Source organism: Chrysemys picta, chromosome 5, assembly GCF_011386835.1.
Source record: "Chrysemys picta bellii isolate R12L10 chromosome 5, ASM1138683v2, whole genome shotgun sequence".
In the NCBI taxonomy this organism is placed as follows: Eukaryota; Metazoa; Chordata; order Testudines; family Emydidae; genus Chrysemys; species Chrysemys picta.
In genome coordinates this window covers 10,327,954-10,398,917 of record NC_088795.1, presented here as the reverse complement: position 1 = coordinate 10,398,917, position 70,964 = coordinate 10,327,954, and the positions used below count along the sequence as shown (strand labels likewise).

The window sequence follows — 70,964 nt, the reverse complement described above, 5'->3', positions numbered from 1 at the left end:
TAGGGGAACAAGTCTTTGGGTCTGTCTACACTGCAGTCACAGGGTGTGACTGTAGCGCCTGCAGATGCAACCCAGCTTTAATCTAGCTAGCTCAGGTGCTGGAGCGGTGAAGGCGTGTGGCAGCGCACACTGCCGCAGGGGCTAGCCCCATGAGTCATTATCCAGGGTTCTGGGCAGGATTGTACAGCTCACAATGACGTTCACACTCCTGTGACTTCACTTCTCTGCTACCTGAGTTGGCTAGATTGTGTCCACAAGCTCAGGATTGTCTACATGAGCTGCAATCTGAGCCTGGGTCCAGTGCCATAGTCTTGCCTTCCCCTAGAAGGAAACCTTACATAGCATACAAAGGGAGAGGGCTGTTTACCTGGTAACAATAATCAGAAAGCCAGGAGACTGTCAAGTTCTCATGGATCAACTCATTGTGCACCAGCAGTAAAGCCTGATCAATTTTCAGCCCTAAGGGTCTCCTTCTGGATAAATCTGATGCAGAAATGGAGAGAAAGGCGTATGTTAATATTTTGAAAGGGGAAAGTCTGCACAACCCACTGCAGGACATAAAGCAACTTTGTTAACAGAATGATGACAGCTCAGTAGACACTATATTGCAGCCTTACCAATCCTCACCTATTTACAGTGGCTCATACTTGAGAATCTACGCACCACAGAAATTGTATGGGAAAGAAGCCATCTCTCCAGCCCTACTTCCACCTCAGCGTGGCTCCGGAGTACTATTATTCCACTGGGGAATCAGACTGGGCAGGTAACAAGAGTGCTCACCATTGGCGTACAGACTGAAGGGATGCGGCTACAGCGGCACAGATACAGCGCTGAAGCTGTTCCACTTCCTACATCGAAAGACGGGATTTACCCATCAATATACAGAACCCATCTCGCCAAGACGTGGTAGAATTATTCTGTCAACTTGGCTGTGTCTACAGTGGAGGCGAGGTTGGCCTAACTACCTCACATAGGCCACAGCATTTTTCACAGCCCTAAGTGAGGTGGCTAGGTCCAGCTAATATTTAGGTATAGATCAGGACTGTGTCTACACTTCAAATGCGACAGCAGAGCCACCGTAGTGCTTCAGTGTTGACAATCACGACAGCAACGGGAGGGATTCTCCTACCACAGTACTTCATCCGTCTTCCCATTAGGCAATAGCCAGGTCAACGGCAGAATTCTTCTATCAACCTAGTGCTGTCTACCATGGGGCTCATGTTGGCTTAATTATGTTGCTCAGGGATGTGAGAATTTTTGTGCCCTATGCAATGCAGTTAAGCCCGAGTTAAAAACCACGTTGCCATGTCCTCCCTGCTGTTAAAACCCAAGCAGGCAGTCCTGAGTTAAGAACACACCTTTTAGTTTCAGTATAGACATACCCACAAATGTAGCAAGGGGGCAGGAGAGAGGGATAGTGCCTGGGTAGTACTTGCTCCCTCTGAGCTCCCCGCAAACTGGGTGCTCTCCTCCAGGAATCTAATCATCAGAAGACAGACCCTACATACATACAAAGTCCCATTTTGTTTTGGGTGGGATGGGAATCTCTTCTGAGTGATGAGCTCTGGGGCCCTGATCCTGCGAGTTACTTCACATTCTGTCACTGCATAGAACCTGTTGTCAGCTGGCATATGTGTGTGTTCTCACTGCGTGCCGCCCCACCTCTGCAGACAGCTGGCTCAGCAGACCTTGATAGGTAATATTTTCACCCCTCAGCTACTACCCAGAAAAACCACAGACTTGGGTCAGTTGTGAAGGCGCTTGGCCCGGTTTATTGCTGACTAGGGTTACCATATTTTAATTAAAAAAAGGGAAGACACTCCACAGGGCCCCGCCCCCAACCCCGCCCCTTCCCCAAAGTCCCCGCCCCAACTCCACCCCTCCCCTGAATGCTCCGCCCCCTGCTCCTCCCCCTCCCCTGCTTCCCGCGAATCAAATGTTCGTGGGAAGCCTGAAACAGGGAGGCAGCAGGTAAGCTGAGGCGGGCATGAGGAGGCGTGGCCCAGTCCGGCCCCCCTGGCCGAGCAGCTCCCTCCGGCGGCCAGCCGGCCCCGGCCAAGAGGCTCTGGCCCGGCTCGGGCCCTGGGGCGCCGGCCCTAGTTCCGGCCGAGCGCGCTGGCCCCGGCCGAGCAACCCCAGCTCTGGCCGAGCACCCCCGGCCCTAACGACTCCAGCTTGGCTCGGGCCCCGGGGCACCGGCCCCGCCCCGGCCGAGCAGCTCCGGCCAGCAGCCGAGCACCCCCAGCCCCGGTCCCAGCGACTCCGACCCAGCTCGACTCGGGCCCCGGTTCTGGCCGAGCAGCTCGGGCCCCGGTCGAGCGGCTCCAGCCCGGACCCAAGCCCCAAGACCCTTTCCTATTTTCCCAGACATGTCCGGCTTTTTGGCAATTCCCCCCGGACGGGGATTTGAGAACCAAAAATCCGGACATATGGTAACCCTATTGCCGACGAAGCACGGTCCTAGTGCCTCATAGATTCTACATGTACAATAACACATGTATGCCTCTGACAATGGACCAGCTCAATCAGGAGTGGGACTTTCTGCTGTCCCCTAGGCGGAACAAAAGTGCCCCTTCTATGACTTCTCTTTCATACATTGATACAAACAAGTTCCGTATTACTCTCCTGACCCTACACCTTGTACCGCCTGGATTAAACAAAACATCTTCATCCAACACCCTGCCTTGCCGTCCTTGTCTTACTCAGGGTCGGTGTGGTCCTGTATCATCTCTCAGGACTGTATTTATGCCATAACTCTGTGTTGGGGTGGACCTATACTAGCCTTCTGGAATGTGTCTATATGAATACCAAGTGCCCAGTACTTCTTAGGTAGAGTGGATAAAAATCAGTGATTTAAAAAAAAAAAAATTGGATTTTTAAAATTTAAATCGGATTTTTTGGTTAAAATGCTTTTTGAGGAAAAAACCTATCTAAAGATTGTTTTAATTAAGAAACATTATAGCTCAAAGATATCTCATCATGGAATAGGGATTATAAATTCAAATTCTGTAGTATGAGACAATATATTCATGTAATGTTTAGGAAGTTTTGAAAATTAGTTCCAATAGTTCATGGATTTGGGACCCAATTGGGGGGTTGCAGGGGCTTCTATATAGATTATTTAGGTTAATCTTTCTATCTACCCAATGGGATTCAGTGCTCAGTCTAGAAGAAACCATCAGAGATGCTTAGTTTTGCAGTTCTCAAACTGTGGATTTGTGTCTCCAGAGTTAACAAGCTTGTTAACAGCAAACATGTTTTTAAATAAATAAATAATATATAGAGGTGAGAAAAGAAAAAAAAAATCTCCATCATCCAGAAACAACCATAGATAAGTTTGAGATAAGAACCAGCAGATTACAAAAAGAGGTAATTGATGAAAAAATTGCCCGGTTTGTTTATGCAACAAACTCTCCTTTCCGTATGATTGAGAACCCACACTTCATTAACATGGTTCAGTCATTAAGACCAGGATACAGTTCACCCAACAGAGCAGATGTCGCAGACAAACTGCTGGATAAAGTGTATGAAAGAGAAATTGAGCAGTGTGCAAAAGGTCTAGAGGGTGAAATTGTTAACCTGAGTCTTGATGGGTGGAGCAGTGTCCACAATGATCATGTTGCATGTGCTTGTGTGACAACAGAAGAAGGGAATGCCTTCCTTACAGAAGCAACTGATACATCAGGAAAAACACACACAGCAGAATACTTACAAGAAGAACAGAATACTTACAAACAAACTGAAAAAAAAAATCAAATGTCTAGTACTCAGCTTGGTCACAGACAATGCTGCAAATGTATCCAAGATGAGAAGAAATTTTGAAGAGAGTCCTAAGCTGATAACATACGGTTGCAGTGCTCATTTGATGAGCCTCCTAGCCAAAGACTTCAGTGTTCCAGAAATAAAGGCTAAATGTTGTTGAAATTGCAAAATACTTCCGTAACAACCACTTTGCAGAAGCTGCTCTGAAAAAAGTGGGAGGAACCAAGCTAACTCGCCCACAAGACGTGATGGAAATCAGTAGTGGACTGTTTTGAGCACTATATCAAGAACTGGCCTAATCTGATGACAGTTTGTGAACAAAATTGTGAAAAAATAGATGGCACTGTCACAGCCAAAGTTCACAACATTGGGCTTAAGAGAGATGTTGAACACATGCTGCCTGAAGCCTATTTCTGTAGCCTTGAACAGAATGCAGAGAAATAGCTGTTTTATTGCTGACGCTGTTGAAATTTGGACGGAACTGAGATCTTAAAAAGAGAAATATGCAATGACAGTTAAATCACATGCATTAAAAAAACAAATGGGACAAGCACTATCTCCAGGTCATTTTCTTGCAAATATTCTCAATATTCCATACCAGGTCAAACATTAACTGCTGAAGAAGAGAAGTTGGCTATGACATGGACATTCAGCAATCATCCCTTCATAATGCCAACTATACTAAACTTCAGAGCTAAGGGTGAACCATTCAAGAAATATATATTTTCTGATGATGTTTTAAAGAAAGTTACACCAGTGAACTGGTGGAAGTCACTTAAACACTTGGATTCAGGAACTGTTGAAGTGATAATCTCACTTTTAACAGCAGTAGCTTCTTCTGCCGGTGTAGAAAGAATATTTTCTTCCTTTGGACTAATTCAGTCCAAATTGAGAAATCATTTGGGTCCTGAAAAAGCAGGAAAGCTTGTTTTTCTTTTTCAGATTATGAACAAACAGGAAAATGAAGGTGAAGACAACTGATTTAGCTACAGAAGCCAATATTTTAAGTTTCTCATGTTGACCTGTCTGACCGTCAATTTTTAAACAAAATATTTCATTTAACTATTTTAGTTAAAAACAATTTTAACAAAAACAAACCTGATTTAAAAAAACTTGAATGTTTAACTAAATTCAAATGCTTGTTTTGTTAAAATATTATATGTTTGCTGTTGAAGAAAAAAATCCAGAATACAGAACGTTGTTTTTAATTAAATAAAACAATTTAAATGTCTGTCTGTTGATGTTCTCCTCCTAATACAGCGTGGCTAGAAAATCCTCCAAATAGTAAGGATTAACCTGTTGAATTGGAGATAGTTCATCTCCCAATGACTTCATAAATATCTGCTTCAATTACCTTTGGTTAATGAAATAACCAATCATTCATTCATTTTCTGATATAGCTGTAAAACTAATCTGAAAAGTTTACAAAATAAATCACTTTTAACATGTATAGTGTGTACCTTCTAAAAATGAAACCTATATCTACCTCTGAGTTGTGAAGAATATGTATCAAGGTTATAACAACCAACAAGAATGCACTTTTATGTAGAAATCCAAGATTAAATCAAATCCACCCTGTTCTTAGGCATGCCTGTGTTATAGCAATGGCTCACCATGTCTTTGCCAAGTTCATGTACCAGACAGTGAACTTGTAAGCAAGGCTTTGCTTATGGCAGGGCCTGACTTTTGCTGACTTTGGTTCAGGCCTCCGGCTTTACACCAGGCCCTATGCTCCAGGTTCTCTCTTTCTACTACAAAATCCCATGGGGCTATACGTAGAAGCAGGGGCCCACCCACATGCAGTAACCTGCAGGTTCACGTCTAGGTGGGGATGATCCCAATGGAGCTCCAGTCTGTGGTGTGGCCAAGCAAAGAGCTTTGCTCTAAACCAGGCAGGCATTTCTAGCTGTGAAACATGTTTGGGAGGAGAGGAGAATGGAAAACCAACCCCAGCCCAATCCAGGCAAGGGTGGGAGTGCTACTGCAGAGAACAGACAGAGTACCTCTGAAACTGGGGGAGGGACACAGCAAGGTGGTAGGAGAGTGAGAGTTAGGGTGACCAGACAGCAGATGTGAAAAATCGGGACGGGAGTGGGGGGTAATAGGAGCCTATATAAGAAAAAGATGCAAAAATTGGGACTGTCCCTATAAAATTGGGACATCTGGTCACCCTAGTGAGAGTGATGGAGTAGGGCAACCAGATGTCCCGATTTTATAGGGACAGTCCCGATTTTTGGGTCTTTTTCTTATATAGGCTCCTATTACCCTCCACACCCGTCCCAATTTTTCACATTTGTTGTCTGGTCACCCTATGATGGAGAGACAGTGAGTTGCGGGGGAAGAGGGTGGGTAGGTGGGGATACATGGGTGTGAGAGTGTGCGAGAGAGAGGAGTGTGAAAGGGTAGTGGGGAGGGAGTGACAGACAGAGGTAGGGAGAAGGAGGCAGGGACTGAGAGGGGCAAAGTATACGAGGTAGGGGTAAAGGGAATGGGAGGGCAGATGAAGTGATGGAGGAAGGCAAGGGGCAGACAAGATAGTGTGGATAGGGTGACCAGATAGTAAGTGTGAAAAATTGGGACAGGGTGGAGGGTAATAGGTGCCCATATAAGACAAAGCCCCGAATATCCAGACTGTCCCTATAAAACTGGGACATATGGCAACTGCAGATGTGGGGAGAAGAAAATAGGGGGCAGACTGGACAGGAGTGAGCCAGCTAGCAGGGAAGAATGCGGGGCAGGCCGGGCAGGGGAGGCCTGGGGGGAGTAGGCCAGGTGGTGGCTCAGGACAGATCGGGGAGAGGGGGGAAAAGGAATGGAGAGCAGGTTAGGTGGGGGGAGAACGGAGTGAAAACCAGGTGGGGGGAGAATGGGGGTAAACGCCAGCCTGGGGGTGGGAGCTCAGGTGGGGGGGGGGGGGAAGAGGGGGAACAGGAGGCGGAGCGGCTCAGGCCAGAAGGGGGGGCTCAGGCGGGGGGGGGGGGCGGGAGGACCAGGAGAGAGGGAGACGGGGAGCTCTGGCCAGGTTGGGGGGTGAGGAGCAGGAGGGAGACAGGCGGTGGGGGGGGGGAAGCTCAGGCCAGGCGGGGGGGGCTCATGCGGGGGGAAAGGAGCGGGGGGAAGCTCAGGCGGGGGGGGGGGAGGAGAGGGAGGCAGGTGGGGGGGAGAAGGAGCGGGAGGCAGGCGGGGGGGAGGGAGAAGGAACGGGGGGGAAGGAGAGGGAGGCAGGCGGGGGGGGAGGAAGAAGGAGCGGGGGGGAAGGAGAGGGAGGCAGGCGGGGGGGGAGGAAGAAGGAGCGGGGGGGGAAGGAGAGGGAGGCAGGCGGGGGGGGAGGAAGAAGGAGCGGGGGGGGAAGGAGAGGGAGGCAGGCGGGGGGGGAGGAAGAAGGAGCGGGGGGGGAAGGAGAGGGAGGCAGGCGGGGGGGAGGAAGAAGGAGCAGGGGGGAAGGAGAGGGAGGCAGGCGGGGGGGAGGAAGAAGGAGCAGGGGGGAAGGAGAGGGAGGCAGGCGGGGGGGGAGGAAGAAGGAGCGGGGGGGGAAGGAGAGGGAGGCAGGCGGGGGGGGGAGGAAGAAGGAGCGGGGGGGGAAGGAGAGGGAGGCAGGCGGGGGGGAGGAAGAAGGAGCGGGGGGGGAAGGAGAGGGAGGCAGGCGGGGGGGGAGGAAGAAGGAGCGGGGGGGGAGGAGAGGGAGGCAGGCGGGGGGGAGGGAGAAGGAGCGGGGGGGAGGAGAGGGAGGCAGGTGGGGGGGAGGAAGAAGGAGCGGGGGGAAGGAGAGGGAGGCAGGCGGAGGGGAGGGAGAAGGAGCGGGGGGGAAGGAGAGGGAGGCAGGCGGGGGGGAGGGAGGGAGAAGGAGCGGGGGGGAGGAGAGGGAGGCAGGTGGGGGGGAGGAAGAAGGAGCGGGGGGGGAGGAGAGGGAGGCAGGCGGGGGGGAGGGAGGGAGAAGGAGCGGGGGGGAGGAGAGGGAGGCAGGCGGGGGGGAGGGAGGGAGAAGGAGCGGGGGGGAGGAGAGGGAGGCAGGTGGGGGGGAGGAAGAAGAGGGAGGCAGGCGGGGGGGGAGGAAGAAGGAGCGGGGGGGGAAGGAGAGGGAGGCAGGCGGGGGGGGAGGAAGAAGGAGCGGGGGGGGAAGGAGAGGGAGGCAGGCGGGGGGGGGAGGAAGAAGGAGGGGGGGGGGAGGAGAGGGAGGCAGGCGGGGGGGGGGGCATTACCGTGCGGCTGGGTGAGGCCGGGCGCCAGCAGCACGGCGCTCAGGACGGTCACCGCCACGCAGAGGGTGGCCGAGGGGCCACATCCCCGGCCGGGCCCCGCCATTCCCGCGCCGCCGGGAGGGACTCCGCTCTCCCCGCCCACGGGCGCTGCGGCTTCCGGCTCCCGGCCGGGGCGGGCTGTGCCCGGCGAGGGGAAGCGGGAGGGCGCTGGCAGCACGTGGCAGCGGAATCGGGCCCCGGGGCGGGCCCAGCGCTCCCCGGTACCGGAGAAGGCCGGAGCCGGGCTGAGGAGAGTCCCGGCCCGGGGGCGGGCGCCTTCTGCACCGCGAGCTCTGTGCGGTGCGCGCTCCGACCCGCAGCGTGAGGCGCCTGCGCCGGAGTCACTCCGGAGTCACGCCGGCTCGCGAGGGTGACAGACACAGCCTCTCTCCAGGGGTACCCTAATGTCCGGCCGTTACTGAGTGGGCAGGGCCGGGGCCGAGGCACCCTGCCAGGCGCGGTGCAGACACCAGCTCACCGGCTGACAGGACGGGAGGAGCCGGAGCCGGAGCCTGTCCCGGTAGGCGCCTGGGCCTGATGGATCCCAAAGAAACCCAGACCCAGTGGGGAGCTGGGAGTTGTTCCCAAGTGCAGGGGCCTGTTTGACCTGTGTAGTGGCGCTCAGTTTGGGGGAAGTGATTTGCCTTTTGCAGTATTGAGGTGACTTGTTAATAAATATTGCCAGGGGAATTTCAGGTTTCGATTCCTGCACTGGGATAGTTAAATAGACGGGATTTGGTATGTTGAATGTTTGCAATCTGCCTTTTCTCCCTTGTCGTTCCCTCGATGCTTCATATTGTCACCCTCCGAATTGCAGAGGTAACAGCAATCTCGGGCACTGATCTCTTCAGACAGGCCCCTGTCCAAGGCCCCCTGGACCTCAGTGGAATAAGGCTCAGCCTAGGTTCAGGGACTACAAGGGGCTTGCAGCAGGACCTAACCATGCTCTGCTCTGTGATTGCTGGCACAGGAGAGTGCATTTCAGATACAGTTTGATTCTAAAGTTCACTGAATTAATCATTCGAAGTCTCTTTATTTGTTAATAGTCAGATTCTGCTCTTCTCAGGCACATACTGGCCCTGGATGCTTGGGATTTTAATTTTACTGCCTGTCCCCTGCTCAAGTGGTCTGTGTCCCTGTCTCTTTCAATTTCACAGAGGCAAGTCTGACAGCAGTTCTCTGTGCGAAGTAACAGACTGGATGTGGTGGAATACCCCACAGTGCACCAGTACCAAGAGTGGTCTCAGCACTGAGGAATCATGCACCCCACCAGGATGACAGCATCAGTCCTTCCTTCTCCCTGCCTCTGCAGCTCTGCTTTCCGCTCCCTGGGTCCATGCAGAGCTTCTTCATTTCCTAGACAAAGCAGATTTGTGGATTGGGGCCTATGTTTGTAAAAATCACAGAAAAGGACAGGGGACTGCGGAGGCAGGAGTAGAGCTTGAAGTGACTTTTTTTCCTCTTTTTTTTAATCAGCTGACTCTATTTCACACTGATGGTGTCTCGTTAAAGATCTTATGTAGGATTTGGGTGGCTAGAGAGGGAGGGTTTCACAAAAAGTCCCCCAAACATTTGTCTCCCGTCTTTCCTTGTCGCAAAAGAGTGTTGTGTTTACTGGGTTGTTTGTGTATTACAGAGAATGTAGAAGATAGCAACATGGACAAAAAACTCCAATACGTTAAAAAAGAGCTGCTCCGAAGGGAAATTCCTCCAGTCTTGTTGGTGCTGCTGCTTCTAGCTGTGCTGCTCCTGAATTTCCTTCTGTACATGCATCTCAACAATGTCTCCATCACCACCGGGCAGCCTGACGTGGACTCCAGCCTCTGCCCATTTGGGTACTTCAGATTAGGATCATTGAAAAATTGCTCGCCGTGGCTGTCTTGTGAAGCCATAAATACAGAAGTCAGGAAACTGAAGTGTGTTGGTGAAGGGGCTGTGAAAAAGGTTAGTATCATGTTGGATAGGTGGATCTCCAAGAGGAAAAGTTCACATGGTGTGTTAGCTGATTATCAGTGCTTATGCTGGGATAATTGTCTCCACAATAGATAATTATTACAGAAACACAGAGTTATGATGACTATGGATGGCATAAACAGAATATGGAGGAGATGATCTCATAGAGTCAGACTTTGCCTCACTTACACTGAATGGTAACTTACTCTCTCTGCAAGAAGTGCCACTGAAATCAACAGCACTGCTTGCGGAATATGATGCTTCTCAGGGCTGGTCTTCACTAGTGAAGACACGCTCAAATCGATGGGAGAGCACTCTCCCATCAATTTCTGTACTCCACCTCAATGAGAAGTGGAAGCAATGTTGTCGACATAGTGTAGTGTGGACCCTGCAGTAAGTAGATCTAAGCTACAGCGACTTGAGTTATGTTTCTACTAGGGCTGTCAAGCGATTAAAAAAATTAATCATGATTAATCGTGCTGTTAAACAATAACAGAATTCCATTTATTTAAATATTTTTGATGTTTTTACATTTTCAAATATATTGATTTCAATTATAACACAATACAAAGTGCACAGTGCTCACTTTATTTTTTATTACAAATATTTGCACTGTAAAAAACAAAAGAAATAGTATTTTTCAATTACCTCATGCAAGTACTGTCATGCAATCTCTTTATCATAAAAGTTGAACTTACAAATGTAGAATTATGTAAAAAAAAAAAACGGCATTCAAAAATAAAACAATGTAAAACTTTAGAGCCTATAAGACCACTCAGTCCTACGTCAGCCAATCGCTCAGACAAACAAGTTTGGTTACAATTTGCAGGAGATAATGCTGCATGCTTCTTGTTTACAATGTCACCTGAAAGTGAGAACAGGCGTTCACATGGCACTGTTGTAGCCGGCGTTGCAAGATATTTACGTGCCAGATGCGCTAAAGATTCATATGTCCATTCATGCTTCAACCACCATTCCAGAGGACATGTGTCCATGCTGATGACGGGTTCTGCTCGATAACAATCCAAAGCAGAGCGGACTGACTCATGTTCATTTTCATCATCTGAGTCGGATGCCACCAGCAGAAGGTTGATTTTCTTTTTTGGTAGTTGGGTTCTGTAGTTTCCACATTGGAGCATTGCTCTTTTAAGACTTCTGAAAACATGCTCCACACCTCATCCCTCTCAGATTTTGGACAGCACTTCAGATTCTTAAACCTTGGGTCAAGTGCTGTAGCTACTTTTAGAAATCTCACATTGGTAGCTTCTTTGCATTTTGTCAAATCTGCAGTGAAAGTGTTCTTAAAATGAACAACATATGCTGGGTCATCATCCGAGACTGCTATAACATGAAATATATGGCAGAATGAGGGTAAAACAGAACAGGAGACATACAATTCTTCTGCAAGGAGTTCAGTCACAAATTTAATTAACACATTATTTTTTTAACGAGCATCATCAGCATGGAAGCATGTCCTCTGGAATGGTGGCCAAAGCATGAAGGGGAATACGAATGTTTAGCATAAGCGTCTTGGCTCTCCGAGCTCTGGTCAAGTGTAGGTAGTCTCTTGGTCTATCCAAGGCCGTGATCAAGTGTCTTGATGTTTTTGGTCTTTTGGCCTCGAGATGAAAACCTTGTCTTTGCTTCTGGGACCTTGAAGTGAAAAAATTCTCTAAGTTATATCTGGCACGTAAATACCTTGCAACACCAGCTACATAAGTGCCATGTGAACACCTGTTTTCGCTTTCAGGTGACGTAAATAAGAAGCAGGCAGCATTATCTCCCGTAAAAGTAAACAAACTTGCTTGTCTTAGCAATTGACTGAACAAGAAGTAGGACTGAGTGGACTTGTAGGCGCTAAAATTTTACATTGTTTTGGTTTTGAGTGCAGTTATGTAACAAAAAAAAATCTACATTTGTAAGTTACACTTTCACTATAAAGAGATTGCACTACAGTACTTGTATGAGGTGAATTGAAAAACACTATTTTATCATTTTTACAGTGCAAATATTTATAATAAAAATAATATTATAAAGTGAGCACTGTACACTTTGTATTCTGTGTTGTAATAAAAATCAATACATTTGAAAATGTACAAAAACATCAAAAAATATTTAATAAATGTCAATTGGTATTCTATTGTTTAACAGTGTGGTTAATCACAATTACTTTTTTTTAGTTAATTGCGTGAGTTAACTGCGATTAATCAACAGCCTATTACTAGCGTAACTCAAATCGCATAGCTTAAATCGACCAGCAGCAGTAGTGTAGGCAAGCCCTCAGATCGAGTAAGGGTGGCAGGAGAGAGAGTGGTCTATATAAGTTCTCTCTTGTAGACAGTTTGATGTAGTGGCCGATTTGCATTTAATCCATGTCATATGCTCATGAGGGGAGCACAAGAGATCCGTAAATACTATATGCAGGAATTATTATGTCAGTACTGTGTAGCTAGCAGTAACTCCACTGTAACATGTAGGTGTATACAAAGACTCACCTAATAACTTCAGTAGCATTGAAGTCTAGTTTGTAATTGTGTAACTTGTTCATTTAACAGCATTGTGTCGCATGAACGTATAGCTTGCCATGTTGTGGGTATTCCATTTCCTGCAGGTCCATAATAGCTTCTACTGATCAGTAAGAAAAGGTTCCAAATGTTTTGCTTGTCTCTTGCTGTTTTTAGGTCTTTCTTTCTGAATGGAAGGAAAACAAAGTATCCCTTTCCCAGCTCGCCAACTCAGAGCTGAAGGAAGATTTTCTTCATGGACTGAAGATGCTGAAGGCTCTCCAGAGCAAGTATGTTGTCAGACTGCTTGGCTATTGCGAGAAGCAGTTCACAGTCCTTACCCAGTATCACCCGTTAGGCTCCCTGAAGAGCCTGAATGAAATGCTGGACCTTCCCAGATATAAGGGCTTGAATACTTGGCATCGCAGATTCATGCTCGCAATAGATTATGTGAGCATCATCCATTATTTGCACAACAGTCCTTTGGGCACCTTAGTAATGTGTGATTCCAATGACTTGGACAAGGTGTTATCGCAGTATCTGCTGACAAGTGACTTTCATGTTCTGGTGAATGACTTGGATGCCTTGCCTCTCGTGAACAAGAGCGCTGGCAGGCTGGTGAAGTGTGGCCATCGGGAGCTCCAAGGCGAGTTTGTAGCTCCTGAACAGCTTTGGCCCTATGGGGAGGAGGTGCCATTTGAAGATGACCTCATGCCTCCATATGATGAGAAGACGGACATATGGAAAATCCCTGATGTCGCCAATTTTTTCTTGGGCCACGTTGAAGGGAGTGATATTGTCAGGTTCCATTTGTTCGACATCCATGCTGCATGTAAGAAGAAGAACCCAGCTGAAAGGCCTTCCGCCCAGATGGTCATGGACACATACAGGAAAATGTTAACATTGCTGCTCAGAGAGGCTGCCATGCCTGGTACCAGGGAAATGTTATAAATAACTGTGAGAAGACATACAGGTTGATGTCCTGTTATTTATTTAGCACCCACAGGGTGCTAGGTCCTTTGCAGACTGGTAGCAGAACAAGGTCCCTACCCAAAGAACAAAGGAGACAAAATTGACACTAGTGATGGTTTGAAAAAAGGTAAATCTGTTTCATGAAAAAAATTGAAATGTTTTGACCCAACCCCCCTAATTTTGAGGGGTTTTAGTGGTTTTTTTTGTATCTCCCCCTCTCCCTTTTCCTTTTTTGCCACTGGAAGAGGAGGGGCAGGGAAGGAAGATAAAGCGGGGGTGGTATTTTTGGTTTTGGAAAAAAAAAGTGTGTTTTTTGTGTGTGTTTTTTTTTTTAATCAAAACATTTGAAAAATTCTTTTTCAAAAATTCCACAAAAAATTCTGGCTTCTTCTTTTTTTTTTTTAAAGGCCAGTTTTTGTCAAAAAATGGTTTGAACGAAAAATTTCATCCAGCTCTGATTTACACCTGGAGGACTCGAGAAAGGAGAGCAACAAATAAGCAAAGTGATCCAGATGAGAGAGAGGCATATTCTTTATTAGCTCCGTGCCAATTCCATACCACTACCTTGTCTAAACAGTGCCCTCCTCCTCTCCTTTGCACCTTCCTCTCGCCAATCATTGGGGGCTGTTCTAATGGCCAGCCAGCACCCTGCGATACTGAACAGATCTCCCTAGGGGGCCACAGTGAGCTGGTGTCGCCAGCTGTTTATTGGGACAGGAGTCTGTCATGGCTGGTCAGATATCTGCCACCTGAACAGCTCCCATCTCCTGGAGATGTGATATACCAATCTCTCTAGGCATAGCTGGAGGTAGTAGCAAGAGCCTGTCTTCAAGGCCCCCCTTGTTCAGAGCAGCTATTTGCTGGCCCTGCCGCCTTCTCCTGGGGGGGCATGGGTGATTTCTGGCTCCAGCTGGATGGGGGACAGGGGAAGCCCATCCTGTCAGCTCTACTGTCACCTTTCTGTCTGTGGGCCCAATTGCTATTGTTCCAGCTCCCACAAGCATGCTAGGCACTTCAGACATACAAACATTACAGGTGTCTGCCCAAAAGAGATTGCAATCCAAAAAGGGAACATACGGACAAAGGAGCGGGAAACACACTGCCTTGATTTTCAAACCCTTGCCCACTTACCCATTATATTCTCATAAAGGCCCTTTGGAGCAAGAGCCTTGTTTTCCCACTGCTGTGTGAAGTGATTAGCACACTGCATACACAATAATCATTTTTCTCACATAACTTCATTCCACAGCGATTTTGCTAGTTTGGCTTCTGCAGATTAGAAGCTCCCTCCCTTCCCCCCGCATCCCAGAAAAATCCCACCACCTTCAGAGTAGAAAGGAAGTATTATCTCTTTGCATTCACCTTTCCATGACCGTGTCCTAATGACCCAACGGGAAGATGGTGTTAACAATGGAAAACGATCTCTTCCTTAGACACTCAAGTAGTATAATGAAAGGAAGGGCTGGAGAATACAAATCCTTCTGTATTTTGCATACAGAATTCTCTGAGGGCCTGATACAAAGCCCATTGAAGTTAATAGAAAGACTTCTTTGGCTTCACAGAGCTTTGGACCAGGTTTTTAATTCCTAGATTCCATGGTTATGGGCTTGATAGAAATACCTGGACAGAGCATTATCAGGGAACAGAAATACCTTAGTACAGCAGCAGAGTTTGTTTTCAGCAATTTGGTTATGCCCACACTGCCTCAATGGGCATGTTGAACATGTGTGGAGAATGATGTCAGATGGACTTTACAGTTATGTACCTCATGACTTAGTTTTCTGTGGATTGTACGTTCAAACACCTAGGAGCCGGCTGGAGTAACTGCCATGTTGTGTTGAGTTCAGATGCAACCTGTGGCAGAGGAGACACACACTGTACTCCCTCTTGGAGAGTTTACTTTTGTTCCTTTTTGTTTTGCTCGTCTCCTTTAATTTAAAACAAGCCTGAAAATGTATGGCTGGTTTTTGGTGGGGAATAACGTACCCCACACACTGTGTGGGCGCATCTCTGAGTCAGATTGGCAGCAAATCGTTTGCTCACCAGCTGAAAATACAGCTTCCAAATATGTAAATTTTAAAAAGTGGGAGCAGAGATCTTGTATTGGTGACATTGGTGACCATTCTCCTGGTTAATTATTTGTGATCACATGCGGACAGATTAGCATGACTGTTTAGTAAGACACAGTCTGCTTCTAGCCTAGCCAGCTAAGATGCAAGAGAAATGCTCTTCTGTGGAGACCTACTAGCATTATGTTGCTATGTTGACACCAGATGTAAATATCTTGCTTATAAATGGGAAAGTTTTTCTGCAAATGGCAATGTTATAGTTGCTCTCATCTTGTGCTAGTGTCTCTTTTAAGGAAGTCTGCCTTGTTATTTTCATTTCTTTGATTATCTATGTCCAGTTTGGCTTGTTACATTATATGGATTTTGTCATGTGCCCCTACTTCCCCAACCTACTCATCAGCACCCCTCACAAGCCTCCTCGTTGCTCTGCCGTGTAGGAGGCAGGGGGCCAAGATCATAAGCCAAGATTTTCAAAAGGGACTTGGGATTTTTGGATGTCTCACTCTTTTCGGCATTCTCGACTTAAAACGCCTTAAGGGAGCCTGATTTAAAAGAATGCGAAACGGCAATGGTATCATCCCATTGATTCCTATGGGACTGCTCACAGAGTAAGGGGATACTCAGTGTGAGTAAAGGAATCAGGATCTGCTGCTCCTATATTAACAATATCGATCCGAGTTAAATAGCTTTCATTTTAGTCGGGTATGAAGGAAAGCTGGATGTGCTGAGTAAAAGCTGGACACAGAGTTTTAACAGCTAGCCAATAAGTTTATTGTACAGTTAAATGGGCTTGCAAGAAATATCAATGTATGATGGCTATAAAATAGACATGTTATACGTCTGCTGTAAAAAGAGCCATCACTGTCAGGTTTGTTACCCTGAGCTCTCAGTAAGGACCAGAGTCTGTCCTCCTCATTCATGTTGCACAGTATCTTACTCTGCAAGCAGCCATATTGATTTCACAGAGTGAGAGGGACAGATTCTGGCCCTAAAATACCATTTTGCCTTGGAGACTTCAAAATTCATTAATGGATGAGGCCATCAAAGTCTCTCTATTTTTGGTTACAACTTAAATATGAGATATTTGTACACACTGACTCCAGGACCCAGAGCCATCCTCTCCACTGCCTCCCACTGCGCCTTAATGTTTTCTGCCAGTGTTTTTCATTTGAAGTTGAGCACCAGCGATGAATTAAACCTGGTTTGAATGGGGTATTGTGGGTTTAAAAAATAAAAATCCTGGTATTGAATGTTGCCTGCTATTCTATGTGGAAACACTAGGTGGTAGTGTGAAATACCATTTAACTTCAATTGTGTGCACCTTAGACCGTGGAGACACCTAGCCCTGCATCCAGTAGTTTGTGCATAAACTGCCTCTTAATTCCTTGGCAGGGCTTATAATCATTGGGTTAGTGGAATCCTTAATTACAGTGAGTGAGTGAATCACATGGGGCAGGTTTCAATGTATACATTACTTCATTGGGAAAACCTGTAGAATGAGTGTAAATGAAGCAGTTCCCCCGGGAGCCGTGCACTCAGTACAGAATAGTCTGTAGTCTTTGCTGTGTCACGGTACTGTGTACCTCTGGGACAACACACAGCCCATGGCATGGTGCAGTCCAACAGCCAGCAAGGACACACGTGGGTACCTGGTGAATGTACAGCTGGCTGGAGAAGCTGTGGAAAGTTGTACATATGCAGGATTTTGCTTTTCTGTAAGGAAGAGACCTTGTGCTGTGCTGTTAACACGTCAGCGGCAGGCTTTGCTTTTCATCTCTTCCCTTGCAAATCTTCAAATGAGGTTAGAGGCCACCAGCAGCAGCCACTAGAACCTAGGGCAGGGGTGAGCAAACTTTTTGGCCTGAGGGCCATATTGGGGTTCCAAAACTGTATGGAGGGCCAGGTGGTTTTTCATGAGAGTATCCAGTTTTGAGAGCTTAAAACCCTATACCGGAAACCTACTGACTGCTATACGTACCTACATGCTTCCAGCTTCCATACAGGACACACCACACGATCCATTGTCTACAGCCGAGCCCTAAGATACAACCGCATTTGCTCCAATCCCTCAGACAGACAAACCTACAAGATCTCTATCAAGCATTCTTAAAACTAGAATACCCCCCTGCTGAAGTGAAAAAACAGATTGACAGAGCCAGAAGAGTACCCAGAAGTCACCTACTACAGGACAGGCCCAACAAAGAAAATAACAGAACACCACTAGCCGTTGCCTTCATCCCCCAACTAAAACCTCTCCAGCGCATCATCAAAGATCTACAACCTATCCTGAAAGATGATTCCTCACTCTCACAGATCTTGGGAGACAGATCTGTCCTCGCTTACAGACAGCCCCCCAACCTGAAGCAAATATTCACCAACAACCGCACACCATACAACATAAACACTAACCCAGGAACCTATCCTTGCAACAATGCCCGATGTCAACTCTGTCCACATATCTATTCAAGTGACACCACCATAGGACCTAATCACATCAGCCACGCCATCAGGGGCTCGTTCACCTGCACATCTACCAATGGGATATATGCCATCATGTGCCAGCAATGCCTCTCTGCCATATACATTGGCCAAACCGGACAGTCTCTACGCAAAAGAATAAATGGACACAAATCTGACATCAGGAATCATAACATTCAAAAACCAGTGGGAGAACACTTCAATCTCTCTAACCACTCAGTGACAGAGTTGAAGGTGGCAATTTTGCAACAAAAAACCTTCAAAAACAGACTCCAAAGAGAGACTGCTGAACTTGAATTAATATGCAAATTAGATACAATTAACTTAGGTTTGAACAGAGACTGGGAATGATTGGATCATTACACTAATTGAATCTATTTCCCCATGTTAAGTATCCTCACACCTTCTATGGGTCATCTCGATTATCACTTCAAAGTTGTTTTTTTTCTCCTGCTGATGATAGCGCATCTCAATTGATTGGCCTCTTACAGTTGGTATGGCTAATTCCACCTTTTCATGGTCTCTGTATGTATAAATATCTTCTTTCTGTTTGTTCCATTCTATGCATCCGATGAGGTGGGCTGTAGCCCACGAAAGCTTATGCTCAAATAAATTTGTTAGTCTCTGGGTACGTCTACACTACGAAATTACTCCGATTTTACAAAATTCGATTTTAGACAACAGATTGTATAAAGTCGAGTGCATACGGCCACAGTAAGCACATTAATTCGGTGGTCTGCATCCACAGTACCGAGGCTACCGTCAACTTTCGGAGTGTTGCACTGTGGGTAGCTATCCCATAGTTCCCACAGTCTCCCCCGCCCATTGGAATTCTGGGTTGAGATCCCAATGCCTGATGGGGCAAAAAACATTGTCGCAGGTGGTTCTGGGTACATGTCATCAGGCCCCCTCCCCCTCCTTTCCTCCCTCCATGAAAGCAACAGCAGACAACCGTTTCGCGCCTTTTTTCCTGGGTTACCTGTGGAGACAACATACCACGGCAAGCATGGAGCCCGCACAGCTGACCGTCACCGTATGTCTCCTGGGTGCTGGCAGACGTGGGACTGCATTGATACACAGCAGCAGCTCCTTGCCTTTTGGCAGCAGACGGTGCATTAGGACTGTAAGCCATCGTCATCATACAGAGATGGGAGTGACTCAGCCAGATCATTTCCCATCTTCTGATGAGCACCCAGGAGATGACCATGGCTTGCAGTCTTACTGCACCGTCTGCTGCCAGCCTAAGATGTAAAAGATAGATGGAGTGGACCAGATTTATTTTGTAATCATTTCCTCCCCCCCTCCCTTATTGAAATCAACAGCCTGCTAAACCCAGTCTTTTGAGTTCAATCCTTGAGGGAGCCATTCTGTGTGACAGTTGTTTGTGTTTCTCCTTGATGCAAAGCCTCCACCTTTGTGGATTTTAAATCCCTGCAAGCCATGTCGTCAGTCGCCCCTCCCTCCGTCAGAGCAACGGCAGACAATCGTTTTGCGCCTTTTTTCCTGGGTTACCTGTGCAGACGCCATACCACGGCAAGCATGGAGCCCGCTCAGCTCAACGCAGCAGTCATGAACATTTTAAACATCTCGCGCATTATCATGCAGTTTATGCTGAACCAGAACCTGGAAAACCAGGCGAGGAGAAGGCGGCGACGGCAGCGCGGCGATGAGAGTGATGAGGACATGGACACAGACACAGAATTCTCTCAAACCGCGGGCCCCGGCGCTTTGGAGATCATGGTGTTAATGGGGCAGGTTCGTGCCGTGGAACGCCGATTCTCGGCCCAGGAAACAAGCACAGACTGGTGGGACCGCATAGTGTTGCAGCTGTGGGACAATTCCCAGTGGCTGCGAAACTTTCGCATGCGTAAGGGCACTTTCATGGAACTTTGTGACTTGCTTTCCCCTGCCCTGAAGCGCCAGAATACCAAGATGAGAGCAGCCCTAGTGGCGATAGCCCTGTGGAATCTTGCAAAGCTAGACAGCTACCTGTCAGTCAGGAATCAATTTGGAGTGGGCAAATCTACTGTTGGGGCTGCTGTGATGCAAGTAGCCAAAGCAATCACTGAGCTATTGTTACCAAAGGTAGTGAATCTGGGAAATGTGCAGGTCATAGTGGATGGCTTTGCTGCACTGGGATTCCCTAGCTGTGGTGGGGCGATAGATGCCATATCCCTATCTTGGCACCAGAACAACAGGGCAGCCAGTACGTAAACCGCAAGGGGTACTTTTCAAGGGTGCTGCAAGCACTGGTGGATCACGAGGGACGTTTCACCAACATCAACGCGGGATGGCCGGGAAGGGTTCATGACCCTGAAAGAATTGGGTTTGTTTAGTTTGGAAAAGAGAAGACTGAGAGGGGACATGATAGCAGTTTTCAGGTATCTAAAAGGGTGTCATAAGGAGGAGGGAGAAAACTTGTTCACCTGAGCCTCTAAGGATAGAACAAGAAGCAATGGGCTTAAACTGCAGCAAGGGAGGTCTAGGTTGGACATTAGGAAAAAGTTCCTAACTGTCAGGGTGGTTAAAAACTGGAATAAATTGCCTAGGGAGGTTGTGGAATCTCCATTTCTGGAGATATTTAAGAGTACGTTAGATAAATGTCTATCAGGGATGGTCTAGACAGTATTTGGTCCTGCCATGCGGGCAGGGGACTGGACTCGATGACCTCTTGAGGTCCCTTCCAGTCCTAGAATCTATGAATCTGTGACGCTCGTGTCTTCAGGAACACTAGTCTGTTTAAACGGCTGCAGCAAGGGATTTACTTCCCAGAGCAGAAAATAACTGTTGGGGATGTTGACATGCCTATAGTTATCCTTGGGGACCTAGCCTACCCCTTAATGCCATGGCTCATGAAGCCGTACACAGGCAGCCTGGATAGGAGTCAGGAGCTGTTCAACTATAGGCTGAACAAGTGCAGAATGGTGGTGGAATGTGCATTTGGACATTTAAAGGGTCGCTGGCGCACTTTACCGACTCGCTCAGACCTCAGCCAAACCAATATTCCCATTGTTATTGCTTCTTGCTGTGTGCTCCACAATCTCTGTGAAAGTAAGGGGGAGACATTTATGGCGGGGTGGGAGGTTGAGGCAAATCACCTGGCCACTGATTACGCGCAGGCAGCCACCAGGGCGATTAGAAGAGCACACCAGGAAGCGCTGCGCATCAGAGAAGCTTTGAAAACCAGTTTCATGACTGGCCAGGCTACGGTGTCACAGTTCTGTTTGTTTCTCCTTGATGAAAACCCGCCCCCTTGGTTGACTCATTCCCTGTAAGCCGCCCACCCTCCCCCCTTTGATCACAGCTTGCTTGCAAAGTGAATAAAGTCACAGTCGTTTAAAAACCATGTATTCTTTATTAATTGATTATACAAAAAGGGAGATAACTGACAAGGTAGCCCGGGTGGGGTTTGGGAGGAGGAAAGGAAAAGGCAGTTCAAAACTTGTTGAATGACAGCCTTCTGTTGCTTGGGCTGTCCACTGGGGTGGAGTGGTTGGGTGCATGGAGCCTCCCATCCCGCGTTCTTGGGCGTCTGGGTGAGGAGGCTATGGAACTTGGGGAGGGTGGTTACACAGGGGCTGCAGCGGCACTCTGTGATCCTGCTGCCATTCCTGAAGCTCCACCAGACGCCGGAGCATGTCCATTTGATCCCGCAGTAGCCCCGGCATTGCATCGTGCCTTCTCTGATCTTCCTGGTGCGTCCTCTGATTTTCCTGCTGCCACCTATCGTCTCAATCATCCCTCCTGTCCTCACGTTCACTGGCCGCTTTCCTGTACTGTGATACTGTGTCCTTCCATGCATTCTGATGAGCTCTTTCGTTGCTGGTCGACGGCATGATCTCAGAGAACATTTCCATGCTGGAGCTCTTTTTCGATTCTCGGACTGCATGGTTACCTGTGCTGATGAGCTCTGCATGGTCCCCTGTGCTGATGAGCTCGACTGGCCAAACAGGAAATGAGATTCAAAAGTTCACAGGGCTTTTCTTGTACACCTGGCCAGTGCATCTGAGTTGAAAGTGCTGTCCAGAGCGGTCACAATGGTGCACTGTGGGATAGCTCCCGGAGGCCAATACCGTCGAATTGCGTCCACACTAACCCTAATTCGAACAGGTGATATCGATTTTCTCGTCGGGGAGTAGTAGAGAAATCTATTTTAAGAGCCCTTTATGTTGAAGTAAATGGCTTTGTTGTATGGACGGGTGCATGGTTAATTCGATTTAACGGTGCTAAATTCAACATAAACTCATAGTGTAGACCAGGCCTAAGATGCCACAAGTACTTCTGTTCTTTTTGAAGGTACAGACTAACACAACTGCTACTCTGAAACCTGTCAATAAATTATAGAAAATGCTCTCTGACAGTCACCATTGCAGGGACATTTTCACTAGGTTCTGTTGTTGTTACAATATGCACCATTAAAGTCATTTGTTCCGTATGTCTGATGTCAGGTCTGCGGTCCAGAATAACAGAGTAATGTCTTGCTGACTTCAAATCTGCCATAATCTTCTGTTTGACTTTTGTTGCCAGTAACTGTATGATCTAATTTTTAATTGTTTTTCTGAGGTCGTGGGGTGTGTCCATTTCTTGGGTGGTGACTCTTCTTAGATGCTCCTGGAGTACAGCATCAACCTCAGCCATCAGCTCCACAATTTTAAGGAAGTTTCCATTGTTTGGCACATGCAGCTGATCTGAAGGGCCACACAGTGCTAGGTTTTGGGTAGCAAGCATTCTCACAATGGCAACCAGCCTTTTCAGAACATTTTGCCAGTGAAGAGACACTGATGCAATCTTCTCTTGATGCTGATCATCTATGGTGGTCTTTAACCTTATTCTCATCTCAAGCTCTTTCCACCTATGGAATTCTCTCCGGTGATTTGCTGCCTTCTCATGGCATGCCAGATTTCTAGCCCGATTTTTCCAGTCCTTTGTTCCTGTAGAACCCAATGTGACTGGAACATTAGACTGGAAGGTTTGCAACAAAAACAGGATGCAGCATTCTGGATTTTTTAGTACATAAGCCATGGCCTCTCTACTTTGTCACCATTGGAGATTTCACACCAGTAATGTGTTGGATGGAAACTTCTATTTTCATTGTCTTTGGGGAACATGAAGTTTTTCACTTGCTGTGGGCCATGCAGTACAAGGAAGTCCCTCAGGCTACTGCTCAAGTGGGTCTACAGTCCTGGATCATCTAGACTTAAGGAACTAAACTCAGCAGCAGCTGTTTCTTGCATCTCCACCACACTCTTCTCTGATCTACACTTTTCTTCAGGAAAGTGTATGGTTACATATATTTGAGATGGAGATATGGATGGTGCAGTAGCTGCCAGGTCACCTGCACTCTGACTAACTGGAAGATCAGGCATCTCCTCACCACACACATCCTCACTGGGGCCGGAAGGTTCACCGTGAACATTTGTGTCTATGTATCTCAGGAGAGCTCCTTCCTGCTTAGATAGAAAAGCTTCCTTTGCTTTCTTTCTTTTTCTGAATGCTGCCCCAGAGGGGTGTTTTCTTCTTTCACTAGGACGGCTGTTCTGTGCTAGCTATAGTGGCTCTCAACACTCAATTGAAGGGGACAAATAAGCAGGCTGGTAGCAGGGCCTGAGTAGGGAAGATATCAGCGTCTTAAGGGCCTAACTGGCTCCTACTATTTCAGTTGACTGCCTGATCTCCTCAAGTGGGTTCAGGGAAGCAGCAGGAAACAGGAAGCTCCCTGAGAAGCTGGTGTTAATCAGTCCAGGCTCCTGGGGGTGCTGGAGAGGTAAACAAGAGGCTCCTCCGCCTCTCTCTTCCTGCAGCTCCTGCTGCTTTCTGTTATTCCCTCTCACCTTTTCTCCTGCCTGACTGTTCTGTCTCTTGTGCCCTCCTTCCTCCAGCACAGCACTCCACCATCTCTGTGCATCTCGAGCAGAGAGAATACATAGGCACCCCCAGCAGACACAATTTTCTACACTCTGGGTCCTAGTGGCGCCCCCCGCAGTCTGGCACCTTAGGCAGCCACCTCAGTTCGCCTCATGGTAAGGCCAGCCCTGTCCTGTGGGCACGGAGAACCTAACTCCCATTGAGGTCAGCCAGGGAGGCTGGATGTGCACATTACAGGAAATAGACTGTCAGGGCAGCAGAATCCACTGAAAAACCGCGTATTGCGAATTGCAATGCAGGCTCTCACTGGGTGGCTCTTTGTCCTGCCTCTGTTGGCTAGAGCGTGAGCAGAGCTTTGAGACAGCTGCTGCGGCTGTAGCCAGCCATCGAAGCGAGTTTCCCATCGTCTCTCTTCTGGCCGTGGATGCTCGACTGCAGCAGCTCCTCAGAGGTCCCAGCCTCGCTCTTTAATGCCCATTCTCCCCGTGCTCGCATGGCGCTTCATGGACCATTGAGTAGCCTCATGACAACATCCCAGTTGTGGACACAGGCACCAGCCACCGATTCCCCAAGCCAAAGTCCCCTTGGCAATCCAGGGAGCCTTAGCCTGGGTTGTCTGGAGCGCAGGGTTTGGCCCCTGGTGACTGCAGACACTGCACCTGCTGCACAGCCGCACGGTGACTCCTGTGACCCCTCTGCCCATCAGTACTCGGCTCTCCCACATTCTGCTGAGCGCCTGAGATCTGGGGGAACAGAAACCCTTTGTTAGAGACGGAAAATCTCCTCCCAGGAACACTCGGTCAGTGGCTGCCAGAGGCCTTCCCTGTGAAACTCCAATTGCGCAGCCCCTCGGTTTCCCACTGCGGAGATCTCTGCTCTTTCACTGGTCACCTGTGGCTGCAGTCTCTGACGGGGGAATGTGGAGGGGTTTTTGCCAATGATCCCTTCTACAGCGCCCATAATGGGAGGAGGTTTGGCCTTGTGATGTGAGGCCCGGGTCTGAGAATCAGGGCTCCTGGGTTCAGTGACTCTGGAAGGGGGCGTGGTCTAGTGGGTGGAGCTGGATTTGTTGACACTGAGTGAGAGGGGCTTGTGCTGAAGGACCCTGGTTCAATCCCCTCCAATTCCTGTGGTGTCTACATGTGGCCATGACTTTACTTACCTATCAGTGTAGGTTGTTTAGCCTATTCCTGGACACATTCTTACATCTGCTGCTGGCCATCCTGAGATGTAGGTCCTTCATCCACACAAGGACATGGCTCATCAAGGTCACTCCAGCAGCTCTCATCTGGTCTTCACCTCTGCAATGGACGGTGAGCTCTAACCTGACCAGAGAAAGACAGGGTGGTGTTCTTCAGGGGAATCTGCTGGAGCTCCTGTATCCCCTGTTCCACCTCACACCCCGACACGCTAAGGGTTTTCCAAAGATACCACTAATCTCGGATAAACAAAGCAGACTGGTTCTAAAGGAAAAACAGATTTCTCCCCTGCTCTAGGGAGATTCCCACAGGAAAAGTCTCTGATGGCGAGGATGGGGGCAATGGAAGCCTCCAGCCCCTTGACTGGTAGGAAATCAGGACTCGGGGAGTTAAGGGGTGTCTCGGTCCTGCTGCAGGGAGCAGACCTGGAGAGCAGAAAGAGCACTAGTGGCATTGTTGGAAAGACAGTGACTTCTACCTGTGAAGGTGGCTGAAGCTTCTTGCAGGCACTAGAGTCCAGGATCCTTACACCTCCTTTGGGGATCTTTTTCCTAGGAATAAAATCAGGACACCACACAGAGAATGACATCTGAATCCCAGGTCTGGGATCCAGGGAAAAGGTATGATCTCAGCCAGGCTATGTACCAGGAACCTGATTTTTGTCCCAAAAGCCACAGTTATCCAGATGAGGTTTTCTTCCCCATTTGCTTTCAGGTTATTTACTCACAGTATTCATTTGTTTGCTTTGCCGTGTTTCCACTCTCTGCATCTGATCATTGGTTTAAGTAACATTCTTTCCGTTTTTGCTTCTGTTTCCTCTTATTACAGGGTAGCATCTGCTTAGCACTTAAAAAAAAATTAATAACAAAATCCTGATTCTACATTGAAGAGGAAAGTTTCTGAGAATTTGGCTGCAGAACTTTAGTGTCTGCATATTTCATTCACTATTCTTTATTCCGGTGCAGGTCTGATGCAATCTGCACACCCAAGAATGCCCACATGAAGCACCGGGTGCCCTTAGAATACCTGTTAAAACAGAGGAAGAGAGTAGATTAAAAGCGGGGAAAAAATCCAAAAAATCCAATACATCAGCACTTCTCGGCATCATTGAAGCACCAGTCCTGGGCGCAATACAGGTTAACAATGCCCATGGTTCTTTCCCACTAGAACCACATCCGACCAGAAAAAGCCTTTCAGCCAATTATTTCCTTACACTCTGAAGGGGTGAAATTCAGCCCTGTGCAGACAGCCAGGACAAGGTCTGCACATCACAGCGGATTTAAGTGGCACTTCACTGCACCGGTGCTGTGAGTTTTCCTCCTGGATTGGAACAGCCAGTGGGAATCCTGTGAGGTACAGAGCAGAGAGAGGTTTGGGCCATAACGTTCACCTCAGAGGCTGAGCTTCTGCAGCCTTTTGGGATGTTCCCATCTGAGGAGGATGATTTTGGCCAGCCCTAGTTCAGAGCTTTCAGTCACCTCAACCGGTGATTCTCTGGCACAGTTGATCTAAAGTAGCTGAACTTTTCAGGCCTTGCCCCCACCTCCGACACCCCTTGTACCTCACCATTGCCCTCTAACAGCCCCTGTCCCTTCTCTTGATCCCTGCCAAGCCCAAATACAGAGCCTAGCTCACGCTCCTCCTCTCCTAGACTCCTCCAGTTCTCCCAGAGCCCTAGGAACCAGCCTGAGGCCCGGAGTGGGAGGAAAGGCTCACAGAGGTGGCTAGGGGAGTTGGCAGCCCCTAGCATGAGCAATGGCAGCGTGTCGTGTTGATGTGATGAATGTTAGGAAATAGCCTCGCTGGAGAGCTGGGTCTGCCCTGCTTTGAGTTGCTCAGGGGACAAGCTGGCACCAACCAATGGCACCTGCCTGGGTTCATCCTCTCCTTGCTCCCAGGTCAGCGCATGGGGATGGGATGGGAATGACTTTCAATGGCCTGGAGGTGAAAGGCCCTGGGGCTCCCTCCCCAATTGATCCTTCTTTGGTTACCTTGTCCCCTATCAGCTGGCCGGCTTCCCCCAGGATGGAGTACGTCAGCACCAGCCCAGCCTGGCTGACACGGAGCTGGGGGTCATGTATGGCCAGAAGTGCCGCCTGGAGGAAAGTTCTTCTTTGGTCTTTGGTGAAGATCTCTCCAAAGACCTAAAACCAACAGCACCACAGCCCTTGTCAGTTGCCCAGAACCAGGCTCCAAATCCCTCTAGTGGCTCACGAGGAGAAGAGTCCTGGGGCAGCCAACCTTTGGGGTCCCATGGACCAAGGGTCCCTCGTCAGTAAGAGGTTGCAGGCACTGAGGAATAGCTCTTTCTGGTGCAGGATTCACTGAAGGTGCCATGATATGCTGGGAATGTGGCTGCGCGCTCTGGAACCCAGCTCACATAGACAACAAAGGACACTCTACTCCTCCCAGCAGCGATATCTCCTGCAGCTCACCCGCTAGAGGAAAGGGCCTTTTAGATCTGCTTCCATTCCCGCTCCTCACCCCACTGACATTCCCACGAGCATCACACGAGGGTGTCAGCCAGGGAGACAGTGAGCGGAGCCAGATCCCTGGCTATACAATCCTCCATTAACTCAACCCCCCAGGTGACCCCTTATATGCCACGTAGCCATGGATCCATGTAACACACACACAAACCGGGTCCATTAGCAAGGCTCCAACCCAGGCTCCTCAGCCTTTCGCAGCCGAACACTGTCAGCTGGAAATAAGTAGCAGGCTCTTGCCCTGTCCATGACACACTCACTGCAGGGGGAGACAGCTCCACACATGAGCTGCTGCAATGCATCGGCAGAGAGTCCTTACCTCCCCCACCCTGGCCATGTTCCTATAGCCCAGGCGCTCGGTGTCCTGGAGCCCGTCCCGACACCACAGCTCTCTTGCCTCTCTGATGTTCAGCCCTGGGGGAGAAAGACACACCCATTGGGGAGGGTTGGCATCCGGTTTTAGTGCCTGTTTCCTTCTGTTCCCTTTGCTGGGTGCACGCTGGCCGGGGCCCTCGGGGCACCCAATGGACCAGGCGGTTAAGTAGCTGAAGGGGGATTTGTCTCATTCATCACAGCAATCATGTGACCCTTACGGTCATGGTGCTCTGGGAGTGGGGGCCTGTTAACAGTGGCGTCTTATCAGTGGCGTAGCCAGCTGGACGGAACAGGGAGAGCGATCAGAAAAAAAGGTACCACCAGCTGTGGCGCTTTTACTCACCCAGGTCTTCGGCGGCACCTCGGTGGCGGGACCTTCACTTGCTCCGCGGGGCTTCGGCGGCATTTTGGCAGCAGGTCCTTCAGTGCTGCCGAAGACACCTGGAGCTAGTGAAGGGCCTGCCACCGAAGACCCGGAGCGCCGCCGGGTGAGTAAAAGCACTGCAGTGGGTGGGCCTTTTTTTGTTGGTGAGTTAAAAAGGCACCACTTTGGGGGAATGTGCTCCATTGGGGAGCGACTGCTCCCCCTGCTCCCCCTAGCTACACTACTGCAGTAGAACTCTGTTTATCTGACCCTCCATTATCCAGCTCTCCGTATTAACCCAACCACCAGAGCACGCGGGTCCAGAAGTGGGCAATCTCTCCTATGGGCACTAGATGGCGCTGCAGCCTCGTACTTTCCCATTCATCCGATTAGCCGAAGTTTTGGTTAACCAATCTGGCCCTGGTCCCAATTCGATGGGATAAACGGGGTTCTGCTGACCTTGTGAGTGATCATTTGCTGCAGGTGATCTGCTGCTGGTGTTATGCCTCGTGGAAAAGTACAAATTGCAAAACTGATGGGAGGGGCCTGCTGAGGTGGTAGGGAGGGGTCCCGCTGTTACCTGTAACGTACACAGGCCCCGCAGCAGGGATGCACCTCGGGCTGTGCATAGAAACAGGTTAAAAGTGCATCACAACAGGGAAGCCGTTGTCAAGATGATATTCTCTGCAGAGGAGTGTAAGACAGCCCGTTCCGGATCTGCTGCCTAATGCCAGAGGGATATGCCTCTAGAGAGCACTGAGGTGTGTGAAGAGGTCACTGTAACTGAAGAGACAGAGGTTATGGCTGTGCTGCAAAGTCACTGGCAGGTATGATCAAGCAGGCCAGGCCCGACTCACAAAAGTTGCCTAAGATTAACACTGTGGGATCACAACCTGCACCCAGCAAAGCACCCCACAGAACTGGTACATTGCAGCAGCAAGTTTATAAGGAGATGGCAAGCCTGCTGGATATGGGAATAATTAAAGAGTCAAACAGTCCCTGGGATAAGGAGGTCATTTCTCTGATGTTTACAGGGAGCTCCTCCCGAGTGTGGGGGGCAGAATGGGAGAAAGCACAAAGGGGCTTGTATGAAGATTTAACAAGGGAGTGATGGAGGCTAGCATCATGGGCCATGTAGCTGTGAACATTCTGTGGCCTTAGACCGGGGTGAGCAAACTGCCCCATCTGCTGGCGCCGCCCCTGCTGCTCCCATTGGCCGTGGTTCCCAGCCAATGGGAGCTGCAGGGGCGGTGCGGGGGGCACAGGCAGCATGCTGAGCCTCCTGGCTTTCCCTACGCATAGAAGCCGGATTGGGGATGTGCCGCTGCTTCTGGGAGCCGCACGGAGACATGGCACTCGCGGTTTTGTTGCTCTTGTCTGGACTCTCTGCAGTTTGTCCACATCTTTCCTGAAAAGTGGTGCCCAGAACTGGACACAATACTCCAGCTGAGGCCTAATCAGCACGGAGTAGAGCAGAATAATTACTTCTCGTGTCTTGCTTACAACACTCCTTCTCGTACCTCCATATTACATGTAACAAACAGAGGGAAAGGGAGACAAAACCCAGGTATTTTAAAGGTATTTTGACCACATAAATCCCATTGATTTCAATAGGAGTTAGGAACTGAAATCCCTTTAAAAAATCTGGCCCTAAGTGATTTGCTCAAGGTCACAAAGGAAGTCCGCAGTGGAGGAGGAATTTAAACTCAGACACCTCAAGTCTTAGGCTAGTGTGATAACCTCTGGCCATCCTTCCTTTCTCACGTGTATGTATAATGACATATTTCTGACTCTCTAAGCCCAGACACAACCATCTATTTGTCTATCTATCCCTATATAAAAAAATCTGTGTGTCTAGCGTCTACCTGTCTGACCCGAACATCACCATCTGTCTGACTATCTATCTATAAAAACACCTCTCCATGTATACCTCCCTTTATTTAATTGTACAGTGATTTTAGGTGGAGGCTGTGCGAACTGAGATAATAGCAGTGGCAAACGGAAATAATTATAGTCTGAGTATTTCCTCTATAACATCTGATGAATTAACCGATATAGTTCAAAAAGCAGTGGAACAAACAGGGTGAGATGCCTATATTGTAGAAATTACATTTCAATGGATAAAGGAGAAGCTGTAACACTGTTACTGGACATTGTTTTTCAAGGGAAATGGCGCCTTCCTTCATTATCTGGCTTAAGTTCCATTTCTTTATTGTTTTCTCCTATAAATCACTTGATGACAGACATTTCTGCACATTGACTTAATGAGTGAGAACTAGCTCATATCTACACTCCAGTGCTGATCAGTAAGAACCAGTCCCCATATTTATATACCGTGAAGAATAATTTTCTGGTATATTGTCCTCCTCAGGGCGTCCTTCACTTCCTTGTCCCTCAGGCTGTAGATCGGAGGTTCAGCAGGGGGATCACAAGGGTATAGAACATAGCCACCATTTTCTCCCAGTCCACTGAGCTGCCAGACGAGGGTCGTAAATATGTAAAGATCAGGGTCCCATATAAGATGGAAATGACAGTCAGTTGGGAGGCGCAGGTGGTGAAAGCTTTGTGCCTTCCTGCCATGGAGCGGATTCTCAGGATGGCAAAGATGAGGTAAATGTAGGAGATGAGGATGGTGAAAATGGTGCCTGTTGTTTCTGTGACTGCAAAGATGAAATGCAGTAGCTTATTGATGTGAAAGTCAGAGCTGGAGATTTCTTGTGGTGGGCGAATATCGCAGAAGAAATGATCGAGGACATTGGAGTGGCCGAAGGACAGACTGAATACAGTACACGTATGCACAGTGGCATTGACACGGGTGCATAGGGAAGAGCCAGCCACCGGTAGAAGCAGACTCTCTTGGACATGATGACATTATAAAGCAATGCATTGCAGATGGCTACGAAGCGATGGTACGCCGGCACAGCCAGGAGGCAAAGCTCATTGTTGGCACAGAGGGAGAAGAGGAAAAACTGAACCACACACCCAGGGAAAGAAATGTCTTTACTCATCACTAGGGAAATTACCATCGCCTTGGGGGCAATCGCAGAGGAGGAGACATCTAAAGGTATGTCTACACTACGAAATTAGTTCGAATTTATAGAAGCCGGTTTTATTGAAATCGGTTGTATACAGCCGATTGTGTGTGTCCCCACATAAAATGCTCTAGGTGCTCTAGTCGGCGGACCGCGTCCACAGTACGAGGCTAGCGTCGACTTCCGGAGCATTGCACTATGGGTAGCTATCCCACAGCTATCCCACAGTTCCCGCAGTCTCCGCCGCCCCTTGGAATTCTGGGTTGAGATCCCAATGCCCGGATGATGCAAAACAGTGTCGCGGGCGGTTCTGGGTACATGTCGTCAGGCCCCTCCCCCCCGTCACAGCAACGGCAGACAATAGATTCGCGCCTTTTTACCTGGGTTACCTGTGCAGACAACATACCACGGCAAGCATGGAGCCCGCTCAGCTCAGCTGAGCTCACCGTCACCATATGTCCTCTGGGTGCCGGCAGACGTGGGACTGCATTGCTACACAGCAGCAGCTGCTAACTGCCTTTTGGCGGTAGACGGTGTAGCATGAGTGATAGCCGTGGGGCTGGCAGCCGTAGGGCTGCATTGCACCAGCCCCTTGCCCTTTGGTAGGCGATGGTATATTATGACTGGTACCCATCGTCGTCGTACTAGAGTGGCTGTCAATCATGGCCACCTGGGCAGACATGCTACTGTTTCGATGATGATGGGTACCAGTCGTAGTATACTATTTTCTGCCAATTGCCCAGTATTGTCTGCTAAGCACCCAGAAGAGGCCGAGGGCGATGCTGGGTGCTGGCGGACGTGGGGCTGGCAGACGTGGGGCTGCATTGCTACACAGCAGCAGCCCCTTGCCTTTTGGCAGACGATGGTATATTATGATTGGTATCCGTCATCATCATACTGGAGAGGCTATCACTTATGCTGCACCGTCGGCTGCCAGCTTAAGATGTAAAAAATAGATTTGTTCTGTATTCATTTGCTTCCCCTTCCTCCGTGAAATCAACGGCCTGCTAAGCCCAGGGTTTTCAGTTTAATCTTTGGGGGGACCATTCTGTGTGACAGTTGTTTGTGTTTCTCCCTGGTGCACAGCCACCTTTCTTGATTTTTAATTCCCTGTTCCTGTACCTGTACGCCATGTCGTCACTCGGCCCTCCCTCCCTCCCGCCCTCCCTCCTTCTCCTGGTCCATCAGATACTAGTTTCGCGCCTTTTTTCTGACCAGGCGCCATAGCTAGCACTGGGATCATGGAGCCCGCTCAGATCACCGCGGCAATTATGAGCACTATGAACACCACACGCATTGTCCTGGAGTATATGCAGAGCCAGGACATGCCAAGGCGAAACCCGGACCAGCCGAGGAGGCGATTGCAGCGCGGCGAAGAGAGTGATGAGGAAATTGACATGGACATAGACCTCTCACAAGGCACAGGCCCCAGCAATGTGGAAATCATGGTGTCACTGGGGCAGGTTCATGCCGTGGAACGCCGATTCTGGGCCCGGGAAACAAGCACAGACTGGTGGGACCGCATCGTGCTGCAGGTATGGGACGATTCCCAGTGGCTGCGAAACTTTCGCATGCGTAAGGGCACTTTCATGGAACTTTGTGACTTGCTTTCCCTTGCCCTGAAACGCCAGAATACCAAGATGAGAGCAGCCCTCACAGTTGAGAAGCGAGTGGCGATAGCCCTGTGGAAGCTTGCAACGCCAGACAGCTACCGGTCAGTCGGGAATCAATTTGGAGTGGGCAAATCTACGGTGGGGGCTGCCGTGATCCAATTTGCCAGGGCAATGAAAGACCTGGTGATATCAAGGGTAGTGACTCTGGGCAACGTGCAGTCAATAGTGGATGGTTTTGCTGAAATGGGATTCCCAAACTGTGGCAGGGCCATAGACGGAACCCATATCCCTATCTTGTCACCGGAGCACCAAGCCACCGACTACGTAAACCGCAAGGGGTACTTTTCAATGCTGCTGCAAGCCCTGGTGGATCACAAGGGACGTTTCACCAACATCAACGTGGGATGGCCGGGAAAGGTACATGATGCTCGCGTCTTCAGGAACTCTGCTCTGTTTCGAAAGCTGGAGGAAGGGACTTTCTTCCCGGACCAGAAAGTAACCGTTGGGGATGTTGAAATGCCTATCGTGATCCTTGGGGACCCAGCCTACCCCTTAATGCCATGGCTCATGAAGCCGTACACAGGCAGCCTGGACAGGAGTCAGGACCTGTTCAACTACAGGCTGAGCAAGTGCCGAATGGTGGTGGAATGTGCATTTGGACGTTTAAAAGCGCGCTGGCGCAGCTTACTGACTCGCTCAGACCTCAGCGAAAAGAATATCCCCATTGTTATTGCTGCTTGCTGTGCGCTCCACAATATCTGTGAGAGTAAGGGGGAGACCTTTATGGCGGGGTGGGAGGTTGAGGCAACTCGCCTGGCCGCTGATTACACGCAGCCAGACACCAGGGCGGTTAGAGGAGCACAGCAGGGCGCGGTGCGCATCAGAGAAGCTTTGAAAACGAGTTTTGTGACTGGCCAGGCTACTGTGTGAAACTTCTGTTTGTTTCTCCTTGATGAACCCTCGAAACCCCCCCCCCCGACCCAGTTCACTCTACTTCCCTGTAAACCAACCACCCCACCCCACCCTCCCCTCCCGCTTGCAGAGGCAATAAAGTCATTGTTTTTTCACATTCATGCATTCTTTATTAGTTCCTCACAGAAGTAGGGGGATAATTGCCAAGGTAGCCTGGGATGGGTGGGGGAGGAGGGATGGAAAAGGACACACTGCATTTTAAAACTTTAACTCTTATTGAAGGCCAGCCTTCTGATGCTTGGGCGATCATCTGGGGTGGAGTGACTGGGTGGACGGAGGCCCCCGCACCGTGTTCTTGGGCGTCTTGGTGAGGAGGCTATGGAACTTGGGGAGGAGGGCTGTTGGTTACACAGGGGCTGTAGCGGCGGTCTCTGCTCCTGCTGCCTTTCCTGCAGCTCAACCATACGCTCGAGCATATCAGTTTGATGCTCCAGCAGACGGAGCATTGACTCTTGCCGTCTGTCTGCAAGCTGACGCCACCTATCGTCTTCAGCCCGCCACTTGCTCTTTTCATCCCGCCATTCAGCCCGCCACCTCTCCTCTTGTTCATATTGTGCTTTTCTCATGTCCGACATTGACTGCCTCCACACATTCTGCTGTGCTCTATCAGCGTGGGAGGACATCTGCAGCTCCGTGAACATATCGTCCCTCGTCCTACGTTTTCTCTTTCTAATGTTCACTAGCCTCTGCGAAGGAGAAACATTTGCACCTGGTGGAGGAGAAGGGAGAGGTGGTTAAAAAAGACACATTTTAGAGAACAATGGGTACACTCTTTCATTACAAGGTCGCATATTTCGGCTTGCAGGCAGCCATGGTAGGCCACAGTGTTTTGGCTTTTTTAACCTTCTTAACATGCGGGAAAGGTTGCAAACAGCAGCGCATTTCCCATATCAAGGATGAATTGGGTTGTCCATTTAAAATGGGTTTTCAATGTAAAAGGAGGGGCTGCGGTTTCCCGGTTAACATGCGGCACAAACACAAGTAAACCACCCCCCCCACACACACACACACACAATTCTTTGGGATGATCACTTCACCCCTCCCCTCCACCGCGTGGTTAACAGCGGGGAACATTTCTGTTCAGAAGAGCAGGAACGGGCGCCTCTGAATGTCCCCTTAATAAAATCACCCCATTTCAACCAGGTGACCGTGAATGATATCACTCTCCTGAGGATAACAAAGAGAGATAAGGAATGGATATTGTCTGCATGCCAGCAAACACCGGGACCATACGCTGCCATGCTTTGTTATGCAATGATTCCAGACTACGTGCTACTGGCCTGGCGTGGTAAAGTGTCCTACCATGGCGGACAGGATAAGGCAGCCCTCCCCAGAAACCTTTTGCAAACGCTTTGGGAGTACATAAAGGAGAGCTTTCTGGAGATGTCCCTGGAGGATTTCCGCTCCATCCCCATACACGTTAACAGACTTTTCCAGTAGATGTACTGGCCGCGATTGCCAGGGCAAATTAATCATTAAACACGCTTGCTTTTAAACCATGTGTAATGTTTACAAATATTTACAAAGGTACACTCACCAGAGGTCTCCTGTGTGCCCTGAGGGTCTTGGGTGAGTTCGGGGGTTACTGGTTCCAGGTCCAGGGTCACAAACATATCCTGGCTGTTGGGGAAACCGGTTTCTCCGCTTCCTTGCTGCTGTGAGCTACCTACAGTACCTCCATCCTCATCTTCCTCGTTCCCCGAACCGTCTTCCCTGTGTGTTTCTCCAGTGAGAGAGTCATAGCACACGGTTGGGGTAGTGGTGGCTGCACCCCTAGGATCGCATGCAGCTCCGCGTAGAAGCGGCAAGTTTGCGGCTCTGCCCCGGACCTTCCGTTTGCTTCTCTGGCTTTGTGGTAAGCTTGCCGTAGCTCCTTAATTTTCACGCGGCACTGCTATGTGTCCCTGTTATGGCCTCGGTCCTTCATGGCCTTGGAGATCTTTTCTAATATTTTGCCATTTCTTTTACTGCTACGGAGTTCAGCTATCACTGCTTCATCTCCCCATATGGTGAGCAGATCCCGTACCTCCCGTTGGGTCCATGCTGGAGCTCTTTTGCGATCCTGGGACTCCATCACGGTTACCTGTGCTGATGAGCTCTGCGTGGTCACCTGTGCTCTCCACGCTGAGCAAACAGGAAATGAAATTCAAACCTTCGCGGGTCTTTTCCTGTCTACCTGGTCAGTGCATCTGAGTTGAGAGTGCTGTCCAGAGCGGTCACAATGAAGCACTGTGGGATAGCTCCCGGAGGCCAATAACGTCGAATTCCGTCCACACTACCCCAATTCCGACCCGCAAAGGCTGGTTTTATCGCTAATCCCCTCGTCGGAGGTGGTGTAAAGAAACCGGTTTAAAGGACCCTTTAAGTCGAAAGAAAGGGCTTCGTCGTGTGGACGTGTCCAGGCTTAATTCGATTTAACGCTGCTAAAGTCGACCTAAACCCGTAGTGTAGACCAGGCCTAAGAGTGACAAGTTGCTGAGGAAAAGTACATGGAGCTGTGGAATTGGGAGTCAACCCTAATCAGCACAATCATCCCGACATTCCCCACCAGGGCGCGGAAATAAATGGCAAAGAAGAACACAAAGAGGATGTTTTGCAGCTTTGGACTGTCGGTTATTCCCGGGAAAATGAAGCCAGTCACTGTGGCATAGTTCCCGGGAGCCATTTCTCCTGTCCCTGGGCTCTGTGCCAGAGAAGAGGCAGAGGAGGGGAGGGGATAGAAGCATTGGGTACCACAACCATACATCTGATGTCTTGTGCAGACTCGTGTTATCTCCTAAGAGATGCCTAAACAATGAAAATTCAATTTAGTCATAAATTCCAAAGCCCAAAAGAATCATTTTGATTAGCTAAACCAGTGTTTTTTGTTTTTGTTTTTTTCATTTGCAAACCAATCAAAAATTGTGAATGGAGGTCGAAATTGTAGACATAATCTGTGGACCCCTAGGAATCCACAGACCACAGGTTGAAAACCAGTGTTCTATGGTAACAACAACTTTTTGAGAACCCCTTAGCTATAGTCTGTGGATCCCAAGGTGTTTGCAGATGATAAATTCAACCTCCCCAATCTAATCTAATTGCTTGTATAACAGAGATCATAATTTTTTTCCAATATTTTTCAGTGTAAATTAGAGCATATCTTTTAAAAAATCATCCAATCTCAAATTAAAAACTGTCCATGAACTAAGTATCCAGCAGGACCCTTGGTAAATCATTCCAAGGGTTAATTACCCTTACTGTTAATTGAGACTTTTTATGTAGAGCTGGTCAAAATTCTCACCTACCTCCTTGGAAATGTTTGAGCTTTCAGGAACAAAACCCCAAATCCAAAGTATTTTGATGCTGGTCTATTTTGGCTGAAATCTGAAGTATTTTGGTTTTGAAATGGAGCAACTGGGAGATGTAGTCGAACCAACAAGACTGGCCTATAAAGGAGAATGGGAGCATGAGGAACTTCAGCTAGATAGATCAACATGTGGACTGCTCAGCGTTGAAAGTGTTTCAGAACAGGTCAGAGAAACACCCATCGAGATGTTTACTTGGTGTTACTTGGTCTTGCCCCAGCATGGGGAGCCTGACTTGACTACACGAGGTCCCTTCCACCCTACATTGCTAGGATTCCCAAATAACAATATTTGTATTTATTATTATTATTTTATTTGTTGTAAAAATGCTGCCATTTCCATGGAAAAGTTCAATGAAAAAGAGATTTGTTTGTTTTTGTGGGAGGAGGGCAGTTTTCATCTATTTCCTAGGAATTTAGTGTTCCCACTCGCTGTAGGAGGGTCTGATCCAAAACAGATTGACGCCAAGGGAAGTTCTTCCATTGATTTCAGTGCACTTTGGGTCATGTTACCAGATTTGCCCATTACTTTGGGGTATGCTCATTTATTCGGGTTACTCCTCTGGGGAAGGGGGTTCTGTAATCCTTTCAATGTACTGCTTGTGTCACTTGTGTTTACATATGGAGCTCTACTTCTCCCTTCTGCAAGTCCCCTCCCAATGGAGCTATCTTGCAGGACCTAGGGTCCCTAGGGCTGGGTTACTCCCACCCCAGAACCGGATGAACACCCACACCCCCACACATACATTAACAGAGCAAGTCTGAGCGGACCGGGTCAATCAGCACTGTCAAGCTGACCCCTTATATGTCTCTGGACTCACTGGGCTGGAGGAAGCAGCACTTTCAAGCTGTCTCTCCTTATATGCCCCTGGGCTCCATGGACTGGGTCAAGCAGCACTTTCAAGCTGTTACCCTTATGCGTCCCAAATTCAGCACGTCCCTATCCCCACTCCCCCAACACAATTGTACTGGCAGTAACCTACTCGATGAGCAAACCCCACAGTATTTTGGGCGCTGCAGGGATCTTTAGCTTAGGTCAAAGAAGTGTTGCTGTAGAGTGAATGGGGGAAGCTAAAAACACAAGCGAGTAAAGTTCAGCAAGAGAGAGAGAAGCAACCAACTTAACCATAGAAGTTATTTATGGAATAATAGTAATAACTAAACAAGGAGGACTAAACCAACATAACATACATGATTAAAAGTTAATACCTAAGGTAGAAAGGAAAACAGAGAGAGAGAGAAAGTGGGGGGGTCTCACCCACTCCATGAGGCTTGAACTGGTCAGGGTTCCCAGATGATGGTGGTAGCTGAGGGTTCTGAATGCTGGAGCCAGGCAGAGCCCCCAGCACGATCAGTCAGGAGATGGAGTTCCAGTGGAACTGATGCATAGTGTGGATCTAAGCATCAGAACCCTGACTAGAGGGTAAGTAGGGATTTTTGTAGAGAAATTACAATGGTTCAAGGGAGAACACTAGATTTGTTTATAGGTAAGCTGATGACTCAAGGGTTTTCTTTAGACTAGACAATAGGAGCTGATCACTCTTGGCCATGGGTGGTGTTTTCTTCCAGGGAGCTCGCAATGCAACTAGGCTGCTTCAGTATTTGGATATCAATTAAGGATTCATTACTAGAATTGGTCTGATAACTGCTGAGCTGGGTGTGTGTGCAGGCGTAGGTTCATTAGCATCTGGAGCAGAGATTCCCGGGATGCAGTGCTTCCCTGCTTTTTCGGGTCCCAGAATTCAGTGTGGTTCTCTGTTCTCCATTCTGTATGTAAATTGACAGGTTTCAGAGTAGCAGCCATGTTATTCTGTATCCGCAAAAAGAACAGGAGTACTTGTGGCACCTTAGAGACTAACAAATTTATTAGAGCATAAGCTTTCGTGGACTACAGCCCACTTCTTCGGATGCCAACGCTTCCTTAGCTCGTCCCCTAACGCCCCTACTCTACTTGCGCTACATTGATGACATCTTCATCATCTGGACCCATGGAAAAGAAGCCCTTGAGGAATTTCACCATGATTTCAATAATTTCCATCCCACCATCAACCTCAGCCTAGATCAATCCACACAAGCGGTCCATTTCCTGGACACTACTGTGCTAATAAGCGATGGTCACATAAATACCACCCTATACCGGAAACCTACTGATCGCTACACTTACCTACATGCCTCCAGCTTCCATCCAGGACACACCACACGATCCATTGTCTACAGCCAAGCTCTAAGATATAACCGCATTTGCTCCAATCCCTCAGATAGAGACAAGCACCTACAAGATCTCTATCAAGCATTCTTAAAACTACAATACCCACCTGCTGAAGTGAAAAAACAGATTGACAGAGCCAGACGAGTACCCAGAAGTCACCTCCTACAAGACAGGCCCAACAAAGAAAATAACAGAACACCACTAGCTGTCACCTTCAGCCCCCAACTAAAACCTCTCCAGCGCATCATCAGAGATCTACAACCTATCCTGAAAGATGATCCTTTACTCTCACAGATCTTGGGAGACAGACCTGTCCTCGCTTACAGACAACCCCCCAGCCTAAAGCAAATACTCACCAGCAACCACACATCACTGAACAAAACCACTGACCTAGGAACTTATCCTTGTAACAAACCCCGATGCCAACTCTGTCCACATATCTATTCAAGTGACATCATCATAGGACCTAATCACATCAACCATACCATCAGGGGCTCATTCACCTGCACATCTACCAATGTGATCTATGCCATCATGTGCCAGCAATGCCCCTCTGCCATGTACATTGGCCAAACCGGACAGTCTCTCCGCAAAAGAATTAATGGACACAAATCTGACATCAGGAATCATAATACTCAAAAAACAGTGGGAGAACACTTTAACCTGTCTGGTCATTCAATGACAGACCTGCGGGTGGCTATATTACAACAGAAAAACTTCAAAAACAGACTCCAACGAGAGACTGCTGAGCTGGAATTGATATGCAAACTAGACACAATCAACTCAGGATTGAATAAGGACTGGGAATGGCTGAGCCATTACAAACATTGAATCTATCTCCCCTTGTAAGTATTCTCACACTTCTTATCAAACTGTCTGTACTGGGCTATCTTGATTATCACTTCAAAAGTTTTTTTCTCTTACTTAATTGGCCTCTCAGAGTTGGTAGGACAACTCCCACCTGTTTATGCTCTCTGTATGTGTGTGTATATATATCTCCTCAATATTTATTCCACTCTGTATGCATCCGAAGAAGTGGGCTGTAGTCCACGAAAGCTTATGCTCTAATAAATTTGTTAGTCTCTAAGGTGCCACAAGTACTCCTATTCTTTATGTAAATTGAGATGTCTTCCTGTCCCATCTTTCATGCAGATGAGGCTAGGGGAGTTGTCTCTGCTCTCCATTCTGTATGCTAATGGAGATGTCTTAATCTTGTCACCCTTGTCAGGAGGGGTCTAGGTGTGTCTCCCAACGCCCTTCACTGCTCTCTGCAAGTTTTCTTTTTCTGATGGGTTTTGGTTTAAGCAGAGGCTGGGGTCGGGGGGTGTCTTTCATGAGTCTGGCTGGATACTGCATCCTGGTTCCCCAGGAACACAGAGGTGTCTGGTATCAGTCAGGCTATTTGTTAATATCAGATTTAATCATCTTTCCAGCTAGCAGAGTGAGAAGCAAGGCAAGGTAACACTCAGTGTATCGGAACCTTCTGCACTCCCTAAAGGAGGATATCTTCAAGGCAAAGAGATTAGTAAAGTTCACAACGAATTATAAATTTATATGAACTCAAAGGGGAAAAAACACTTCCTCTTTCATTGAACTATTAAGGATGAGATTTTGAATGCACCGAACTCAGGAAATTGGTAGCAGGGTCTAAAATCCCAAGATGTATGTGACAGCTTTACCTGCCTTTAACTCATTAGTAGAAAGAACATCTATAACAAAATGGCATGACCAGGACACTGACCAACTCAGCCAGTGCAAAATACAGCCAGAGCCACCCAAACATCTCTCTACTTGGACTCCTCCCTGAAATCTCTTTATGGAGCCAGATCCGAAGCTGGTATGAACTGGAATAGCTGGAGGACTTTTAAATCGAGCACTTGAATACTTTGAGATCATTTTTGTTTACAGTCTTGCAAATAAAAACTAAAAACCTGGTGAACAATATATTTGCATGAATATTCAATCATTTCCCTGAGGTCTGCATCTTTTGCACAAACTGGTCTCCTTTGGCTGCTTTTTATTACAGCTCCTAGTTTTTTTTCAGATTTGCCCACCTATGGTTATGAACAAGGTCACCGATAACAAAGTTATTGCATTTCTCCACGAGACAAAGAAACACCAAAGATAGGAATCAAAATGTCCATATGGAAATGGAAGGATAAAGTCATCTGGAAGCCCTATTTCCTAGTAAAGTGGCTATTTTGGTACTAGATTTCTAGAATGCTTTACCTTATCAATGTGAAAAATTAAAACCCAGTGCGTGCGCGCGCGTGTGCGCGCACACACACACACACACACACACAAACTCTTCAATTGTCCTGTTTGGACTAATCACATTTCACCATAATAGGAAACCACCAAATAACATCAAGAGAAAAAACATTATATTAAACAGACTATTGAAAAATAAAGGATTTTTTCCACAAACTGTAATATTAATATATGATTATATCTTTAGCATTTCCAGCTTTCAGAACTGATCCTAAAACATCATCAACTCTTACCTTGTTATAACAATGCAATATCCAGACCACTTTCAAATGCCATGTTCCCTGTTAACTGGGATGTAATGTGGGCTAGAAAATAAATTAATTCAAGAATCATTTTCAGGTCGAAAGAGCCAAAATTGCTAGTAAAGTAAAAAAAAAAAAAAAATCTAATTTCTAAGTGAATCCCACTAATACTGTAGCTATGTAGAGAAAGTGAACTGAAAGACAACGGCAGAGAAAAAGAATGACTTTAACAAGAAGGAGGTGAGCATTTTGGAATTTCAAAAGTCTCCTTGCTTCGAAGCAATTGACAATTGCAAATGTTTTTTTTTCCAAGTCAGCATTTTAGACATGCCAACCACAAACAATGCAAAGTTGGCAATTGCAAATATAACTTTCTTATTATGAAACTAAAAGGCCAGGTGTCAGCACAGCTTCCTGATCTATGGCAGGGAGGTGCTTGGAGTGGTAGATTTAAGCCTCATATTAGCACTCTAGCACCTTTTCCTAATTCAAACAGGAGCTATGCTATTTATAATAAGTCAATTAAAACCACAAACTAGGAATAAACTTGGATTAAGTTCAATAAACAGCATTCTTGTTGAAATCAATAAGATTATGTTCACAATGGTTCACTGTATATTAACCGAGGAGATATGAATGAAGAGCAAAGTTAAGCAAAGGGAGCTGAATTAAAACTATGGGTGAGACCCTCACGCTGGCTCTGGCTTCTTGCACAGCCTAAAACTGGAGTTCTGCAGTGGGGAAGCAGAAGCAGCAAGTGAGTTTGGAAAAGCTTCCACCTCAGGAGGAAAGGACCCTACTGAATACTAAGTAACACATCTCTCTCTCTCCTGTGCTCACATGCAGTATCTTCTCTTCCTGTACAACCTACGGCTACAAATCTCTATAATTTACCATGAGTGACTGGAGACAGTGGGAGGACCAGCCTGTCCTTCTCAGAAGATATTTCTTTAGCAGAGTCATAAAGCAGCTTCATAGAGAATACCCACTGATGTCCATCTAAAGGGCCACAATGAATTGCAGGTCAAACAGCATCACGAAAGATGATTCCCTTGGAAGCTATGTGGGTCCAGATGTTCCTGTTCTTTCTTCCGCTTCAAACTAAGAAGAAAACTCAACTATGCAAGAGAGATTTCATTCCATTATCAGTGTGTATCCACCCAGAGCCCATGAGACCTTCCATGGGGGCAGAGAATGGTGCACTGGGGAAGCCAGCGCTGCCCATTCCATGCTTTCCGTCTTTTTTCACAATCTTCTCTCTCCAGGACTGTGGACTGGGAATATTTCACCAGCACAAAACCTAATCTCGGAAATTTTAAATGAAAATGTTTGATATTCAAATAAAAAAAGCACATTTTTAGGAAAAAACCAACAACTCTCTGTTAAACAAGATTCTGTGAAACCAAGGGGTAATTTTAAACAGACTATTTTCACCTTCATTTGCACAGTGTATGAAATCTTTTCACTCGGTACAGCACAATGGACCAGACACTCAGTTGGTATCAATCACCGTAGCTCTGCTGATGCTGATGGATCCATGACAACTGACGCCAGGTGATGATCTATCCTGATATTCCCAAACTCTGACATGCAGCGTTCAGGATAGTTTAGGCAGTTGGTCCCATTTCACTGCAAGTTATTTTGTCAGAGACAATGAAGACAAGATTTTGGGGTCAAAAGCAACAACACTTTGAGAACAGAAAAACAGCCTTTTCTCTTATTAGATAGAATGGATTTTGAAGATTTCCCTCAGTATTAGAACTGAAAGAAAAATAGACCACTCACCTTAGTCTTTGTCCCGTAATGTTAAAACTTGTTGCAAGAGAGAGATCTCTCTTTCTTGAACTCAAATGGATTATGTAAGGGGTAATTGGAAGCAGGGTTTATTTGTTCTGCCAACACAAGGGGACAGAATTCCTCAGAGCTCTGAATCTCAGGTCAGGCACAGGCGTGCGTGTCATTAAAATACCAGTTGCTTCTTCCGGCAGCAGGAGGTAGTTAGACACCAATATCTGGTCTTCAAATATTGTTCAAGTTCTTAGACATGTTGATGCTTCTCTTTGTCTTTCCCTCTGTTTTATGCAGTTCATATATCTGAAAATCCCCCCTAGCAAGAAGCACGTCCAATCACAAATACACTTAGAGGAGCACAGCAAGATTTTAATCACTCTGTGCCAGGATTAGAGCTGTGAATACCGTTTATTTCCGAGCAGCAGGACTAGACGTCTGTATGTCGCACAGCCAAAGGGCAATGAGCATTCTGCTGCTCAGCGCGGAGAGAGAAGGAAACATTTGAAGCAGCGGCATGAGAGGGTCCAGGACTCCAGTAAAAAGTCAGGAAATGCACCGGCACGTGCCCGTCCGATTCAGAGCTCGATTGGGCGCTGTCAAGGGCCCTCAGCAAAGAGCCTGTCATGACACATGCCATTTGGCTGAGCCCTGGCGGGATCCTTTTCAGGCAGGATAACTAGGGTGATTCTGCAGCTGGGAACAGTGAAGATCCTGCCAATGTCCCTAAAGGCCAGGATGTGACCTCAGATTATCTCAGGACCACCAGTTTGGATAAGGTATCAGTGAAAACCCTGGAGAGGGGGATGTGCCTGGCCAGAGACTAGAAGTCCAGGTGGTTACTGCAACCCTCTAACCCCTCCCTCCCATTGTTTTCTCGATACATTGTACTTTCAACACTGAGGATGTTGTAGGTTATGGCCAAATCATTTATTGTCCTGGATATTATGCCATGCATTGCTGTGTGTGTGTCTGTGGGGTAGTGCAGACTCCACAACATTTGCACAGCCTCCTCTACCTTCCCCTCCCCTCCACCAGCCTCTGTTGGACACAATCCAAAGTGGATGCAGAGCACTGGGGGGAAGGTTTCTGAAAAGCCAACTTTGCTGTTTATCCAAGAGTTCAGAGTATGGGCTGTATGGCTTGTGCTGAAGCCCACGGTGTGTAGCAAGTTCACACAGAAATCAGTGCCCCTCTGTCCATTTCTCTGCAGGCAGGCAGGTGGGCATGGAGGGGTTCAAATATCGCTTGGATCAATGATCTCCATCCTAGTTCAGGCTTTGGTTGGTTTCCTTCATTTCCCCCCAGTCCTGGTAGCTTATTCTGGGAAGTTTCTCAGGCAGCATGAATTCTCAATGGCCTTTCGTGGAGAACTGGGCGTGCAAACCTGCTAGGGCCTACATAATAGCCAGGTCCCTACCAAATCCACGGCTCACTTTGACTAATTAAAAAACCCATGTTTCCATCTGAAATGTCATGGTATTGTAACCATGGGGGTCTCGACCAAAATGGGAGAATAGGGGAGTTCAGAGGTTGTTGTATGGGGGCCACAGCATTGCCACCCTCACTTGTGTGCTGCCTGTCTATGGCCACAATGTTCTGAAGATTCAGAGCAGGCGCAGCAGGGACAGAAGGATTGTGAAGAGGTTTGGCAGCATGTGACCTCCAGAAGGAGAAAGAGGAGCGTCCATGCACCAGCAATGGAGATACAGGTGAGCAATCGTTTCCATGTTCTCTCTACAGGTACTAATGTGGAGAGTGGACTAGATGACCCATCTGAGGGAAGGGAGCAGAAGGAGACTCCACCGATTGGAAGGCAAAAGATGCACTGTCCTAGGGATGGGGGTTCCACGACCACTACTCCCAAGAGGAGGAGGAGGGTGGTGGTGGTCGGGGACTCCCTCCTCACGGGGACTGAGTCATCTATCTGCCGCCCCGACCAGGAAAACCGAGAGGTCTGCTGCTTGCCAGGAGCTAGGATACACGATGTGACGGAGAGACTGCCGAGACTCATCAAGCCCTCGGATCGCTACCCCTTCCTGCTTCTCCACGTGGGCACCAATGATACTGCCAAGAATGACCTTGAGCGGATCACTGCAGACTATGTGGCTCTGGGAAGAAGGATAAAGGAGTTTGAGGTGCAAGTGGTGTTCTCGTCCATCCTCCCTGTGCAAGGAAAAGGCCGGGGTAGAGACCGTCGAATCGTGGAAGTCAACGAGTGGCTACACAGGTGGTGTCGGAGAGAAGGCTTTGGATTCTTCGACCATGGGATGGTGTTCCAAGAAGGAGGAGTGCTAGGCAGAGACGGGCTCCACCTAACGAAGAGAGGGAAGAGCATCTTCGCCAGCAGGCTGGCTAACCTAGTGAGGAGGGCTTTAAACTAGGTTCACCGGGGGAAGGAGACCAAAGCCCTGAGGTAAGTGGGGAAATGGGATCCTGGGAGGAAGCACAAGCAGGAGAGCGCAAGGGGGGAGGACTCCTGTCTCATGCTGAGAAAGAGGGACGATCGATGAGTTATCTTAAGTGCCTATACACAAATGCAAGAAGCCTGGGAAACAAGCAGGGAGAACTGGAAGTCCTGGCACAGTCAGGGAACTATGATGTGATTGGAATAACAGAGACTTGGTGGGATAACTCACATGACTGGAGTACTGTCATGGATGGATATAAACTGTTCAGGAAGGACAGGCAGGGCAGAAAAGGTGGGGGAGTTGCGTTGTATGTAAGAGAGGAGTATGACTGCTCAGAGCTCCGGTATGAAACTGCAGAAAAACCTGAGAGTCTCTGGATAAAGTTGAGAAGTGTGAGCAACAAGGGTGATGTCGTGGTTGGAGTCTGCTATAGACCACCAGACCAGGGGGATGAGGTGGACGAGGCTTTCTTCTGGCAACTAGCAGAAGTTGCTAGATCGCAGGCCCTGGTTCTCATGGGAGACTTTAATCACCCTGATATCTGCTGGGAGAGCAATACAGCGGTGCACAGACAATCCAGGAAATTTTTGGAAAATGTAGGGGACAATTTCCTGGTGCAAGGGCTGGAGGAACCAACTAGGGGCAGAGCTTTTCTTGACCTGCTACTCACAAACAGGGAAGAATTAGTAGGGGAAGCAAAAGTGGATGGGAACCTGGGAGGCAGTGACCCTGGACTTCAGAAAAGCAGACTTTGACTCCCTCAGGGAACAGATGGGCAGGATCCCCTGGGAGAATAACATGAAGGGCAAAGGGGTCCAGGAGAGCTGGCTGTATTTTAAAGAATCCTTATTGAGGTTGCAGGAACAAACCATCCCGATGTGTAGAAAGAATAGTAAATATGGCAGGCGACCAGCTTGGCTAAACAGTGAAATCCTTGCTGATCTTAAACGCAAAAAAGAAGCTTACAAGAAGTGGAAGATTGGACAAATGACCAGGGAGGAGTATAAAAATATTCCTCAGGCATGCAGGAGTGAAATCAGGAAGGCCAAATCACACTTGGAGTTGCAGTTAGCAAGAGATGTTAAGAGTAACAAGAAGGGTTTCTACAGGTATGTTAGCAAGCAGAAGAAAATCAAGGAAAGCGTGGGCCCCTTACTGAATGAGGGAGGCAACCTAGTGACCGAGGATGTGGAAAAAGCTAATGTACTCAATGATTTTTTTGCCTCTGTCTTCACGCACAAGGTCAGCTCCCAGATTGCTGCACTGGGCAGTACAGCATGGGGAGAGGGTGACCAGCCCTCTGTGGAGAAAGAAGTGGTTCGGGACTATTTAGAAAAACTGGACGTGCACAAGTCCATGGGGCCGGATGCGCTGCATCCGAGGGTGCTAAAGGAGTTGGCGGGTGAGATTGCAGAGCCATTAGCCATTATTTTTGAAAACTCATGGCGATCGGGGGAGGTCCCAGATGACCGGAAAAAGGCTAATGTAGTGCCCATCTTTAAAAAAGGGAAGAAGGAGGATCCGGGGAACTACAGGCCAGTCAGCCTCACCTCAGTCCCTGGAAAAATCATGGAGCAGGTCCTCAAGGAATCAATTATGAAACATTTAGAGGAGAGGAAAGTGATCAGGAACAGTCAGCATGGATTCACGAAGGGGAAGTCGTGCCTGACTAACCTAATTGCCTTCTATGATGAGATAACTGGCTCTGCGGATGAGGGGAAAGCAGTGGATGTGTTATTCCTTGACTTTAGCAAAGCTTTTGATACGGTCTCCCACAGTATTCTTGCCGCCAAGTTAAAGAAGTATGGGCTGGATGAATGGACTGTAAGGTGGATAGAAAGCTGGCTAGATCGTCGGGCTCAACGGGTAGTGATCAATGGCTCCATGTCTAGTTGGCAGCCGGTTTCAAGCGGAGTGCCCCAAGGGTCGGTCCTGGGGCCGGTTTTGTTTAATATCTTCATTAATGATCTGGAGGATGGTGTGGACTGCACTCTCAGCAAGTTTGCAGATGACACTAAACTAAGAGGTGTGGTAGATACACTAGAGGGTAGGGATCGGATACAGAGGGACCTAGACAAATTAGAGGATTGGGCCGAAAAAAACCTGATGATGTTCAACAAGGACAAGTGCAGAGTCCTGCACTTAGGACGGAAGAATCCCATGCACTGCTACAGACTAGGGACCGAATGGCTAGGTAGCAGTTCTGCTGAAAAGGACCTAGGGGTCACAGTGGACGAGAAGCTGGATATGAGTCAACAGTGTGCTCTTGTTGCCAAGAAGGCTAACGGCATTTTGGGCTGTATAAGTAGGGGCATTGCCAGCAGATCGAGGAACGTGATCGTTCCCCTTTATTCGACATTGGTGAGGCCTCATCTGGAATACTGTGTCCAGTTTTGGTCCCCACACTACAAGAAGGATGTGGAAAAATTGGAAAGAGTCCAGCGGAGGGCAACAAAAATGATTAGGGGTCTGGAGCACATGATTTATGAGGAGAGGCTGAGGGAACTGGGATTGTTTAGTCTCCAGAAGAGAAGAATGAGGGGGGATTTGATAGCAGCCTTCAACTACCTGAAGGGGGGTTCCAAAGAGGATGGAGCTCGGCTGTTCTCAGTGGTGGCAGATGACAGAACAAGGAGCAATGGTCTCAAGTTGCAGTGGGGGAGGTCCAGGTTGGATATCAGGAAAAACTATTTCACTAGGAGGGTGGTGAAACACTGGAATGCGTTACCTAGGGAGGTGGTGGAGTCTCCTTCCTTGGAGGTTTTTAAGGCCCGGCTTGACAAAACCCTGGCTGGGATGATTTAGCTGGGAATTGGTCCTGCTTTGAGCAGGGGGTTGGACTAGATGACCTCTTGAGGTCCCTTCCAACTCTGATATTCTATGATTCTATGATTCAGACCTGGGCTCCAAGGGCAGCAGCCAGCAACCTTTCTGAAGCTAGGGGATGTTCCCAGATGTGCAGGTGGGTCCCTGCTGTTGGGAGCACCTCGGCTCCTACCATTTTCGGGACATCCAGAAAAATGGACACCTGAGCCCCAGAAGGAACTGCAAGGGAAGCCCCGAGCCCCAGCTGCAGATGCCGGGCAGAAGCCCGAGCCCAGGCACCCAGAGCGCCGGCAGGAGTGGGGAGGGGCATGAAAGCTCTGAGCCCAGTGCCCCAGCACTGGCTGCAGCCACAGGAAGTCAGAAGCTCTGAGTCCAGGCACCCAGAGACAGGGGCGGCTCTAGCTTTTTTCCTGCCCCAAGCACGGCAGTCAGGCGGCCTTCGGCAGCACGCCTGCGGGAGGTCCCCGGTCCCGCGGATTCGGCGGCATGCCGAATTACCGCCGAAGCCGTGGGACTGGTGGACCTCCTGCAGGTGTGCTGCCGAAGGCTGCCTGACTGCCGCCCTCTCAGGGACTGGCAGGGCGCCCCCCGTGGCTTGCTGCCCCAGGCACGCGCTTGGAGTGCGGTGCCTGGAGCCGCCGCTGCCCAGAGACGTGACTGGAGCAGAAGCTGCCAAGGCCAAAGCCCTGAGCCCAATGCCGGGCTGATGCAGCGCACTCACTTCTGCATTGCCTCTGCAGGTGCATCTGATATCCCCACGGAGAGGAAGTCCTGTCCCCAGCCCGGCAGACAAACAGCTAGGAGGCCCGTACTGGGTTCCCTGGCTGGGGGGATCCCAGCAGGACAGGGAGATCGGATTTCATGGGGCAGGGCTAATTCGATCTAGCCAAGAAAGGCACAACAAGAACCAAACCCTGTCAGCTGCAGCCAGAGCAATTCAAATAAGAAGCAAGGCACCCATTTTTGACAGCGAGGGAGACTAGCCACTGGAACAAATTCCCCAGGGGAGAGCTGGAGTCTCTGTTTCCTGGTGTCCTACCATCACAACTGGTTGTCATTCTGGAAGGGGCCTTTTAGTGTGTTACAAGCAATTGGGCTTAAGAGGGTGCTGAGAGTGTGACATTTCATAGCCCATGAAATAGAGGCCAGATTAAGAGATTGAATTGTTTCACAACCGATGCCTCTATGAAAACTCAGTGTGGGGTGAGGAACAGACTCTGCTGTTTTACTGGGTGGCCTGGTTGCTCTCCAGAATCAATAATGAGCAAGTGGGGAGATCCGGTGTGCAGCTCAAACATCCAACCAGGCTGGCCAGGGGCAGTCATCAGGCCTGCCAGGGAATGGTGAGCGTGGCAATGACTTCACAAAGGCCTCTGGCAGGAACTCAGCCTATTGGGCAAAGATGATGAGGTAGCTGTAACCTCACAGAGCTCCCTTGACAACAGCCAGGCAAGACAGGGATGCGGGGCAGGGAGAACCTCGGAGACCCCTGTAGCCTTACTGCAGCAAGCCTCCATCTCGCGGTCTCTCCGTGAGGACCAAGAGACGGTTGGTGTGAAGTTTCTGTTGGATTTATTTCCATTCTGTGTGGATTTTTTTTTTAAATAAATCGTCATCTGTGTAGAAGGTAAGAAAAAATATAGGCTCCATGTACGAGATAGGGAACTCTGTCCTAGCAGATTCTCAGGTTGTGGTAGAGAGGTTTGATATCTCTGTACTGGGCACTGGCGCTACCACTCCTGGAATATTGTGTCCATTTCTGGTGTCCGCAATTTGAGACAGATGCTGATAAATCAGAGAGGGTTCACAGAAGAGCCACAAGAATGATGAAAGGATTAGAAAACCTGCCCTGTGGTGACAGACTACAGGAGCTCAATCTAAGAGAAGGTTAAGCGGTGAGCCTATGGGAACAAATATTTACTAATGGGCTCTTCACTTTACTAGATAAAGGTTATGAGCAGTCAATGGCTGGAAGTTGAAGCTAGACCAATACACACTGGAAATAAGGCGAGCATTTTTAACATCAGAGTTTGGAGCAATTCACTCAGGGCTGTGCTGGATTTTCCATAACTGGCCTATTTTAAAATCAAGATTGGGTGTTTTACTAAAAAATCTGCTCTAATTCCTATGGGAATTATTTTGAGGGATATTCTATGACTGATGTGAAAAAGAAATTCAGACCAGTGTGGTTCCTTCTGGGCTTGGAATTTATGAATCTGAGACTTGCTGGGGGCATTTGGAATTTGTTCCTTTTTGCTTCCCTCTTCCTCCTTCCCTCTTGACTCTTCTTCTTTTTTCTCTTCTTTCATTTCTTTCCTCTGCTCTTCTTCCTGGGAGGGTGGGGCTGTGCTCCAGCTGTCACTGTAGGAGGCCTCACAAAGAGGTGGGGCTGAAATTGTGCACTGATGGTGATCTCCACCATAGTGATCTCCTGTGGTGACTAGTGCTTTTGCCCGTGTGTTGAGAATGCTCCGCCTCCAGGCCTGAGAGTCTCCACACTGATCGGCCAAGTGTGGGGCTATTGCTGAGTTCATAGGGAGGAGACTCAGGCACTCTTGGCTGAGTGCAGTGAGGCCGAAGACTCAATTCAACGGCATTTCTTTGTCTGTTGCTAAGGCGATCATTTTTGAAGGCTACATCCAATTGAATCCAAAATTTCAGGGAATTTCTAGGCATCAGTGGGAAGAAGCTTGTTAATTTTGGTGACATTTGGAAAATAACATCACCAGAAAAACCTGATTTCCACCTTTGCCCCCCTTACCTTGGTGTTGTGAGCTGAAGGGCATTGTGACTTGAGAGTGAATTCCGCTAGTCAGTGCGAACTCTCCACAGGTGATTTGCATGAGTCAGTAAATGAACCTGCAGGTTTCCGTGGGAGCGATGCCCAAGGCAGGCCTCAGGCTTAGGGTTGATGCTCAGGGTTAGTGGAGTGAGTGAGCGACAGGTGGCTGAGTTACCTCTGGTGCCACGGTGGCACTGCTCAGGTTCCTCTGCCTGCTGCACCATCCCCAGCCCGGCAGACAAACAGCTAGGAGGCCCCTACTGGGTTCTCTGGCTGGGGGGATCCCAGCAGGACAGGGAGATCGGATTTCACGGGGCAGGGCTAATTCGATCTAGCCAAGAAAGGCACAAGAAGAACCAACCGCTGTCAGCTGCAGCCAGAGCAATTCAAATAAGAGGCAAGGCACCCATTTTTGACAGCGAGGGAGACTAGCCACTGGAACAAATTCCCCAGGGGAGAGCTGGAGTCTCTGTTTCCTGGTGTCCTACCATCACAACTGGGTGTCATTCTGGAAGGGGCCTTTTAGTGAGTTACAAGCAATTGGGCTTCATAGGGTGCTGAGAGTGTGACATTTCATAGCCCATGAAATAGAGGCCAGATTAAGAGATTGAATTGTTTCACAACCGATGCCTCTATGAAAACTCAGTGTGGGGTGAGGAACAGACTCTGCTGTTTTACTGGGTGGCCTGGTTGCTCTCCAGAATCAATAATGAGCAAGTGGGGAGATCCGGTGTGCAGCTCAAACATCCAACCGGGCTGGCCGGGGGCAGGCATCAGGCCTGCCAGGGAATGGTGAGCATGGCAATGACTTCACAAAGGCCTCTGGCAGGAACTCAGCCTATTGGGCAAAGATGATGAGGTGGCTGTAACCTCACAGAGCTCCCTTGACAACAGCCAGGCAGGACAGGGATGCGGGGCAGGGAGAACCTCGGAGACCCCTGTAGCCTTGCTGCAGCAAGCCTCCATCTCGCGGTCTCTCCGTGAGGACCAAGAGACAGTTGGTGTGAAGTTTCTGTTGGATTTATTTCCATTCTGTGTGGATTTTTTTGAAATAAATCGTCATCTGTGTAGAAGGTAAGAAAAAATATAGGCTCTATGTACGAGATAGGGAACTCTGTCCTAGCAGATTCTCAGGTTGTGGTAGAGAGGTTTGATATCTCTGTACTGGGCACTGACAGGTGGCTGGGTTACCACTGCTCAGGTTCCTCTGCCTGCTGCACCATCTGGGCAGGGACTGTCCAGGGGAAGGTTTAGTAGATTTGAAACGCATAAACCAGGAAGCGCAGAAGAGGAATGGCTTAGACAATTTGGCAATAAAATGTAGGTTTTGTGGCAATATCCGGTGCAACTGCTACTGGTTCAGGGATGGAGACAACATTCCTGCTCCTCTTACCACTTCTCAGCAGGGGGTTGGACTAGATGACCTCCTGAGGTCCCTTCCTACCCTGATCTTCTAAGATTCTATGATTCTTAGTTTGGCCTCCATAAAAGAGACTAACTAGAGTTCCGGACACCTGTTTGCTTAAGGCTGAGCAATAAGGCACAACAAATTACTGATATGATGAATTTTGCTGCCTCCTCTCCTTTAAGAGAATATGAGCAGTTTATGATTCTCTCGAAAGAAGTAGTTCTTCTAAAATCAAGGTGAATACCAATCAATGGCTATTTCAAAACCAAAAATCCCAAAAGGGATTTTTTTTATTTATACTGGATTTTTAAAATATAAATTTAATAACAGTTTGTTTCTTCAACAAACCTATCGGGGATCAAATTTGAAACTATGACAAGCTATGTTAAGGCCTAGAGTTGCTCTAGCCTAGTAAACTCATTTAAATAAATCAATAAATATATGAAGGAGTCCATGTTTGCTGCCAAGTTTCAGAGGAAGTGAAATCACGGAACTGTTGGAAGTTATTGGCTAAGCCCCGGGGGGTCCAGAAGTTGTTGAAATAGCCAGATTTTGGTAGCAATAGCTTCTTCTGCAGATGCAGAAAGAATATTTTCTTCATTTCAGTTGATGCAGCTACTTCATTCCAATTTAAAAAACTGCTTGGGAGTTGAAAAAGGATGAAGGCTTCTCTTCTTCTTGTAATATATGAATAAACACTAGAGAGAAGGAGATGTAAGCTACTACTTCGAAAATCTGGATGGACGATTATGACCAAGAACAATCAGTTCAATGCATTAACTAGAGATACGTCTTTCCCTCTGTTTGTTTGAAATGAAAAAAGAAATGTTTCAGTCAACCTTTTTGTTTTGATGTATCCTGCAAAACCAGCAAGTCAACATGTTTTAATGGCTACCTATTGATAGAATCATAGAAGACTAGGGCTGGAACAGAGCTCAGGATGTCATCTAGTCCACCCCCCTGCTCAAAGCAGGACCAACCCCAAGTTAATCATCCCAGCCAGGGGTTTGTCAAGCTGAGCTTTAAAAACTTGTAAGGATGGAGATTCCAGCACCTCCCTAGTTAATCCATTCAAAGGCATCACTACCCTCCTCGTGAAAAAGTTGTTTCTAATTTCCAAGCCTTCCATACTGCAACTTGTTGCCATTGCTCCTTCTTCCGTCATCTGCCAGCACTAAGAATTTCAGGAGAATCAATCTTTCCTTAGGAAAATAACTCAAAAATACAAATACAAAACCTTTGGAATGAAATCAATCCACCCTGATCTTTAGTGTCTGGGGGTGTGGGACTCGGAGGCCAGAATGAGACACTCATTCGCTAGGAACAGCCAAAGAGCCAGTAACAAATTCCAGTCCTCTTAGCAACCAAGCCTCCGTAATCCAAGGGACACCTGAGGGCTGCGGGAGACAGAGGGGTGCTGAGAATGTCTAACTCATGATTGAAAATACAGAGCTGTGTTATTGGCTTTGGATGGGGGACAAGTATCAAATCCGTTGGGATTCTTGCCCCCAAAGAACAATCACTCATTGTCCTTTAGAACACAAGGGCTCTAACACGCCTGATGTGCTCAAATCTCTCTCCTGCTAGGACTTAGAGAATTTTCTCCATCCCCGTGATACAGAGGGAAAGAGAAAAGAAGTGACTTCTCTTTGGTCACACACCAAGGTCATGCTAGAGCTAGAAAGAGAAGCATAAGAAAAAAGTTGTATCCAAATGTTTTGCATTTCAAACGAACTGATTTCTTAAACAAAGGAAATTTGATGTGTGGTTAGTGAACTGAAATGATACATTCTGGTCTTCACGTGTTTCTAGATGTTGTGGATTTGGTTGCCGTGGTAATAGCATCTTGTGTTGCTATGGCAACTGAGTTAGATTATTAGGGGATAGCCCAGCCAGTTTTGCCTGGTTTGGTTAGTTCAGTGTGTGTAAATAAATGGTTGCTTTTTAAGGCTTACAGTTCTCTGGTCTCCAGTAATTTCTTCCTAAACCTGCTGCCCCCAAGGATACAACACTAGATTGATGAACTAGTAGATCCATCCCCTCACACCTCGTTTTTATGCATAGATTGATGGAGGAAAACAAGTTTGCCTGTTTTGTGAACTCCCAATGGCTTTCTTGAATTTCAACGAACTAGTCAATTGAACTGAACTATTTGAATAAACTGCAATGAAGAACTGAAGGAAATATTTTCTACCCCTTTCAAGGAAGCTATTGCTGTCCAAAGCTGGGTTAGCTTTTCAGCTAACTTTGCTTCCAGGGCCTTAGCTATCACGTCAGTGGTGTGACTGCCTTAAAAACTTGGCAGTGAACATGTTCCACTTGTGGGGTGTGCGGTGTGGGGGAGTTGCCTCAGCGGAGGGGAGGTGGGCAGGGGAGCAGGCAGGCCCGTTAAGGAGAGGCTGCCTTGAGCCCAGACTCACGGCTGCTCCCCACTCGGTTCCAGAATGAAGCGGCTGAAGCGGATGCTGAGGCGGAAGGCTGGGGAGGTGGCTCCGGAGCCAGCAGGGAGCAGCGTCCGGCTTGCCCGGGAGGAGAGCGGCCCCTCTGTCTCCACGGGCGGGGAAGAGGCTTGTGGCTCCCTGACCTGCTGGAGGAAAACACCAGCTCCCTTAGCAGGCCCTGAGGCACCTCCTGGTCCCAGATGGAGGTGGCCCAGGGGGATGCTTCGTCGGAGGGACCCAGGAGAGGGCGGGAGCCGGGCAAGGTGGCTCTGCGGCTTCCTTTGCAGGAAGCAGAGGAGCCAGGAGCCCAGCCCCAGTGCCCAGCTGGAGGAGGTGGAGGAGGAGCAGGCGGAGGAGGATGACGAAGAGGACTTGTCCCCTGAAGAAGACACCAGGAGGATCATCCAGGGGCACCTCCAGGGCAGAGCTGAGGTACAAAAATCCCCCAGCTGCGCTGCCCCCGTGTCTGTCCTGCCCCTTGTTCCATCCCCACCCACGCAGGGGGGTCTTGTCCCAGAGAATCCCTCACCCCCAATGGGGGGCACTTCTCCCCTGTTACCTGGCACCCCAAAGTGGGGGCATTTGTCTCACGCAGGCCAAGGTGTCCGCTCCCCACAGACACTGGCCCAGTTACAACCCCAGTCTGCGCAGGGCGACACTGGGTTCGGGAAGCGGGGCGGCTTTCCCTGTCCAACCCCATGGGGTTCCTGAGCCCTGGAGCTGCTCTAGGTGGTGTGGGGAGGTCCCTACCTAACCGTCTCTCTCTCTCCCCCACCCCACTCCTAGTTGCTGGAGGACAGGGCCAAACAGCTCTGCTTCCTCCGTGCTGTCCCACGTCTGTGGTTCTTGACCTGACCTGCTGGAGGGGCGGGACACCCGGGAGCCGCACATCTCAAAAGCGGCCCTCGTGGAGAGCATTGCGGTGAGTGGGACCCGGTGCCTGGCCCCTGGGGCGAGGGACCCAGATATGGGAGGAAGAGTTAGTGGGGCTGGAGTGGGGAGCAGACGACAGTGGTTCCTGGGGCTGGGGAGCAGGGAAGGGGGAAATTCTGACACCGATCGGGAGCTGGCAGTGGGGGAATTGTAAGGCCGGAAGGGAGGGAAGGGGAGGGAGGAATTGTGTGGGAGAGGGGGAAGGAAGTTTGACAGATGGGCGGAATGGGGGGCCCAGCTGGTTGGGGGTGGGGGTGACACTGGCTGTTTCTGCAGAGCACTTTGGTCTCCTCCCTGGGAAGCGCCTGTGAGTCTGCGGGGCCTGAGTCTCACATGCGATTTTATCTTCTTGGGGTCTCTTAGGAACTGATTGAAAATCTGCCCCTGGTGCCAGAGCCAACCGACGTCATCTCCAGCTCCATGGCCGCGGTTTGCAGCCTCAGGTACCAGGACCTTCCCATCCAGCTGCCCTAACCCTGGTGCTGATCGGGTCCGGAGCCGGGAGTCCCAGATCCTCTCTGGCCTACATTACCCCCAGCTGTGGCTGTTCGTGTCCCCCAGCAGAGGAGGTGGGAACTTCCCCTCTTTCCTGGCTGCGGGGTGATTTCACTCCCATAACGTTAGAGTGGCCGTAGGGAGGGGATCACTGCGGGGGAGGGGGGTCATGTCCCTGTCAGTGCTAGTGCCACTCCGGTGCTGCCAAGTATAACACGGGCTCCTCTCTCCTGCCAGCAAACTGAAGCCGCCGCTTGCCCTGGAGCTGGAGTCACGCCTCCTGCGGGCTGTTCTTTATAGCGTATTTGCCATGGGCACTGGGCAGGATGGCATCCACTTCCAGGTAGGTCATGATCCTACTTCTCCGTCCCAGGAGCAGGAGCCACCTTTGGTCCCTGCTCCCTCGGTTTGATGGAGCTGCTGAGAATCGGGGAGGGGGAGCAGAGCTGGGAACAGGCCCAGGCAGGGCGGAGGGGGGACAACACAAACTCTCAGGGAGGGCCCCTTCCCTTCAGGGGGGATTGTGTTACCCCTCTGTGGCTGAACCCAGCCTTCCCTCTCCTCATTCTCTGCTCTGCTGCCTGGACTCTCCCGGGGATCCTACCTCCCACCCATTGCGGTTTGGCTGTTCCATAGTCTGCTGGGTGCCAGGCCCTGCGCAGAGAACTGCTAAGAGCAAGGATTGAAGAGGCAGCAGGCATCCGGCCCTGAACTCTTGCTAAGTGTCCCTGGAGAGAAGGGAATGGCAGAGGCCAGGATGTGCCTTTTGAGTCTGGCCAGGCCTCCCCCGAGAACCACCCTGGTCCCGTGACTGGTGTAGCCCCATGTCCCATGACTGACGGGTGCTCCCTCTTCTTGCAGGCTCTGTACAACCTAGAGGGCCTGGAAACCATGCTCAGGTGCCTGCTCACCGAGACCCCCACCACAGACAAGCTGGAGCACCTCTTGGAGGTGAGTAGAATGGGAGGGTCTGGGGCGGAATTTCCCCTGAACCCCGTGGGAGGGCTGCAAAGGAGAGACTAGAAGCGTCACGTTTCCATTGTGTCCTCCCAGCTTGGACCCAAGCGGCCACACGTTCCCAGAGCTGTCAGTGCAGTGCCATGTTGGGACCCTTACGCCTCACGGGGTGGGGGCGCGGGGGAGCAGGGGAGCAGGGGAAGGAGCTGGGAGTGTCAGCCAGAGCTCTGCATGGCAGAATTACGCACTAACAGTGAGCACCAGGCCTGGCTGGGGACTGAGAGACTGAAACCCCTGTGAGATGCAGGACATGGGCCTCTGAGAAAAGTCTCTGGCTCCTTTCTAGGGAGACCCTGAGATACAGGAGGAGCCTCAGGGAATCAGCTCTTCTGTCCTAGGGACACTGCAGTTCCCGGAGGCATTGTCCTCATGGCCGCTCCATCCATCCTACCAAGGCCTTTGCAGCCGTGGTCTGGGGTCCAGGGCATGTGCCTTGATCCTGACGTGCTGTTCATGGATCAGGAGTTCAGAGCAAATAGACCAGCCCCAAGACCGAACATTGTCCCAGCCTGGAGAGACAATGAGTTTGTGCCCAGCAAGACGTGGGCAGTGTCATGAAACCCCACATGAGGAGTCAGCTATTCCCCCCTGGGCACAAGGTCTCAGCCCCATGGGAGGGGGAGAGGCTCGTTTGTAGAGCATGTACGCCTGCCCGCTGACCCTCCCTTGCCTCCTTCTCCCGCAGCACGTCCATTTTTGGCTCCAGTCCAAAAACATTCAGGAGAGAGTTAGAGCCATACGGTGCAGCGCTGCCCTGCTCCAATTCGCCACCTCCCTGCCCGGATTTGACGTAAGTGACCTTTGACCCCAGCATCCTGCAGAGTCAGGGCTTGAGTCAAGTTCCTCATCCCCTGGCTAATTGGTCGGCCCTGGGTCCGTGAGGGACTGCGTTCCACAGGCCACGGGCTGGCAGGGTCGTGCCTGGCCTCACGGCCCTTGTTATTCTGGAGCAGCCTGGCAGCGAGTGCTCATAGAGGGCCCTTGCCCTGGTCCCTTTGCTTCAAGCTCCTTTGGGGTCAGAGAGAAAGAGGGCTCTAGTTCCTCTCCCTCAGCGCCTCCTACAGATGGATGGGAGCAGAGCTCTGGCCCAGAGGAGCTGGGGAGCTGAAGGGAGAATGTTGATGGATTCCCCTCTTCTCCTCCCACCAGACCTCCCCCGATTTCCCTAAGGCGGGCAACTTTGTCCTGCAGCTGGGTCTGTACATCTCGGACCCAGCCAACGACATCAGCCAGCAAGCCAGGAGCGGGCTACGTTGGCTGCAGAGGCTCCTGCTGCAGAGGAGGGGTAAGAAACCCAGCTGGGCAATGGGGCCCCATAGAAGTGAGTCCCTTGGCGACTAGCTCCAGCTGGCCATTGGGACACCAATAGAACTAAGGTCTCTTCTGTTAGACCAACTGCAGCAGGGCAGAGGGACCTCAATGGAAACAAGGCCCCTGTTTTGGGCCCCCCAGTTGCTGGCCAAGGGACCCTACAGAAAGAAGCCCCCTCCTCTGAGACCGAACCCAGTTTAGATGATGTCTCACACTCATCTCCCTAATTCAGGGAGAGAGGAAGGGGACGAACGTGCCAGGGAAATTGGCAGCTTTACCTCAGAGCCTGGCTCCGTCCCCCAGCCCAGGGAAATCAGCCCACCCAGGGGGCAGCCAGCTGGTGAGGGGACAGGAACGGAGCTATTGAGACACGTGGAGGGAAAGAGCCCACCATGAGGGCAGGGGCAGGGACCACAGGAGAAGGACCAAAGCTTGTAGGATGTCACCAGTTGGGTAGCTAGGGCCAGATCCTGACTTCAGTGGGTGGGGAGGGGGGGTTCTCAGTATTAGACACCACTGTTAACAGGCGCCCACTCCCAGAGCACCATGGCCATAAGGGTCCATGATTGCTGTGATGAATGAGACAAATCCCCCTTCAGCTACTTAATCGCCTGGTCCATTGGGTGCTCCGAGGACCCCGGCCAGTGTTCACCCAGCAAAGGGAACAGAAGGAAACCGGATGCCAACCCTCCCCAATGGGTGTGTCTCTCTTCCCCAGGATTGAACATCCAAGAGGCAAGCCATCTGTGGTGCCGGGACAGGCTCCGGGACACCGAGCGCCTGGCCTACAGCCATATGGCCAGGGTGGGGGAGGTAAGGACTCTCCGCTGGTGCATTGCAGCAGCTCAGGTGTGGGGCTGTCTCCCCCTGCAGTTAGTATGTTATGGAGAGGGAGGGATAGCTCAGTGGTTTGAGCATTGGCCTGCTAAACCCAGGCTTATGAGTTCAATCCTTGAGGGGGCCATTTAGGGATCTGGGGCAAAAATCTGTTGGATGATTTAGTTGGTGTTGGCCCTGCTTTGAGCAGGGGGTTGGACTAGATGACCTCCTGAGGTCCTTTCCAACTCTGATATTCTATGATACTTATTTCCAGCTGACAGCGTTCGGCTGCAAGAGGCCGAGGACTCTGGGTTGGAGCCTTGCTAATGGTCCAGGCTTGTGTGTGTTCCATGGCTCTACGTCTACGTGGCATACAAGGGATCCCCTGGGGGGTTGAGTTAATGGAGGATTGTATCTCCGGGGATCTGGCTCCGCTCACTCTCCCTGGCTGACAGCCTGGTGTCTGAGAGGGGAGCCCCTGGGTCAGTGAGTTGGGAAGCTCACACCAGATCCCCATTGGAGTCCCTGCACCCTGTGGAAGCACAGGCTCGGTGTGGGGTTTGCCCAGCACCATGGCGAGTCAGGGAGCAGAACCTGCCCCTGCGGTGGGGTGAAGGACACCGAGCTCCTTTCCTGGGCTGAGTCACTGCACCATGACACTCGTGGGAATATCAGTGGGGTGAGGAGCGGGAATGGAAGCAGATCTAAAAGGCCCTTTCCTCTAGCGGGTGAGCTGCAGGAGATATCGCTGCTGGGAGCAGTAGGGATCCTTTATTGTCTGTGTGAGCTGGTTCCAGAGTGCGCAGACACATTCCCAGCATGTCATGGCACCTGCGGTGAATCCTGCTCCAGAAAGAGCTATTCCTCAGTGCCTGCAACCTCTTACTGACGGGGGTTCCTTGGTCCATGGGACCCCAAAGGTTGGCTGCCCCAGGACTCTTCTTCATCTTGTGAGATACTAGAGGGATTTGGAGCCTGGTTCTGGGCAACTAACAAGGGCTGTGGTGCTGTTGGTTTTAGGTCTTTGGACAGATCTTTTCAGAGGGCCAGAGAATATCGTTCATCCAGGCGGCACTTCTGGCAATACATGACCCCCAGATCCGTATCAGCCAGGCTGGGCTGGTGCTAACGTACTCCATCCTGGGGGAAGCCGGACAGCTGATAGGGGATGAGGTAACCAAAGAAGGATCAACTGGGGAGGGAGCCTCAGGGCCTTTCACCTCCCGGCCATTGAAAGTCATTCCCATCCCATCCCCATGCGCTGACCTGGGAGCAAAGAGAGGATGAACCCAGGCAGGTGCCATTGGTCGGTGCCAGCTTGTCCCCTGAGCAGCTCAAAGCAGAGCAGACCCAGCTCTCCAGCAAGGCTATTTCCTAACATTCATCACATCAACACGACACGCTGCCATTGCTCATACTAGGGGCTGCCAATTCCCCATGTGACCACTGTGAGCCTTTCCCACCCCTCAGGGCCTCAAGCTGGTTCCTAGGGCTCTGGGATCGTGTTATCCCAGCCACCCCCTGCTCTGGGAGAACTGGAGGAGTCAGTCAGCAGAGGCTGCTCAAGTGTCCCATGCCCCAGAGCCACTGTCCATGACGTCATCTTAACAACAGGGGCGTCCCTTGGGAAAAGGTGTCCACATCCTCTCACCCCCCGGCACTACTGCCCAGAGCCTCCCAGCCCCTCAGGTGGAGGAGGCGAGGGTGGCTGAGGGGGGGGTCAGCTCTGCTCCCCAGAATCTGGGTTTGGGGGTAGAACAGCTCTCACGGGGGGCCTGAGAGGAATGGGGGCAGGAGTTCATTCCACAATGGTGAGAGAGGAGTTGGAGGTCACTAGAGCGGAGACAAGATTGCATCTCCGGGATTGGGTGCGGGAATCCGTCCCTCAGACGTGGGGAGGGGTGGGGTGGAAATTCTGCCGGTTCCCATTGCCGTTAATGTCCTTCGTTGCCATGGGTGTCTAGTCTCTGACTGATTCTTGTTCCCTTTCAGCAGGAGGATGTTAGAGCCACAATCATGGCACACCTGTTCTACATCCGGTTCTTGCGCCAGGTGCCCAAAGCACTGCAGGGGCTCTGCGCAGTGGGACACCTTTGAAGTCCCCTCTCCTCCCTCGCATGACCAGAAGCTCCCACTCCCTGCCGCAGGTACTGCTCTGTCTCACTGGGCCTGGGGGAGAAGGGCTGGGGGGAGTGGACATAAACCCCACAGCACTGAGAGAAAACCAGGCCGAGCACCTCAGTCTCACCACCATGCCCCTCCCCGACCCCTGGAGCTGGGGTCAAGCCAGTTACGGTCGCTGCCTCCAGGCCCAGAGGCCAGTTTCGTAAGCATCAGGCTGTCAGGGCCGTGGGGCTGGCCCAGAAATGAGAGCATCTGCAGAGCCAGGGGTTATCCTCAAGAACCATTGCAGTCTGGGAGGGGTGGCCCGACGTGGAGCCCCTCCCCTGCCGTCACTGCTCAGACCTTCCCATGGCCCGTGTCACCCTGCTGCAGTGAATGTCTGACCATCCCCCACCTGGGGCCCAAGCCACCCGGCCTGTATCTGAACCCTTCCCAGCCAGGAATGAAACTCCCCCCTAGCACCTTGGGGCAAGGAAAGCTCCTCCCCATCTGGCAGGTGGGGTCTGAGACACAGAGGAAGGGCTGTGCTCCTGGTCACACACTCCTAGGGATAGATCTGGGAACTGGAGTGGGTCCCAGGCTGGTCCCTTTCCCCCAGGGGCACCTTCGCTTTCTGCCCTTTATTCTCCCCTCCTGCTAGGGGGTCTCTGAGTGTGAAAGGAACCAGGAGGGTGATGGGGTCCTGGCACAATGCCGGGGTGGGAGCTCCCCTTGGCTTGGACCCCAGAGTAAGAGACATCTTTGTCATCTTGCTCTCTTTCTTTTATTCCTAGGAAGGGAGTCCCCCAATGTGGGGTCTCTAGAGCTCCAGCTGGGCAGTGCCTAGGAGAACCTGTAAGTCATCCTGGTTCCCGCCTGCATGCACCACCCTGCCCTGCTCTGCCCTGCCCTGCGGTTCCTCACTATTGACTCTGGCTTGACCCTTGGCTCCGGTCTCTGGTTATGACTTCAGCGTGACCCTTCTTGGCTCCAAATGTTGGCTACCGACCCTGGTTCCGTATTCTCCTTGCCCTTCTCTAGTCCTGCTCCAGGCACCCCACCGACCCGCTCCAGCATTGCCTTCTCCTCCTCATCTTCCCCAAGCACTCCGACTTTGACTACCCAGCTTTGACCCTCGGCCTGTATCTGGACTCTGGCTTGACATTGACTTGGCTGATCTTTGGTCTCTGACTACCTGGCTACGACCTCTGGCCTGGACTTGGACACTATCTCTGCTTCTGCTTTGTCGATGGACTCTGATCTCGATTTTGACCCTGGTGTGTCCCTGGACCATGATTCTAGCACCACTCTTAGCCTAGGCACAATCCTGCACCTCCCTGCGACCTACGCTCCAACCACTGGGCCTAATTATCAGACGCAGCACCTAACATTAGGTGGTGCAACTTTTTACAGAAAAGCAGGCTCTCCGCAAGTAAGTGGCCCATATGCAACAGGGACACAGCAGTAGTATAAGGGCTCTACCCTACCGTCAATCAAAGCCTAATCCCACCCCTTCACCTCTTGGTCCCGCCGACCTGTCACCAGAAGTCCCACCCATGGGGTATTACTTCCGGGGTCAAGATGCCACCTGACCGGAAGCAAGGTGTGTCTTGTGACCCCTCTAAGAACTCCTCCCACCACCCGCTACCAATCAGGAGGGGTTTCATCCCGATAGGACCGCCCCGAGAGGAGATTTTGACCAATCAGGGTGACTTCCGGGGTGGGGGGGTGACCCCTCTAAGAACTCCCCACCACCACCCTCTACCACTCAGGAGGGGTTTTGTCCCGACCGGACCTCCCAGAGGTGAGATTTTGACTAATCAGGGTGACTTCCAGGTTGGGGTGACCCTTCCGGAAGTGAGGCGTGTGACCCCACTAAGAACTTCTCCCAAGGACCTCTGCCAATCAGAGTGCAGCACCATTGCCCCATAACTTCCAGGGCCAGATAGAGGAGGCGGCCATCTCTTACCAAGGACACGTGTTTTCCAAATCGCGGAAAGGCTGCTGCGAGGAAACATGGACTCCTTCACCACCCCCGTGAGAACTTCGGACTTTGTTTTAGCCCCGAGCACCTTTGGACTTGTGTGGAGAAAGCGCTACATCAGCGACAGTTCTGAGGAGGGCCCTTTGACCCTGCCCTTGATGGATACGTCGTAACCCGACCCTGAAACCCTCGTGAGGCACCCCGATGAGTGTGACGGCCTCTCTTTGTCCACCCCCTCAGAGGTGGAAGGCGATCGCGGCTCGGGGGAGGCACCGGCGGACAAAGTGAATGGAGAAGACGGAGCTCAGGTAAAATGAATGATTAAGAAGTGGCGGTCAATAGGGGTGGGTAGTGGGGTAGGAACCGGGGGTTGCGTAAATGAAAAAACAAGCAGTGGGGGTGCTTACACAGTTTCTTTTCTGAAAATCTCTCAACAGGTCGACGATGCCTTTTTAGAGACCTTTAAGAACTTACACATCGGAAGCCCTGTGCGAGCAAATATATCGTGCGTCAGCTGTTTTTGCTCATGTCTGAGACACAGATCTCAAGCTGAAAAGGACAAAATGGAAGAATGAACCATCTGAGACTCCGTTATGGTAGGGGTCATGGCATCCATTTTTACAGGTGGCTGTAAAAGATTGTGCTAAACCAGGCGATTAATAAAGCTTATTTAAATGTGTCAATATGAATGTGTCCCCTTTCATACTCGTGGTAGTAAAAGACGGTACCAGTAACAGTCATGTCTACACAGACGGCTCTGTTAAAGAAAATATATTACGCCCCCGGGGAAGTTGGGAGCTTCGGCGGGGTCAACCCTCTTTTTCAAGTGGCCAGAAAGCATAGTAAAACTTTAAACAGAAGACAGGTAACAGCATGGCTTTCAGACCAGGATGCTTACACTTTACACAAACCGGCTCGAATAAGTTTTAAAACAACAAGACCATTCTTTCAGATGTGGATGCGCAGCGGCAGGCAGATTTGGTGGATATGCACCGGTTCTCCGAACACAACAGTGGTTTTAAGTACATCTTAACAGTGATAGACATTCTTTCCAAATATGCCTGGGCCTTAGGCCTAAAAGACAAGACGAGTGGTGAGGTATCCAAGGCCTTTAAAGCTATTTTCAGTGACGGTCGCGTGCCTCAAAAATTACAAACCGATCAGGGGAAAGAATTTTAAACAAACCTTTAAGTGGATTGTTAAAGCGGCATGGAGTTCACCATTTTGTTACCAATAATGAAGTCAAAGCAGGGGTTATGGAGCGATTTAACAGAACTTTAAAAAATAGGATGTGGAGATATTTTACAGCCCATAACACCTTTCGCTACATTGACGTCTTAACCTGACTTTATAAAGAGTTACAACCAGAGCTTTCACAGAACTATACGTACCAGACCCGTTGATGTTAACCCTTCAAATTCTCTGAAGGTATGGAAAATGGTTTACGGAGATGGTTTTAAAATAAAACCGGTTGTTGCCCCTTTTAGAAAAGGTGACCACGTGAGATGAAGCCTTAACCAGGGGTCAGAGACCTGTATACCAATTAAAAGATTACGAGGGTGAGGCAGTTACTGGATCTTTTTACCCTGAAGAATTACAAAAAGTAAACCCCAAACGAGACAGGATTTACAGGATTAAAAAAGTTCTAGCATAGAAAGGAAAAGGGAGAAAAAAGCAGCTACCGGTGAAATGGTTGGGGTGGCCCGATAAGTTTAACAGCTGGGTGGAAGCTTCTCAACTCTGTGACATCTAGACACGAACAAAAGAGATTCCTTCTGCAAAGACAGAGAGAGAAAAATGAGCGATGGCTGGTTTTACATTACTTTGCCCAGCAATGCCAGCTCTGCAGTTTTTCCCCAAAACACCATCTTGAACTTTACAATACGGCTAATTAAGCCCTTGGATCTCCCGGGTGCCTGGGAGGTGGGGTTAGTGGAAATACAATACCCGCACAGCTGGAATACTATCAACGAAGACACCCCTTTCAAAATCACCTTTGGAGCTACAACGTGGAATTTCATCCTACGACGAGGTTGTTACTCGAGCATACCCGAATTACTGGAGCATATGAACAGCAACGTGGCTCGTCATCCCGGACCGCCTGAGGTGGTCATGAACTATGACCCTGTGGGTAGAAAAGTGAGACTTAAATCTACCGATTTTATGTTTGTGTTTTCTACTGGCGGGGAGCTAGCTAACATTCTGGGTTTGGGCCCCAATCGCAACGTCCAAAAATTCCCCTTCTCAGCAGACATCCCAGGTGGTTTTAACTCCTTGTATCTATACACGGATATCGTAGAACACCAGTTTGTGGGGGACTTCTCTATTCCCCTGTTACGCTGCGTCCCTGTCTGAGGAAGGAACAACGAGTTTGTTACCATCACCTAGGATAAACCTCATTACGTACCTGTCAGTAAACACCACATCGACACCATCACCATTGAAATAAAGACAGATCAGAACAGACATGTCTCATTTCGCTTCGGCAAGGTGATAGTCAAGCTGCATCTGCGGACGCGGAGAGAGCGAGGTTTCTAAAAAAGCAAAACCCTATTATGGCGATCCCCAAAAATTATGGCGACTCCACCATCTACAGGAACTATTACAAAGCCCAGGCTGGATACGCCCTTCCTGGATATCATGGGGCCCCCGTGATGTACGGGGCGGGTGTGGGTGGAATATGTCGTAGCCTCTTTCGAAAAGCCGTACCGCTTTAGAGGAGGGGGCTAGAGATTATTAAACCCCACGTAAAAACTGCCGCTCAAAACATAGCTAAAGATGTGGTAGGTCATGTCTCCCATGCTGTTCTGCAGAAGGTGGGGAATACAGCTACACAGGGAGGATCGGGGCTGATGTACATTAAAAGGAGGAAGAGAAAGAGAAATACGTCATACCCGCGATGCACAGGTCCCCCAAAACCCTTTAAAAGAAGGGCTTTGACACGCAGGGCCGGCCATAAGCGAAAGTCCAAGAGGAAACCTAGGCGAAAGAGGAGACGCGCTCTGCCTGGTAAAAGAGTCATATTTTAATCAACATGGCTTTTGTTCACTGCGGGTCTGAAGAGTGCACCAAATCCGAACTAGACTTGTTTCAAATAGCCCCTACACAGACCAGCCTGGAGAAAAGCATCTACATCGAGGTGCCGTCTCTATTGGCCATTACGGAGTCTGCCCCCATTGACTTTTTTATAGCAGGGAATGGCATAGATTATATGGATTTAAACAACACGCTGCTGTACCTGTGTTGCAAGATTGTAAAAGGAGACGGAACTGAACTGGCCGTGGACGCCGAAGTGGGCCTGGTGAATTACCCCGTGGCCTCTGTTTTCAGTCAGTTGGATGTCACGCTGGGAGACCACCTCATAAGCCAAAGCAATAACTGTTACCCTTACAGGGCCTTTATAGAATCGGTGCTCAATTACAGCGACTACACCCTCGCCATGCAATTTTCCGCCGGCCTGTTTTACAAAGACACGGCTGGACAACATGAAGAAACAGAGTTGAATGGAGGGAATCTAGGGTTTGTGAGGCGTGCAAAGCTGACGGCCGAGAGCAGAACGGTAGAGCTGCTGGGCCATTTACACAGCGACCTGTTTTTTCAAGAAAAACTTTTGTTAAACGGAGTGGATGTGAAAATTAAACTGACACGCAGTAAAGACGCTTTCTGTTTAATGGGCAGTGCGGCTGAAGGCTTTAAACTGCGCATTGTATCAGCGTCCCTTTTTGTGAAGAAAGTACGGGTGGCCCCAGGAGTCCGTCTGGGGCACGCGGAGGCCCTGCTTACCGCTAATGCTAAATACCCCGTGGACCGTGTGGGAATGAAAGTGTTTAGCTTCCCCGCGGGCAGCAGAGTCAGTAACCAGGAGAACCTGTTCTTGGGACAGTTACCCAAAATGCTTGTCCTAGGGAAAAAGAGGCCTCATGGGGGGTACACTAAATTTTGCAATTCCAAAATAATTTGCAAGGGGTCCAAATGTGTCATAGACTATATCGGGGTGTCCGAGAGGGTATTCTTTGGTTTTGTTTACGGCCGGAGGCTCTGCTCCTCCCCTGACTCTTCGGCTCTGTTCCCTGCGCCGCCGGAGCCCGGGAGGGGAAGTGCCCAGCCAGCGGCTGGGGTCCGGAGGCAAGGGGGCTGCCTGAAGCCCATAGCGCTCGGGCAGCTCAGCTCTTAAACAGAGCCGAAGAGTCAGGGGAGGAGCAGAGCAGCCGCGGGAGGGGAAGTGCCCGGCCGGCATTTTCCCGGACATGTTCGGCTTTTTGGCAATTCCCCCCGGACGGGGGTTTGATTGCCCAAAAGCCGGACATGTCCAGGAAAAACCGGACGTATGGTAACCCTATTTAAAATCCATTTGGCACAGAAACCCTTGTTAGTTTGAAACACACTTACCACCAGTTTAAAACCCACAGTTTGCAACCAAATACTTTTCAAAACCCCACGTGCATTTAAAAGCCACATGGTTGTTGTGTCCCCCCAGCCATGTGTGTTTGGGTTAGTTAGTAGCATTCCCTCTCCCCAAATGCCTCAAACCCCATTTTTAAAAACCCATCACATTATGCACAGTAAAAAAACCAAACAAACAAACAAAAAACACCTGTTAGTTTGAAACAAACCACGTACTTAAAAAAAAAAAAAAAAAAAAACCTATGCCTTGCACAGGACCCTCACACACACACAAAACAGCAGCTTTATAAAACACACCAAACCAAGTTTGCAGCCATAGACTTTTCAAAAACCCACATGCATTTAAAAGCCTGTTGCAACAAAATAAATAAATAAAGTTACCTTCCACTATGGGATAAAGTGTTGCAGGCACATGCTTGTTCTGTTCCCCCTCGTGTGTGTTTGGGCCTTCAGGTTCAAGAACAAGCAAAAATGTTAGTTAGTATTACCCTAATCCCTATACAGCCTGTGGAATACTTTTTTTTTTTAATTCAACAGTATTAAGCACAACTATAGTTAAAATGGTTTTTACCTTGGCCTGGTGGTGAAATGCAGTTTAAAGTTACTGGTTCCACGCTAAACAGATCACACTGCAATAAACATAGGCACCATTATTTACTATGACAGCCTGGGCAAAGAGTGGCATTATATAATATATAGTTTCAGAGTTAAAGACAGCAAGTCTTACCTCTTTTTGCAGTCCAGCAGCTATTCAAGAAAGTTTTCTGTTGAAAAGGACAAGCTCCAGCATACCTGAAGTTTTTATACCATCTTAGCCCATTGTTTCAAACAGACTTCAAGACAGTTGCTAACAGGTTAATTTAATCACCCCTCCCATAGCATTCCCTTTTGTGATCTGGGGTAGTGAAACCATTTTGTCTGCACAACAGGGCTTCCCTCCAGTTTTAAGTTAAAATACATTTGTGGCTTTCTTACAGTATTAAACAGTGCCCATTTCCAAGTGGGGGCCCTTTGCAGATCTCATTGAATGTCTTGGGGGTTGGTTGTTTTTTAAACCATGTTTCTTTCATGCTTAAAGTTTGGGGGGTGGGGTTGTTGCCTAGAAAGAATGACCCATAGCATTCAACCAAGTCCTGGGCCATATTTAAACTGTCCAATAGCGTTCCACCAACCCCAGGGGTTATATTTAAACTGTCCAGTAGCATCTGTGAATTCCTGAGGTTGAATTTCATTTCCTATTAATCAGAACTCAGCATCCACCCCCAGCCACCCCTTACTATGGGTGCACTCCCATGAAATGTAACCCTATAGCAACGAGGGTAAGTAATTGCAGTCACCCTGGCTATTCAGTGAGGGGTGTGTGTGTGGTTAAACCCATTCAGTTCAACAGACTAAGGATAGCTCAGTGGTTTAAGGATTGGCTTGCTAAGCTCAGGGTTATGAGTTTAAGCCTTGGTCTGGGGCAAAATCAATCTTTGGTCCTGCTAGTAAAGGCAGCTCTATGAGATAGGTATATCTCCATATTAACTCTATTGTCTGAACTAGCCTTGTTTGTTTTATTGTAAGCATATTTTTAGGATTTTTTTCCACCTCCCACCACAACATACATTTCAGCTTTTTGCTATACACACACAAAAACACAAGAGCTAATTCTCACAAACAATTTTTTTATTTAAAAAACTTATAGCTCCTTGAAAACAAACCAAACTGCTTCATTAAAACCTTTTAGCTCACTTAAAGGCCAAAGGCCTTCTAACAAAACACAGATAGTCACAAACCCCCTTTTCAAAAATTTACAGCTACCAAGTTTTATATCGCCTGTTTGTCCCCTCACCATTCTCTAACTTAATCCTCACCATTCTCTAACTTAATCCTTTTAGATTTCTTACCAATAGTTTTTTTCTTAAGCAGGGTTCTGGAACTCTTTGTGCAGACTAGACGGTCAATATAACGCTGTAAGCAGGCATCTTCCGGTTTGGTCCTATTCTTTAGAACACGGTCAGGGTCTGCACTGAATTGCACAGCATTTATCAAGGTCACCCCTTGCGCTAAATGTTCTTGGGTTAGGCACAGACATTGCATAGCAGAACCTATGGCAATAACAGTGTTTAATAAGCTTTCCAAACACAGCTCAGCACACAGGCCCCGGAGCTTGCAGTTTATATCCACTGAAGTCCAAGTCACACAGTCATGGTGCCTTTGGCCTGGCGCATCTATGACACAGCCCTCACAATCGTCAGAAAGCTTTTCCCTAAGGCAGTGTTTAAGGAGAGCATAAACAGCAACGCGTACAAT

General features: G+C 49.2%; 2 protein-coding genes, 1 long non-coding RNA gene and 1 pseudogene across 4 annotated transcripts in view; 1 reads left to right on the top strand and 3 right to left on the bottom strand.

Annotated features, from left to right (window-relative positions):
* Window positions 1-8,226, bottom strand: part of HGSNAT (heparan-alpha-glucosaminide N-acetyltransferase) — a 34,218-nt gene extending 25,992 nt beyond the window's left edge. The window contains exons 1-2 of one of the 2 annotated variants that reach the window (XM_005283957.4): window positions 7,962-8,226; window positions 368-483 (exon numbers count right to left, since the gene is read on the bottom strand). In XM_005283957.4, the coding sequence (XP_005284014.2) occupies window positions 368-483; window positions 7,962-8,064 (219 nt within the window). In that variant the 5' untranslated portion in view covers window positions 8,065-8,226. The remainder of the gene's footprint in view (window positions 1-367; window positions 484-7,961) is intronic. The other variant, XM_005283958.4, reaches the window with a different exon arrangement.
* Window positions 8,227-8,351: 125 nt separating this feature from the next.
* Window positions 8,352-18,603, top strand: POMK (protein O-mannose kinase). The gene is made up of 3 exons (XM_008173559.4): window positions 8,352-8,520; window positions 9,637-9,944; window positions 12,635-18,603. The coding sequence occupies exons 2-3, from the start codon at window positions 9,657-9,659 to the stop codon at window positions 13,406-13,408; spliced, it is 1,062 nt and encodes a 353-aa protein (XP_008171781.2). The 5' UTR covers window positions 8,352-8,520; window positions 9,637-9,656; the 3' UTR covers window positions 13,409-18,603.
* Window positions 18,604-30,591: 11,988 nt separating this feature from the next.
* On the bottom strand, window positions 30,592-36,679 carry LOC101950602 (olfactory receptor 5J3-like; annotated as a pseudogene).
* A 31,779-nt stretch (window positions 36,680-68,458) lies between these two features.
* On the bottom strand, window positions 68,459-70,113 carry LOC135984090 (uncharacterized). The gene is made up of 3 exons (XR_010601998.1): window positions 69,397-70,113; window positions 69,241-69,298; window positions 68,459-69,116 (listed from the first exon to the last, which is right to left on the bottom strand). It is a non-coding gene; the product is annotated as an uncharacterized LOC135984090 (long non-coding RNA).
* Window positions 70,114-70,964: the final 851 nt, after the last annotated feature.

Excerpts from the sequence above, each read along its gene's own strand:
- POMK (XM_008173559.4), top strand. The coding sequence starts at position 9,657 with ATGGACAAAAAACTCCAATACGTTAAAAAAGAGCTGCTCCGAAGGGAA. Across the intron at positions 9,945-12,634 it reads GTGAAGGGGCTGTGAAAAAG|GTCTTTCTTTCTGAATGGAA; the intron begins GTTAGTATCATG and ends TGCTGTTTTTAG.